Here is a 72,089-nt window from a genome sequence, read left to right as displayed (position 1 = left end):
AAGGCTCAGGGGGGTTATCCCCGGAGTCCGATCTCCGAGGGCCCAGCCTGAGCTCCATCCGTTACTGCTGGACTACTCCGCACAACAAGGCGGTTAGTGATCACAGCAGGCCAAAGTCATTTCCCTTAAGAGACGGAGAGAACCGAGTATAACTGCCATCTGCATACTGACTGCCAAGAACTTAGCTTTTGATGAGCAAGCTGGAACTTTGGCAAGTGAGGATACAAAAGACCGTTTCATCCCTCCAAGGCCGCCAACAATCAGGACGACAAGCTTGACACGGTAACCTGGGGAAAGTTTGCCACTTTCAAACAGGAGATCCTGATATATTTGTCTTTTGTGCTCTTCTTTGGCTGAGATGTTATATTCAGCCGGGGCCAAGAACTAAATGACATAAATGTCACGAGTGGTCTTGTCGAAGAGCACAATATCAGGTTTGTTGTGATCTATCCGCCGGGTTGTTGCAAATGGCATGTTCCAATAAATTTTGCAACTGTCATTCTCAACAACCTGGGGAATATCTCCTGGCAGATAAGGCAGCACTGGTGTCTCATCGATACCGTAGCTATATCTGAGATGATAATAGAGTATTCGCAGGGCAGCATTGTGACGCTGGATATATGCACCTCTCGCCAGCACTGGACATGCCGACAAAAGGTGCATAAGCGTCTCCGGATGTTGTCTACACCTCCTACAGGAAGTGTCCGGTAGCTGCACCTGGAGCACCTTGCTACGGTACTCACGAGTGTTAATGACACCATCTTGGCAGGCAAATATGAACCCTTCAGTCTCGGACATCAGGCCAGCTGATTTTAAGAAGGAAAACGTCAGCTGGGTGGACAAGCCATGATCACGCACGTGTTTAAAGAACACGCTGTGCATGGACTTGTCCATCAGTTCGCCAAGGAGTAGTTTTTCCTCGGCGTTCCTGATGACGCTCTTCAATTCTTCCTTTCGGAGTTCCATAAGAGCGTTTATTTCTCCAAGACCAAGGGTTCTTGCCGCATATATTGCTGCCTTATACAAGAATGACCCCTTATGCGCATTTTCATGTTTATGTACAATTTGCATAAGAAAGTCATCCTCGTCTGCAGTGAAATTGACAACTTCGTGTGCTAAACCCAGGACCAAACGGTCGTGAAGCCGCTCCAAACTCTGCAAACCTCTCCCACCGATGGACCGAGAGAGGTATAATCTGGCGACAGATGAATTGGGGTGCATGCTCCGATTCATATTAATGATCTTACGGGTTTTAATGTCAAGATCTCGTAAATCTTTTTGGGCTCATTTCAGGACACCGTAAGAGTATAGTAAGACTGGGACAGTAAGCATGTTAGTGGCAGAGACTTTATTTTTGCCGGAATGTTCGGAGGACCAAATTTTCCGGAGTCTCCTTACATACTCGCTCTGGAGAGTTGCTCTGACTTCAGAGACTGCATGCATGCGGTGCTGTTCCATTCCTAGATATCTATACAACTCTTCGGCGTCTAATTGTCTTAAGACGCTCCCATCTATTAACTCGACATCATCACCCGTATCAGAGCACTTACCCATCGCCAGGTGTACGACCGCACACTTGTCTAACCCAAAAGATTCTTACAACGATGATGAGTATAGTGCTTTGATGCTCGGTATGAAAGACTTTATTTCAGTTCGAAATAATGATAGCAATCGAGTGCACGTCCAAAAACGGCTTGTTCTATCTAACTTAAAAGAACTATACCATTGTTTCCGTGGAATAAACCCAACAGAGAAAATTAGTTTTTTGAATTTCGCTTCTTTACGACCGAAACATTGTGTGTTATCAGGAGCAAGGGGAACACACACCATCTGTGAATGTACGATTAATCAAAACTTTGAGTTAATAATGCTAGGTAATTATCAAATTAATTAATAATTATATGTGTGTGAATTTTCTGGTTATTTAATAACTTTTCTTTTAGGTGCAAGTCTTTATTCTTTAACAATAAATACATAAAAGCACATGAAACACTTTAGTAATTGTTTGGACATGATAATTTGTGAGACTCCATCAGTGCAATGTTATTTAGGTGGATGTAATAACTTTTCAGGGGTAGATGAGTAAGTAACATTCTACTAATATGTTTCGAGAATCAGGAGATCGAGAATATTACGTATAAGTATTGGATATCAAAACCGAGAAGACGTTTGGAAACTTTCATCAAGCCTACAGAAAAATTTATTGAAAACTTTTGTAGTGAACTAAAAGTTCTTTTACCTCACTCATTTATTGCTAAGAAACAAACCAAATTTTTGAAAACATTGAAAGAAACACTGAAACCGAATGAATTTGTCATTACTTGTGATTTTGCAGAGAATTATGCGTTCGTAGTACATGATGCTGTATCGGGTTTTCACTGGAATAATAACCAGGCAACAGTATTTACGGTGGTTATTTATTACGAAGTAAATGAAGAACTTGAACACAAAAGTTGAGTAATTATTTCAGACTGCAATAATCACGATGCCGTTGCTGTTCATGATTTCATCAAATTAATAACTGATTATGTAAAAAGTCTTCCTGAAAGCTGTAACAAGATTTATGATTTTTCTGATGGGGTTCATCAACACTTCAAAAACTTTAAAAATTTATATTATCATGAAGATGATTTTGATATTCTTGCTGAATGGCATTTTTCTGCGACTGCCCATGGCAAAGGTCCATGTGGTGGAATTGGTGGCATCATCAAACGACACATAGTACGAGCAAGTCTCCAACTTGCACTTGATAAACAAATAACAACACCGATAGAATTTTTTGACTGGGCTTCTAATCCGAATAACTTACCAAGTATCATAGTTGAGTTTTCTTCTGAAGAAGATTATCATACAGCATTAACTGATTTGAATGATAGATTCTTGAAAACGAAACCAAGGGTAGGAACTCAACAACTACATTGCATAATTCTGGACAAGAATAGTTGTTTGTATGTTAGAAAATTTTTAAACTGTAATGAACACAGACTTTGTAAAATATTGAAACGCCAGAGAGAAAATTAATAAATAATTTTTTGTATTGTTTTTGTGAAATCATTGGATGTTAACTGTATAAATCATTAAACTCAGTCAATATATTCGTAAATTAAGTCGATCAATTGAAAAGATTATATCATAAAATCCTTAAATTATATTTGCTTTATGATAGAAATAGAGTTTACGGGAAAATAGTATATAAAATATATAAAAGAAAATCGGCCAACTCCGGGATTATCGGGGATGTTGTTGAATTAATTAAAGTCTTTTTTTTTGAGGAAAAAAATAAAAATATAAAATTGCGAACTTCGAAAGAATGACAATTTCACTCAAAAAAAAAACCGATTATTTTATATAATCGATAATGTTGAATTTTTTCGAAAAGTTCATTCGAAAACAAAAATTAAAAAAAAAAGATACCCAAAAGTTGATTTCTAAAAAATTTATGGCTATTTGAAAATAAAAAAACCACTTTTTTGAAAAATTCACATTTTTTTTGAGGTTGGACAAAAAATCTATAGGGGCCCGAGAAAAAATATTTATATATATTAATATATAAATTGGTTATCTATGATTATATATTAAAAATGGCCAAATGTAATCATATGTAATTTTATATAACTATATATAATTATATATAACAATATTTAATTATATATTTATTACATCTAATTAATTATTGGGTTAATTTTATGGATGGAGTATTTTATATGGTCCTACACAATTCTCTGCAACCAACTAAAATGCAAAAAAAAAATCTCAAGACATAATTTTTCGGCTATAATACAAGCGGTAATCCATCCAACTATTAACTCTACTCAGTGCTGCTTAACTTTGGTGATCTCCGTATGTCTCGAAGTTTCTGTCTGCTGTGCTGCTGTCTTAGATGTTAATGATTCTATGATCTACATAATGTATCATATAAGTTTGTCATAAATGTAATACAAAAATTAATTTTATAATATATTCGGATAGTTATCATTCATAATTTATTTATTTTACCGAATCTCATTACAATGTAACACTTATTCAAATAATAAAATAAATAACGATTTTACTATTAGGTAAAAGCAGAGCAGATCAAAACATATCATAGAAAATATAACAAATTTTGTATTTCAGAATTATTTAAACGTAACTATAAACATTATTTTGCACTTTTTGTAATTACCAAAAAAATTTTTTTTCTTAGAAAAAATTTTTATATATGTTAATTATATATAAGCATATATAATTATATGTACTTATAAATAATTATATATGTTGGAGATAGTAATACTCACACGCACACTACTCACACTACACTAGTCGTCGATCCATAGCGCATGCTGTTGCGCCGATATACACGCATGCATTTTTCTTTTCTCTTTACATTTTCATATTCGTAAATCAGTCGTTAATATATACACCTCGTGGAATTCTCAAATACTTTATCTTTTTCAATGAACGCCGAATATAATTTATATAACTCTTTTATTAATTATATCGCCAATTCCTGCCTAACTCCTACAGGTTATGGGCCCAGTGTAAGAGTCGATAAAAATTAGTGATATAACATAAAAGAAAGAGTTAAATGAATAAAAGCCGAAAGTAAAAAATAATTTTCGACCGCGTGGCAAAACCCAACCTCAAAAAAGAACGCTAAAAGATCATCGAGAATCGAGTTACTAAATAGCTCGGACTACGAGGTATGGCGAATTCGTATGAAGGCCGTGTTATTAAGACACGACAAGTGGAGCTACGTTAGCGGTAACATCCCGGCACCAGATGCTGGATCTGGTGACCGTGCGGCGACGAACGCGCTGAACAAGCGGAAGGAGAACGACGAAAAAGCTTTAGCTGACATTATCCTGTCGGTGGGCGAAGCTGAGTTGAGAAACATCTCAAATTGCACCACGTCGAAGGAAGCCTGGGAGAAGCTCCAGTCGATTCATGCCTCAAAAGGTCCAGTGCGGAAGATCGAATTACTCACGGACATCACGTCATTCAAGATAGACGAGGACGACGATTTTCGAGAATGCTTAGACAAATTTTCAAGTGCAGTAGAGTAGTTGGCGGGGATGAAGATTGATATTCCAAACGACATGCTGGTCATATTGATACTCAAAGGTCTGCCGCCAAGCTATGAGAACTTCAGATGTGCCATAAGGTCCAAGGACGATCTGCCGAACACAGAGGTGCTCATTGGGAAAATCATGGACGAAAATGAAAGTCGACGCGCCGTCGATAAAGCAGTCGATAACAATGCTCTCTACGCCGGAAATCGGCAAAGTAGTAACCAACGTCGTAACCACCCGAAGAAGAAAAAGAAGTACCCATGTTATATATGAGGTCGCCCTGATCATTGGGCATCAAAATATCCGCAACGTGCAAAAGGCACAGCGAAAAACGTCAGCCAAAATTTTGGAAATTTGTACATTGAAGTCGCAACGACAGAAGAAGTTAACAACGTGCCATCCACATCGAAATGGTGCTTGGACAGCGGCTGCACGACGCACATGTGTGCGGACGAGGAGATGATGGAAGATCTTCAAATGTGTACAGCAACGCTGAACATGGCCATTACCGTATCGATGACAGCCAAAGCAAAAGGCACAGCGTACCTGACAGCAACAACAAAAATTGGTAATGTAAAAGTTAAAATTAATAATGCATTATTAGTAAAGATCTCAGGACTAATCTACTTTCCGTGTCAAAAATCACATAAAACGACCGGGAGGTCCTATTTAGGAAAGATACCTATTTAGGAAAGAGCCGTCATCAGAGACCTAGAAGGCAACGTTAAGATGATAGCAGATCGAATTGGAGATCTATACTACCTGAGGGAAGCTAGAGAGCAGGCCAACGCAGCGACGGAAGAGTCGTGCACGTCGGAAGCAAGCCTGTGGCATGCTAGACTTGGTCATTTGCACATGGACGCCGTAGTGGATTTGTCGAACGGTCGCGCGACGGGTTCAAAGTCGGTAAAAGGGGGCGGACAGCCGTGTGAGATCTGTCAGTGAAGAAAGTTGACTACGAAGCCTTTCAAATCCAAGACAGAAAGGATCAACAAGCTGCTCGAGATTGTACACACTGACTTGTGTCAACCGTCGAGAACAAGGTCAGAAGGAGGCAACCGATACTTCGTAACTTTCATTGACGATTATAGTGGCTGGTATGTAATACACTTCCTGAAGGGCAAGGACGCGGTCCTTGAAGCTTTTAAATCATATAAAAGCTTCGCAGAAAAACAAACAGGCATGAAAATTAAAGCCTTACAATCGGACAACGGTAGAGAATATTGCAACAAGCAATTCAACGACTTTTTGCAACTCTAAGGTATCCAGAAGCGACTCACAGTGCTATACACGCCACAACAAAATGGCGTAGTCGAGCGCATGAACAGAACAGTCATAGACATGGCCAGATGTTTGTTAATCCACTCAGGACTATCGAAGATGTACTGGGCAGAGGCAGTAAATACTGCGAATTATCTGAGGAACCGATGTCCCAGCAGAAGCCACGATGGAAAAACTCCATACGAGTTATGGCACGGAAATAAGCCAGATTTGAGACATCTACGTGTATTTGGTGCAAAAGCATTTGTTCTCAAGAAAGGTCCAGTTCGAGGAAAACCGTACGAAAAATCCGTAGAAGGAAGACTCGTCGAATATTCGGAAACGGCGAAAGCATATAAAATACGACGAAGTGATATGGGAAAAATTGAATACACCAGGGACGTGTCGATTACCGAGGAACCCATATTGAGATCACGAAACGTTGCACAGATGGATCTCGACTATATGCACCCAGGAGAAGACGCTCCTGAGCCAGGGAGAGAGACCAGGAATGAGAGAGCCCACCAAGAGTCAGAGATGGGACCACCGAAACGTGCACCGGGAAGGCCCGCAAAACAAAAGTCAGGGACACCCGGGAAACCGAAGAAGCTCTACCGATACGTGAGCATGTCAAGTGTTGCTTCAGATAATGCATCCAGTCACGAAGAAGACGTAGACGAACCGATGGAGCAAGAAGAAGCAGATGGACCTAACGACGTGTTTCTCCAAGCGAGCGAGGAAAATTGAGGCGAAAAAAGACCGCTTGATACATCACTAGTGCAGATTGACAAGCAATCATGTAGTAAAATAGGTGTCAGTGGAGCTGGAACATCAACGAACGACGTCGAAGACCTCAAGGACGAAGATGAACCGATAGAGGTCAAATGCATCGAAGAAATGGCTCATATGGTAGACATCGAGCTAGAAGAAGCGACGAAAGGTGAATATGCACACGAATGGGAGCGTGCAATCGCTGATGAGGTGCGCTCACACCTACAACACAGAACCTGGGAGCTAGTAAAACGACCAGAGCGAGGGAGAGTCATCGGCTCAAAGCTAATCCTGAAAAACAAAACAAACGCAGAAGGAGAAATCACGCGTAGAAAGGCGCGAATAGTAGCCAAGGGCTTCACCCAAAGACCTGGATTCGACTTCGACGAAACGTTTGCTCCAGTGGCGAGACTGGACACCATCAGATTGCTTGCAGCATTGTCGACGGAGATGGTAACAAAATTACACTAAATGGATGTAATAACGGCATACTTACATGGAGTAATCGACGAGGAGCTATACATGGAAGTACCGACAACGTTGAAAGAAACTGGAGTATATTGTACGTAATGAGAGAAGAGATTCACCATTACTTCCGATGGCAACGAAGATGCTCGAGAACTTCGCGGAAAGCGATCAAGTTTGCAGATTGCGCAAAGCAATATATGGACTAAAACAATCAGGAAAAAAGTGGTACGAACGCTTGAAAGCCGCACTGCAAAAGTTGGGATTGGAGCCAACAATATCAGATCCATATTAATTCCAATACAGACAAGATGGAAAAATAATACTGGTCGCAGTCTATGTAGACGACATCCTGGCTACGTCGAACGACGAAAAATGGATCATAGATCTAAAGCGAGGCATCAACAAAGAGTTCGGAATCAAGGACCTCCGAGAAGCTAAATACTGCCTAGGAATTGAAATTAAACAAGAGGCAAGCAATGTCTCGGAGTCAAGGAAAATACGTCGAGGATTTATTGAAGAAATTCAACATGACCGAATGCAATCCTCAGAGCACGCCAGCGAGCCCAACATCGAAGTTGAGAGCCGCTAAAGACGCCGAAAAGCGGATGACAAACCCACAATACCGAGAGCTAGTCGGATTGCTCATGTATCTTTCAGTAGCGACGAGGCCAGACATTGCGCACAGTGTAAGCGTGCTGAGCCAGTTTAACGAGCATCCGAATGAAGAGCTAGGAATGAGTGAGACGAAATAATACAGCGCACGTGCTCGTATCAAGGGAGAGTGTTGGAGATAGTAATACTCACACGCACACTACTCACACTACACTAGTCGTCGATCCATAGCGCATGCTAGTTGCGCCGATATACACGATTTTTCTTTTCTCTTTACATTTTCATACTCGCAAATCAGTCGTTAATGTATACACCTCCTGTAATTCTCAAATACTTCATCTTTTTCAATTAACGCCGAATATAATTTATATAACTTTTTTTTAATTATATCGCCAATTCCTGCTTGACTTCAACAATATATGGGATTACATATAATTATATATGGGACTATATATAATTTTACATGCCAGTATGTTGCTCCATATGTAGTCACATATAATTATATGTGACCTCTTATACAACCCCATATATAATCATCTATAATCATATAGAATTATGTATACTTATATACAATTGTATATGGAACTATACATAAACCTGTATGGCTGTATATTGCTCCATACATAGTCATATATAATTATATATAATCTTATATGCAATGCCATGTATAATCATGTATGATTTTATATAATTATATAGAAAAATTTTTTCTCGGGATACGTCTGTAAAAATATAAGTGCAATAAATACAGTATGGTGATACATTTTGATGTTAACATTAATTTTAAGTAGTTCATTCTACTGTTGTATATTTATTTCTTAAGAATATATCAATTAACTTGAAAGTAAGAAGAAATGTTTATATAGGCTAATTATATATAAACATATATAATTATTATATGGGACTATATATAATCATGTATGGTTGTATATTGCTCCATATATAGTCATATATGATAATATATAACCTTATAAACAATTCCATATGTAATCATGTATGCATATATATAATTATACATAATTGTACATGATTATACTTGTCATTCCATACATATTCATATATGATTATATAATTATATATATATATATATATATATATATATATATAATTATATATATACAATTATATATAAACATTTTTTCTCGGGGGACGGGTTCAAAAGTGGTCGATTTGGTATGGAATACCCCATATATATGTTTTAAAAAAATTTTTTATTATTTCTAATAAATTTTTTACTACCAAATTTTTCATTTGTAAAAAGGAATATTTTATTTATTTTATGATAAATAAATAAGAAAAATTTTCAATCTGCGGTGATGATTCAAACCCGAGTTGCGAAATTCAAAGACCTGCACTCTACCTCAATAGCTACGAAGCTCATGGGCGAAGGGTTCGTGATTGTATATATAAACTGTATTTGGGGAGCTGAATTAGTAATTGTTACATTCCCAAATTTTGGGTAATTAATTAAAATTTATTTAAGTAATTCAAGTCCAGATTTTGATCTCATTAGAAAGTCGATAGACTTCAGGTGGGTCATGTCACTGATTTATCCGCGAAGTATTCTTTATAATAAATTTTTAATTTATAAAATATTGTTTAATATTTCCATTTTAATTTACCTGCTTTCAGGTAAATGATGGGTAGAGTGCCTGAACGCTGGCTAGCGCTCTAGGTAAAGGAACTTGGGTGGAACGCTGATAAGCGCTCTCAACCGTGGGTTGAGGGTTTAATAAATATCCATTGTAATTGATCAACAATTAACAAATATTTATTAGTAAGGAATTAGCAGGCTTAGCTTCGGACCAGCAGAGATTGCTCCTCTGCTGTCCTTGGATTAACTGTTCCAAAAGAAGTCTGGAGACAGAATGAATATCATGATTTTTACAATGGGTTTTTATAATGATATTTTAGCAACGTTGCATCTCAGGTTACCCTATGAGAACATAAACGCAGTCCAAACCCACAACGTAGACTGTTTAGTCTACTGGGCTACGTTGACATTCCAGAAATCTCTTATCTCGAGGTATTTCCGTTACGAAATACCTCGGATAGTAATTAATTGATTGAAATAATAATTTAATAAATTTAAAATTTCCGAGAACGTAACAGTAACCATCCGTTATATTATTTGGCGTAAAAATTTGATTATTTTTATGAATTATTATAAATAACTAATGAAAAATCAACTGCAATGATGTGTTGAAAACAATAGAGAAGAAAAAATATAAATCAGCGAGAGAGTGATTGAAATGCACAAATTTTTGCGGCAATGAACTTTTTATAATGTAGTGTATACGATCTATAATATGATGAGCCTATACTATACATATTTTCTCGCGCGCATGCTATGCCATCTCTGCTAACATCCCTCGGCGTGAAACTATTCTGTTTCATTTTTTTACACAGCAGTGCGGATCCCCCGTTCGTCACGGGTACGGCTAAAAGTGACTGAAATTAATCGATCCAATTTGCAATATGCAGACTGATGTGAAATGACCGCCATTTCGAGTTTTGGTCACAAGACGGTCCGCTGACGGTCTTGTGACTCACGGAATTCAATGACTGCCTTTTTTAAAGGCGAAATGAACGTCATACAGTTTTTGGTCAATGTCTGTGATTTCATGACCGTCAGACATTTTTTTGTCACGAATTTGGTCAGTCACTTCTAGCTAGATGATTCTTGACAGTTTTTTTGACAAAATTTACAGATAACTTTATAAACTGTAAAAATCGACAAAAGTCGACTCATTCAAATTTTGATTCTAAAACATTCGCAAGTTCGGTTGTTATTGATCTTGGGTATTTGAAATTTACTGTGATGCAGATATATCAACGCTTGAGCAAAATTCCACGAAGAAATGCTTGTCGATTATTTTTCAAGCACAAAATGATCACTCTTTCTTGAATTAATTGTTATAAAATTATATCAATTAAATAAACAAATTTTTCAGATATTAATTAATTTAATTGATTAATTTTTGTTTATAAAAAAATTCTCCCGAAAGAATCTAGTAAGAATTTGTCCTTCAAGGTCGGTTAAGTGAGTCTCGGGTACAAACCCCCATGAAAATCACTCAATTCAATCTAGCGAATATCAAATTCTGATAAATAATTATTTATTAAACGATCTAATTAATAAATAAAAATCGAGAAGTGACCGAGTATTAGGTAAACCGCGGTCCACTTCTTTCCCACAGAGTGATAATTGATACCTTGACGAACAAAACGATGATCTAACTCACTCGTTGAGGATGAAGTCCTAGTTGTATTTGGCTTCCTTCGTCTCGACACTACTCCGGGGATCGGTCCTTCTTGATTTCCATGGTACTCTGTCTGGCGGTCACACTACTTCTCCCTTTTTCACTGCACGGCTCACCTGTAATTCCCCAAAACTACCCCCTTCTATTCTCTCTTTGGGCCTGAAGATCGAGACGCGCCAGTGCTATGTCGAATAATTATCGATATCTGGTTACTTATCGATTAAGGGTAATTTTACCCTGTTACAATTTATTACATCTAATTAATTATTAGGTTGCAATAAATACAGTATGGTAATAAATTTTGATGTTAACATTAATTATAAGTAGTTCATTTCACTATTGTATATTTGTTTTATATGAATATATCAATTAACTTGAAAGTAAGAAGAAATTTTTATATAGACTAATTATATATAAACATATATCATTAATAAATGGGACTATATATAGTCTTGCATGGTTGTATATTGCTCCATTTATAATCATATGTAATCTTGCATGACTGTGTGTTGCTCCATATATATAATTATATATGGAACTATATATATTCTTACACGGTTGTATACTGCTCCATATGTAGTCATATATAATTATATTTGATTATATATAACCTTATATACAATTCCATACATAATCATGTTTGAATATATATAATTATATATGATTATATGTAATTGTACATGTGATTTCATATGAAATCATATATGATTATGATTATATACAATTATACATATTTATATATAAACGTTTTTTCTCGGGAATGTATCTAAATTATTATTACAAAGAGATTTCATAATGAATTTTTAGCCACGTTGCATCTCAGGTTACCCTATGAGAACATCAACGCAGTCTAAATCCCACAACGTAGACTATTTAGTCAATTGGGTTGCGTTGACGTTCTAGAAATCTGTTATCTCGAGGTATTTCCTTTACGAAATACCTCGGATAATAATTAATTGGTTTAAATAATTATTTATTATTTTGTAAAATAAATTTATAAAATTTTTACTAAATTTAAAATTTCCGAGAACGTAACATTTGCTACTTACAAACAACTATAAATTAGACAGTTAAATGAAAATTTCATGAATGAAATATAAGAATCATTAAAATGTAACATCTTAATGCAATTAGCGCTTTACATCCAGTGTAGTTAGTTCTTTACTCAAAAAACGGGAGATGTCACCATAATTGTGACGGTCCATCATTTATGAAACGGCCAGCAGACAGTCCTGTGACCGTGACGTGACGACCAAAAAAGGACCAGACAGTCGGGCTCACATCACTAGATACGTACCATACATAATGCTGCAACTATTGTAGTTTCCACAACCCATAACAAATCCTTATGAAAAATAGTAAATTTTTTTCTCAGACGATTATTTTGAACGTGTCCGGAGACGAGCAAATCGGTCCCTTAGTTAAAATATGCCGGCTATTTAAATTTTTACAATAGTAAAACTTAATCGTAATTTCTGTTATTATACTTATGAATAACTCTTAATTAAAGGAAAATATCGTATTTTGATAAATTGATCTGGTGAATCAAATATAATGTCAATGCTAGTGACCTAGATATTAATTTGACCCATATTAATATTACTTTTGAAAAATTTTTAGCTATATCATTAAGTTTAATTTTCATGTTAAACCATTTTTAAGCAATGTATTTTTAACATGACTGATAAATGTAATTACACGTGCAATCCTAGTCAGATTTTAACGATGCTTGGTGTATACTTATTTTGCAGAGAACTACTTTAAATGAACTTGAATATGAATAGAATCGGTGAATAAGAATGAAAATATTGGTAATTTAAAATTTCTTACGTGGTGAAAATTGCAATTTCCTTGAATCTCTTTTTAATAGCTTTTGACTAAGAAGAGATATACATTTTTTAGCTGATGATTTAACCTATTATTTGGATTAATGGAGTTAACATTTATACACTAACTCTCTAATCTGACTACTTTCAGCTTAATGAAACAAGCTAAGAAAAAGATTTTTTTTAATAAGAAATATATTTTATTTGATAAATTCATACCATTGCATTGTGTAAATTTCAAAATAATAACAATAATATTTATTCATTTTTAGGGTCAAATAGATAACCGTGGCTCGTCAGCAAGGAGTGCTGGCAGTGCAAAGAATTGCAGTAGTGATTTTGGTGGGTCGCAGTCGTCGCCGATACGAGGAATTGGGTGCAATGCGACTGAAAGCTATAGTAAGGATACCGATCTTCTGGCACACGCAGCTTCTGCTCTCCGTAGGTTACATTTCAAATCAGCTGGTGGAAGTCGCAGCTGTCGTACTGTACCAAAGGTCGTGATCATGGGGTCTAGCACTGCCTCCGAAACAACAATCAACACCAGTACTGACAGTGCTAATACTCAAGTAACTCTGGTACATATTATTTTACTGTTTTTAGTGTAGATTCTATAGTAATCTAACTATTGCATTTGTTCTCTTGACGGAACGGTTGAAAAATATTGTTATTCTCTGACTCAGCTTATCCAGCTGGTTTAGAAAATACATATGCTTCAAATATTCGTATATATATATATATATATATATATATATATATATATATATATATATATATATATATATATATATATATATACAATTGCGTTTATTAATTTTAATCGATTTCCATGGTTAGGGATTTATTACCAACCCTTAATTTGAAGGATTCTGAACTCTAAAATTAGAAAATAATAAATTTCTCTATTTTTAAAACAAGCTAAATATAAATAATAACATTGCTCAAATGTTAAAAACGTAAGTTATGTCTACAATACAGTAAATGTATTGCAAGAAGTGAGAAATAAAAAAACAGTTATTTAGAAATGAAGAAATTCGCAAATAAATTTTATTTATTCGTCGCATCAGCGATTTAAGAAAAAAAAACATCAATAAAATGTCACCAGTTTAAAAATGACTGAATTTAAAAGAAATCATCATTAAAAATATTCTGAATTAAGAAATAAGTAATTGAAAAGAATGACCATCTAAAATGACGTTATACGCAAAATGCGGTTATTGTAAATTATTCTTCTGAAAGTTTTGAGGGTCGTTAATATTGTCAGTAAAAAATTTAAATCGCTGAATTCGGCCGATACGATAACTAAAATTCATTAAAATCAGACGATAGTAAACTTGGACATTCGTGGAATCAGCCGTTTCTAAACTAAAAAATTTGTAAAATCAGCCGATTCATAAAATAAGTTTATTTGAAGCATAACTACTCTTGTATAGACGTAATATTAAAGATATTTACCTGTAAAGTAAGGTTTCACGTACTTTTGACAATATAAATCGAAACATTCAGTTCGTAATGAAATAATTTTTTCAAAAAGTTAATATATGTGATGGATCTATGAATTTTTCATTAAAAATCAAATAGTTTTTGTATTGCTGCTTCTTCTTTTTTTTAAATTTTGAAGTTCAAAAACTTCAATATTTCTAAAAAATTAGGTTTCAAAACTTAGGTTCATGCATTCTTATTTATCGATATTTAAATATGCATCTTTTAAATGAAAAATAAAAAAAATTTGCTTAGTGATTGTCATTACAGAATAATTAAACATTCGATAATTATGTTCAAATTATCGTGTTATATCGGGCCGAGTTCAAGTGAAATAAGTTTTTTTACACTAGTCACAAAAATTAAAGGATATAAAAAAAATTCCAAATTTTTGGGTGATTTTCAACAAGCTGTAACTCCGAGGAAAATGGTCGTACAGAAAAAAAAAGCAAATTGTAGCTCCAAGTGTCTAGTTTTCAGATATGACCATGAAAAATCGTCTATCGCTGCCATGAAGACAAAATCGAGATTCATCAGTCCATAAGACACTGGTCCATTGTCTACGATCCCAATGGTGATGGTCATGCGCATAAGCCAATCGGGCTCGACGATGTCGTGGAGTGAGCATAGGCACGCGATTTGCGCGTCACGCGCGTAGTCCTTGCTCTCGAAAGCGATTTCGGACCGTTTATGCCGAGATGTGTTGTTGGGGAGAACGTTGTCGATGATTGCGGAATTGAGGAGCGATCGTGTGAGCATGGGCAGTAGAGTTTCGACGAGCTTCGCGAATGATAGCTCGATCATCACGCTCGGTAGTGATTCGCCGTCTACCTTGACCCGGACGACGATCGTAACTTTGAGTCGCGTTAAATCGGGCATAGGCACGACTGACAACAGACTGACTCACTCCCATAGAAGCTGCTACTTCCACCTGAGTGTAGCCCTCTTGAAGGAGGTAACAATGCGAGCCACAGCTGTGGCAGCTAAATGTCGGCGAGGCATATCAAAATGCCAAAGGTGAGTATCAAAGAAAAGCTTACAGAAAATTCACGAAAGAAATTTAAGCTAGAAAGAATACAAAAAATGTAAGTTTTGTGTGATGAAAAACCGAAACCCGCGGGGGGTATATCAATTTGTTGTTATTGAATTTTTGAAATGAGATTTGAAACTAAAGCAGTTGTGGCGGTCAGAAAAAATTGAATTAATTTTTTTTCGCAAAAATAAAGATTTTAGAGAGAAAAAAATTTTTTTCATTGAAAAAATGAATGAAAATCACAAAATTGCTCATAATGGTGATTTTTGCAAAAACAAAGAATTTGAAGCTTCGGGGCACAATGAAAAAAAAATCGCAGTGCTTTGAATTTTTGAGAAATTCTAGGGGACACTTTGAGGTTAAAAAATTACCGACGATATTCTTCATTTATCCATTTTATCCAAAGTTATACCAAGTTATCCAAATACCCTTAATTATGCGAATTTTTGTCTTTTTTTCAGTCCGAGTTTTTAATTCAAAAAAAAATTTTTTTTTAAAGATGTTGACGTTTTCTTATAGAGAATATTGTGCAGTTTTCAAAACCCTTCTTCGATTTCCTGTACGATCATTATTTCCGGAGTTATTGAATATCTAAGTCAAAAAGAACATTTTTGCTTTGATTGACGATAACTCCGCGACAAACCGTCTTACAGGCTTTTTGAATACGCTAAATTAAAGAGTATTGAATTTTTTAGAAAATCTCTTGAATAAAACAATTAAAAAAATTTTTTTGAAGCCCGTGGACCTTTTTTTAGACGAGAAAAAATTTGGAAAATTTTTTTTTCGGTAGTTTTCTTAGGATTTCTCCAGACCTGGACATGACAAAATTTTTTCATGGTCATATCTGAAAATTAGACACGTGGAGCTACAATTGGATTTTTTTGTTTTTTCTGTACAACCATTTTCCTCGGAGTTACAGCTTGTTGAAAATGACCCAAAAATTTGGAATTTTTTTTATATCCCTTAATTTTTGTGACTAATGTTATTCTAATGACTAATATTACCTTATTCTATTTCTTGATTTTTTTCAATTTTGTATTAGTTATAGTTTAACGTTTATCTGAGATTGAAACGATACTCTCAAAGGTTTCAAATTCCAAATTTTATAGTTCTGAGAAGTTTTTTTTTATATTTTTTAACGAATTTTTAAGGTACCTTAAGTACACAGACTAGAGTAATAAAAATTATCCCCCGATGAGAACTGGATAAGAGTGTAACGTTTCAAACTCAGATACACTTTAAAGCATACTTCCTTTAGTAACAAACTAGGAAAAATATGAAATAGAAACTAAAAGAAATAGATTAAAAGGGAAACGTTAGAGTTAAAATTCTAACGGTTAAACTCCACTACATTTTTTTTTACATTAGTTTTTACTTTAAAGAAAAAAAATTTTTTTTAACATGGTATCATCAAACTTAAATATTATTTATAAAACTCGAAAAATTTATTTATAATAATCATTTTCCAAATTAAAATTTCCAGAGTTAAATTTAGAAGCCCAATAAAATTAATAATAATGATAATAATCATTAATAATTATTCTAAATTTCAATCAACAAAAATAATGATAAAATAATTTAAAATCACAGAGTTAACAAAAAAAAATCTTAAATAACGATCTTAAATATCTTGAATGGATATCTTAAATAACTAAATTTTTAAGGAAATTAAAATTTAAATATTTAAACACAATAATATGTTAATAAAAGAATTATTATAAGTACAAGACCTACGTGGAGGGAATAGTGCGACTCCTGAAACGAAGGGACTCATGAGAAGGGGAAATCTCTAAACGAAACGAGGGCTTATTGGCTTAGAGTTTCTCCAGACTTCGGAAAGTGAAACAAGAGAGTCACGCCCAGGTTTTTCCGAGAGGACCCAACAGACAGTCAAAAGATAAAAAATAGTCAGTCATTTTTCAAACATTGGAAGTGAGTGTTCTACCCCCTCAATAGTAGTAGTTTTCCCCTTTTGTTATTCTTTCTGGTGAAATAACCTCTCGAGGCAGCCATGGCGTTCAACTTTATGTAAGTCAATTATAGTTAAAATTTAGAAGTTATACTTCTTTTGGCGCGATGAAGAAAAATACTGAGAGTGAATTTTTACGATGCGCGCGCACACCGACACCTAAATTCGACATAGTAAAGTTAGTTCTCCGTTGCTCAAAAATCAATAATAACTATGTTCAAGTTATATATTCTAGTATTTTTTAACTTGGTAATAATTTTTTTTTAATTAATATTTTTTCAAAAATAATAATAATTTCATGAATTAAAATATTTGTACTAAAATATAAATATTGTAGTACCTATTATATTTAGGTATCTTTTTATTGAGTTCATAATTTTTTAATACAGACTTAATCATGTTGATTATCGAATCTTATAATTCTATCCATATTTTTTTTAATTTATATTACAGACCATGGTCTGCATTATAATAATAATGCATTATAATAATTTTCGGGAATTTTATTGGAAACAAAATCTAGTTTCGTACTACAATATTTGTCTTTTAATTCATGTAATTAATATTATTTTTGAATAAATAATAATTAAAAAGATATTATCACTAGGTCAAATAATAAATAATTAACTATTTTATAAGAAACATATATTTTAAATAAATAATTAAAATATTTTATAATTATCGATTGTAAACTATTGATACTTTGCAACTCTAAGTTTAGTTGATTCAGAAAAATCGTAAATAATATTGAATTAAATTCATGTGATAATCAATGATTTTATATTTATACGGTATAGCTAAATTTTTATGATAATAAAATCTTTTTGATTGTTTTTAACATTTTTCTTCGATCATTTTTGCATTTTTTTTTCTTTAAGATTTTTTTTATTTTATGCCAAAGAAGTATAACTTTTGTCGCATGCACATAAGTACACACACCGCTATTTTTATTTTTGTTCATTGTAATTGCTTTACTCAATAGATACAATAATGATTTTACTTAAAACAAAATTTTATCATTTTGCTAGAATACCTTTCTCCACCGTTTAAGATACCAAACCTATTGGATATAACCAGAGTATAAAATATATAAATAAACAAGTAATCTATTACGTTCGACGTAACAATCGTAAACCTTTTTTTTTTTTTTTGTTTTTCCGCTTATATTCTGTAAAAAAATGGTTTATACTTAAAGATATCTTTAATATTATTTTTAACTTCCCGCTAAGAAAATTGAAAATTTTCAAAAATCGGGGAGTTATTGGTTTCACCCCGTTTTTCGAAAATCGAGTTCTCATCAGATCTTGACGTTTTGAGGTCCTAGAAAGCTTCCCTGACTATTCCCGCGATGATGTCCGTAAGCGTGTGTGTGTGTGTGTGTGTGTGTGTGTGTGTGTGTGTGTGTGTGTCCCTTTTATAACTTTTGAACGGCTTGACCGATTTCATCGCGGGTGGTGCCATTCGAAAGGGCTTGACCAAACTTAGATTTTCTGAAAATTTAAACCAATTCGGACCAGTAGATTTTGCGAAATTGTAAAAAAACTACAAAAAAAAAAATTTTTTGAAACGTTGTTTTTTTGGAATAACTTTTAACTGGCTTTACCGATAAATTCCAAAAACTAATCAGCTCTTAACATAAAAAAACCACGTCGATTGCCGCCAGTCCGGTCAAAATCGGTTGATTCGTTCGTGAGTTATCGTGAACGAAAGAAAACCGAAAAAAGTGTTTTTTCAGGGTTAATCTGAAATTTTCGGTTCAATTAATTAAAACCTGAAAATAACTTATGAGCATGATGAAACTGCGTCGAATGCCGCCAACCGCGTGGAAATCGGTTGATTCATTCAAAGGTTATCACGATTTGAAAATTCCAAAAATATTGATTTAATAAACTCCTATCAAACTTTTGAGCTCGGAGAGCTCAAAACTACACGAAAATTAGATTTTTGAGCTGGAAGAGCTCAAAAACATAATAAGTGCAATATCGAGCGCTTAATTACGAAAGTAACGGGAAGTTGCAGGGATGGCCGTCAGGGTCAACTGTTTTCCTAATTTTTTTATATCAAAAGCTGATTAGTTTTTGAAGTTAATCGGTATAGCCGTTTAAAAGTTATTTCAGAAAATGCCGAAGTTATGTTCAAAAAACCCTTGTTTCCAAATATTTCATCGACGATATTTCTCGAACCAATCAATCGATTTTTATGTTCTTGGCGGCGATAAACGCGGTTTTTTAAGCTCTAATGATTATTTTGTTTCACCAAAAACGATACAGAAAGAAACGTCAAAGTTATGTCAAAAAAACACTTTTTTCGGTTTTCTTTCGTTCACGATATCTCCCAAACAAATCAACCGATTTTGACTAGGCTAGCGGCGATCGACGTTGTTTTCTTAAGCTTGAGAGAGAAATAGTTTTTAAAGTTGATCAATAGCGCAATTTAAAAGTTACTCCAAAAATGCCACTTTTAAAAAGAATTTTTTTCGGGTTTATTTTTTTGAGTTTTCTCAAAATTTCTCAACATCTATCGGTCCGAATTGATTTAAATTAACAGGAAATCTAAGTTCCAGGGAACTCTTCAGAACGCCGTTTAGTAGGTTTCGATCGGTTTAGTCGTTCAAAAGTTATAAGCGAGTCACATTGTCACAAACACACCCTGATTAAAAATATTGATTGAAAAGTATTGGGAATCAGTCACCCTATGTGAACTGTATATCTATATATACATGAAAAAGAATTGAAATTATTCAAAAGTATTCTAATTTAATCATTTTCAATCCTTTTCAATCAATATTTTTAACCAGGGCACACACACATACACACACACATCGCGGGGATCATCAGGGAAACTACCAGTGGCTTTAAAAGGAGATCTGATGAAAATTCAATTTTTTGCTCTAGTTCAACTCAATAACGGAGTGCAGCGACACCCTCGATTTCTAATGGATAATTTTGATATGGAATTTCGCATTGCAGACCCATCCGTGGTTCAAAACCCTATTACCTGGACTATGAAGGCCTTCAGAGAACTATACGAGGTCATCATTGGTGTGAGGAGACATGGACATGACCACATCACGATGAGTTTTAGTTTTGACGGTATAGAGAATATGTCCGCGTATCTAAGATCCAGTTGTCCGCGTAAGTTCAGTTGAAGGATACACGTTCGATGATCTGTGGACTTAGTTTTACATTTTCTCAAAGTGCCGGTGGATTCAACGTAACAAATACGTTCCACATTAAATTGTATGTCACCGAAAATCTAAGAGGCAGAATTTGGACCCCCCCCCCACCTATCGACTTAATAAGACCAAAAGGTATAATTAAGCTACACTACTGGAAAAAATTAAGGGATCAAAAAAAAATTCCAAATTTTTCGGTAGTTTTCAACAGGCCGTAACTTTGAGAGAAATGGTCGTACAGGAAATAAAAAAAAAGGAAATTGTAGCTCCAAGTGTCTAGTTTTTGGATTGGAACTTCAAAATTTTGTAGCCTCCGCGGTTTCTGAGTAATCGTAGAAAAACCAGCAACAAAAAAATTCTCAAAATTTTTTTGGTTTTTTTTTTGGTCTACGGGCGTGGAAAAAATTTTTTAAGGCTTAACCACCATAAGGATCGGATACTTTGTTCATTTAGCTTTAATTTCTTTTTTTAAACACCCTGATACGTCCACTCCTCGCTGAGATATCGGTCTTCAAATGAAAAAGGATCTTTTTGTCTTTGATTATCGATATCTCAGCAACCAATGATCGCACAGAAAGTTAAAGGTGGGTTTCAAGAACTTGAATGAATTCCCTTAACGACTGTCCATTGTTTTTTCGAAAAAAATTTTTACTTTCCGTCACATGAATTTGAAAATGCAACAAAAAAGGGCTTTTAGTGGTTTTTGGAAAATCAAGCGCTGGATCGAAAATAATGAGGAAACCACTAATGTTAAGTGTGCCTTTTATAGTTCAATATGTCCACAAAAACCCTACAAAGAATCAAATTAATTCAGCCAGCCGTTTTTTTGTTTCACTTGATCGAATTTTTGAAAAAATTAAAGGATCACGTTTTTTGCTCTGAAAAGCTCATAATTTTTAAAAATGAGAAAAAAATGGTTTTTTCGAGCTTTTTCCACATTTTCGTTCCAAAAGTGCTTAAATTTTCAAAAAAACAAAATTCAAAAAAAAATTTTTCAAAAAAAAATTTTTTCGAAAAAAAAATTTAAAAAAATTTTTTTGGAAAAAATTTTTTTAACAAGTTAAGAAAACTCAAAAAACCATCGCCCAATGATTTTTATCACCTTTCCACCGCTGCATTCCTTGATTCTACTAATCTCCTTTTAATTAAATTAATAAAAAAAGTTAATACCCCCAATCGAATTTCGATTTTTTTCATACGCTTTTCGGAGTTTTTTTTTCTTTTCTTTTTGTGAATCCTTAGCAAATCGCTTCATTCAACAGTTTTTTCAAAACTAATCCCTCTGCGCTAAAAAAAATTTTTTTTAATTTTTTGGTCAAAATTGAAAATTTCTGACTTTTGATTCTTAATCATGGTTAGACGACATTTATCGGAGGTGGAAGTCGCTCGGTTAGTGACTCTTATCGACGAAGGTTACACTCAACATGCAGTTGCTATCCGGATGGGTGTAAGTCAATCTGTCGTATCTCGAGCTTATACCAGATACCAAGAGACGAATCAATATCATCGTCGCCCCGGACAAGGTCAATGCGAATATTGTCGCTCGAAACTTCCCCAATCGCAGACAACAGCAACAACAACAGCAACAGCGACGACGGCATCAAGTGCGAAAGATTTGCTCTCGAACAATCATCAACCGTCTTCATGAAACTGGGTTACATGCACGACATCCTAATCGTGTACCCCTGTTGACAGCAAGACATCGTCGAGCTCGTTTAGCGTATAATTACGATCATCGAAATTGGAACTTGAGGGAATGGACAAATGTTTTATTCACGGATGAGTCTCGTTTTAATCTGTATGGCAACGATCGACGTCCTCTCATTTGGCGCCGTCGTGGAGAACGTTTTCGCCAGAACTTTGTCCGTCCAGTCGTTGCCTACGGCGGTGGATCAGTTATGGTGTGGGGCAGCGTTTCACGAAATTGGAGAACACCTTTGGTAATTGTACGCGAAAATTTGACAGCTAGACGTTACATCGACCAAATTTTAAGGCCCATTGTTCTGCGCAGACGACAACATCTGAGGTCGTTCATATTGATGCAAGATAATGCACGTCCACACACAGCCAACATTACCCGGCGCTTCTTTGAGCGGCATGACATCACATTGTTGCTACACCCAGCAATGAGTCCAGATCTCAACCCCATAGAGCACGTTTGGGACATAATGGGCCGTCGGTTGCGCAGAGATCCAAATTTGCAGAACTTAGCTGCTTTGGAGCGCGCGCTTCAGCACATTTGGAATACCATTCCGCAGCCTCAAATTACCGTCTGCATAAACATGGCTGAACGTTTGAGAGCCGTTATTGAAAACAGGGGTGGTAATACCCGGTATTGAACCAACAAAAACCTTCAGAGAATGAGTTTGGAGTCATTAAATACGGTGGAACTGACGAGCCACGGGGTCTCAATTCTCCTGAAATACCTTACACACACACACACACACACACACACACACACACACACACACACACACATAGAAGCGTAAATCCGACCGCGCGACCTCCACGTGGTACGCTTTGGATAACGCTAATGCCGGCGGTAATTGTTTTCTTAAACTTTTCAAGAGAAAAATTTCAAAAAAATATTTTTTTTTTTTTTTTTTTTTTTTTTTCAATTTAAGCACTTTCTGGAACAAAAATGTGGAAAAAGCTCGAAAAAACAATTTTTTTCTCATTTTTAAAAATTATGAGCTTTTCAGAGCAAAAACGTGATCCTTTAATTTTTTCAAAAATTCGATCAAGTGAAACAAAAAAACGGCTGGCTGGATTAATTTGATTCTTTGTAGGGTTTTTGTGGACATATTGAACTGTAAAAGGCACACTTAACATTAGTGGTTTCCTCAATAATTTCGATCCAGCGCTTGATTTTCCAAAAATCACTAAAAGCCCTTTTTTGTTGCATTTTCAAATTCATGTGACGGAAAGAAAAAATTTTTTTCGAAAAAACAATGGACAGTCGTTAAGGGAATTCATTCAAGTTCTTGAAACCCACCTTTAACTTTCTGTGCGATCATTGGTTGCTGAGATATCGATAATCAAAGACAAAAAGATCCTTTTCCATTTGAAGACCGATATCTCAGCGAGGAGTGGACGTATCAGGGTGTTTAAAAAAGAAATTAAAGCTAAATGAACAAAGTATCCGATCCTTATGGTGGTTAAGCTAAAAAAATTTTTTCCACGCCCGTAGACCAAAAAAAAAAACTAAAAAAATTTTGAGAATTTTTTTGTTGCTGGTTTTTCTACGTTTACTCAGAAACCGCGGAGGCTACAAAATTTTGAAGTTCTAATCCAAAAACTAGACACTTGGAGCTACAATTTCCTTTTTTTTTATTTCCTGTACGACCATTTCTCTCAAAGTTACGGCCTGTTGAACACTACCGAAAAATTTGGAATTTTTTTTTGATCCCTTAATTTTTTCCAGTAGTGTATTAAGAAGAAACCACAGAATTTCATATTTTAAATATGAACTTGGTGCAATCTTCCTTACATTTATGCATAATTATTTTCGTATTAAAGAATTTTTCCTTCTGTAGTTAAATGTCCAAATTCTGAAAAATTGTGTATTTTAAATTAAAAAATAAATTCACAATGCAAATAATATTAACTACACGCAAACTTTATAAGAGTCACTTACTTTAAAATCATTAAAAATGACAAAGAATATTTGCGACATTCATTTTGAGCTGGTGTAACATTCTAGGAAATCTTTTTTTTTATTATTCAATATAATTTTCCTCGAACCGGTCCGGGGAGCATTTCGGTTGTATCACTGCCGGTTATCACTAGCTAGGTAACGGAAATCTCTCGCGATAAGGAGCCGTCGCGGCCCGTGGTATGCTCAAACATCCGAATCAGCATGAGACTTGAGCCTCAACGACTCTCTTATGAGTAACCTGAGATAGTGTCAATCATAAGTTGTCATAATTGATCCGGGGAAACAAAGCCAGTCCTAGTTGGGAGTTGGCGAAGCGTGGACATGTAGGCTTATCTCTCCTCCCATCATTATTCTTTTCTATCTTCACTTAATAAATAAACCTACCGTTTGATCGAATCAAACTTTGTCAATTTTGTACGGAACCCGACTCTGTTTGAATCCAAATTGATAGATTCTACGATTATAAGTTCGGAATATGGAGTCCATCGTCCAGCAGCCAAGGGAATTTCATATGGTAAGAATTCAGTGATAACTGAGTAAGTTCACCTGTAAGGAAGCACTCAAGGTCTATCGACCTCCGCCCGCCATCTATCTGAACCTAATTAATATTAACGACCTATTTCGGGAACGTTACAGCTGGTCAAAATATACAGAATAAGACACTATAGCCACCGAACTCAAAATAACACGAAAAGGTAACGGTGCTTCAGGAAAATACCCGATATTACCGTAAATTGCTCATCATATTTTCATTTTACCGTCAATTGAAATCTCGAATAATTACGGTGATTTTACGGTATTTAATGAAAATTTCACTGTTTATTCCGGTGAATTCTCCGTGAATTATCGTGCAGACACGGTAATTTTACGGTTTTTTTTCCCGAGAAGTTCGGTCTATGGCCGAATTACGGGTTTTGACTATGATTCGCCGTAGATCAACTCAATTACGGTATTTTACCGTGATTCGGATTCACCGGCGATACTATTATAATTATATTCAACAGCTTTTTCAAAATTAATTCAGTTATTGTTAATTAACTCGAACGTTTTTCACCAACATTAGTAAAAAAGTCAACAAAAATATCCGCAACTGATTTTCTATTGGAAACAATGTCTTCATCGCTAATAATACAATCAATATCTTTGACTTCAATATTTTTCCAAACTTGCTATTTACATAATTCCACAGTTTTTAACTACCATTACAATAATTTCTGACTTTATCAGATTCAAAATTATTTGTGGTTAATTTAATCGTTTTGTTAAGAATTTTACAGTATGAACTATAATGACTATTAAGTTTCACATGGTCTCTGACTAAATTTCAAATATTTTATAATTGCTCTTCAATCTCATATGAAATCATAATGCCCTTAGTTATCTATTGACGACGTGGCCTATGTTCATTTTTGTTATTTCTGGTATGAAACTTAACATAACTAACTAAACTCGTGAAAAATTATTCCGATCAGACTTGATATGTCCTAATATAGCCATATCAAAATTTTTGGTATAACTTATAAAAATTGTAAGATGTATAAATTCGATGAAAAAATTTTCAAATTCGCTCCAAAAACTAGCTAATTTTGTATTTTCCAATTTTTTCACAAAATGATTTTAACGCTTAAACGCTTAAAATTGCACTTTTGACGTTTTTCAGCTCGTCGAGGTCAAAAATATAATTTGTGTGTTACTCTGAGCTCTCCGAGCTTATATATATATATATATATATATATATATATATATATATATATATATATATATATATATATATATATATATATATATATATATAGGTGGGTCAAAAAATCGAATAATTTATTTTTGATTTTATACTCTGAAAAATAGGTTCGTAGACACCTAAAAAGAATTCTCTCCAAGTATAAGCTCTTAATTATAACGGGAAGGTCCTCCGCTTTGCGGGTTTCTATTTTTTCGAATAATCAGATAAAAAAATTTATATCTCGCTTCCAACTGCTTGGAAAAATATTCCGTGGCATAGATTTTGTGAGAAATTGAATGCTTTACAAAAAGGTCTCTTATGACTTTTTCAAAAACTCAACCGATTAAAAGATATTCATAGTTGAAGTTTGGCTATTTTAAGGAAAATATTCGTTTTTATTATGAATTTTATAAGTCGATGAAAAAAATTATTTCGGATTGCGGAACTCATGATTTTGTAGGAAATTTACTGCTCTACAAAAATGGTCTCTTATGATTTTTTGATTAAGTGAAGCCGTTACGAGATATTCATCGTCAAACATTAACGAATATCAATATTTCCAGTTTTTGATCAATAATTCGATAAATTTTAATTTAAACTATGAGTTTCAGGAAAATTTACATAAATTTGAGTTTCGATCGATAAAGAAATGTTATAATAAGTTAGATAAAGAATTATTGGAATTATCATTGATTTTCCTTGGAGAAATGCCTCAAGAAAAGATTTCTTTCAAACGTCCTGGTGCTGTTCATCATGCTAGATGGATGGCTAAGGCCATTTATAGTTTGAAAATGTATCTATTCAGAGATGAATTCAAACTCTCTCAGAAAGAATTGCATGGTCTTCGTCATTTCTGTATTTTTATAGTCACATTGTATTTAAAAGCTTGGTTTTCATCAACTTCTGCAACAACTGCTGCTTATCATGACTTGCAGTTTATGAAAAATTTATTGGAGTACAAAAATATCAATCCTTTGATTTCTTCAGCTACGTGTGAAAAAATGATTTCGCACTTATGGTATTTGAGCGATGAACTTGCCATTTTATCACTGTTTGACGATGGCGTTCCATTAGAAGTAAAAAAAGTATTGTTGAAGCTGTTAATACTCGTGAAGGTACAGATTCTAAAGCTAAAAGATTTGTAATTGCTAAAAAGATTTGAATTCATTGGCGCAGAGAACTCTGAGTGACTTTGTGTCTAAAAAGTCATTAAATCTTTTCAAAATCTTCGATCTACCGTATGACTTTCTTGATGTCGATGTTGAATTATGGCCTACTAAAGAGAGTTATCTCGAAAATAAAGAATACTTTCAACAACTAAAAGTTGTCAATGATTCAGCAGAGCGAGCTGTTGCATTAGTCAGTGAATATAATCAATGCTTGACAAAAATGAAGAACAATTCCAGTACTTATTGCAAGTTGTCAAAGAACATCAAAAACATTCCCAAATTGTAATAAAAGAAATTATTTATAGTAATAGCGTACTGTTATGTTAAAAATATAGACAATTATATTGCAATTGATAATTCAATAAAAAATTTATCTATAAAAAAGTTAAATACTGGTTGTTTCTCACTTGATTCAATACTTTTCATATTAAATTTGACAAAGAAATATGTCATTCACTTCAAATTAAACTAATCATTGGCTATATGTCGAAAAAAATGCTCTAATTTCTTGTTTTAATGCAATCAAACAAGCTCAAGACTGAAAACAATATTAAAAAAATTGTTTATAACATTTCTTTATCGATCGAAACTCAAATTTATGTAAATTTTCCTGAAACTCATAGTTTAAATTAAAATTTATCGAATTATTGATCAAAAACTGGAAATATTGATATTCGTTAATGTTTGACGATGAATATCTCGTAACGGCTTCACTTAATCAAAAATCATAAGAGACCATTTTTGTAGAGCAGTAAATTTCCTACAAAATCATGAGTTCCGCAATCCGAAATAATTTTTTTCATCGACTTATAAAATTCATAATAAAAACGAATATTTTCCTTAAAATAGCCAAACTTCAACTATGAATATCTTTTAATCGGTTGAGTTTTTGAAAAAGTCATAAGAGACCTTTTTGTAAAGCATTCAATTTCTCACAAAATCTATGCCACGGAATATTTTTCCAAGCAGTTGGAAGCGAGATATAAATTTTTTTATCTGATTATTCGAAAAAATAGAAACCCGCAAAGCGGAGGACCTTCTCGTTATAATTAAGAGCTTATACTTGGAGAGAATTCTTTTTAGGTGTCTATGAACCTATTTTTCAGAGTATAAAGTCAAACATAAATTATTCGATTTTTTTGACCCACCCTAATATATATATATATATATATATATATATATATATATATATATATATATATATATATATATATATATATATATATACTAGTCACAAAAATTAAGGGATATAAAAAAAATTCCAAATTTTTTGGTGATTTTCAGCGAGCTGTAACTCCGAGGAAAATGATCGCACAGAAAAAGAAAAAAAAGCAAATTGTAGCTCCAAGTGTCTAGTTTTTAGATATGACCATGAAAATTTTTTGTCATCGTCAGGTCTGAAGAAATCCTAAGAAAACTACTGAAAAAAAATTTTTCGAAATTTTTTTTCGTCTTAAAAAAGGTCTACGGGCTTCAAAAAAATTTTTTCGATTGTTTCGTTTAAATGCTCTTTTAGAAAATTTAATACCCTTTAATTTGACGTAATCAAAAGCCTGTACGATAATTTGCCGCGGAGTTATCGTCAATCAAAGCAAAAAGTTTTTTTGACTTTGGAAATCAATAACTCTGGAAATAATGACCGTATAGGAAATCGAAGGAGGGTTTTGAAAACTACACAATATTCTCTATAAGAAAACGTAAACCGCTTTTGAAGAAAAAATTTTTTTGAATTGAAAACTCGGACTGAAAAAAAAGACAAAAATTCGCATAATTAAGGATATTTGGATAACTTGGTATAACTTTGGATAAAATGGATGAACGAAGGATATCGTTGGTAATTTTTAACTTCAAAGTGTCCCCTAAAATCCCTAAGAAATTCAAAGCGCTGCGATTTTTTGTTCATAGTGCCCAGAAGCTTCAAATTCTGTGTTTTCGCAAAAATCACCATTATGAGCAAGTTTGTGATTTTTATTCATTTTTCCATTGAAAAAAATTTTTTTTTCAAAATTCTTTATTTTTTCGATCAAAGAGATTGATTTTTCAAGAAATTTGAAAAAAAAATTTCAATTTTTTCGAAAATTTTTTCGAAATTTTCTCAATTTTTTCGACTGTTGTTTTACCGCCGGCATTAGCGTTACCCAAAGCGTACCACGTGGAGGTTGCTCGGTCGGATTTACGCTTCTCACACACGTGTGTGTGTGTGTGTGTGTGTGTGTGTCTTTGTCTGCGTGTTTGTTGTCTGTTTGCAGCTGCCGAATGACCTCTGTACGCACGGCAGTAACTGCTCAGTACCGTGTATTGCCACCTCTGTTCCGAATCACAGCTCGTAAACGCTCTTGCATGTTGATGCATCGTCGAATATCACGTTGCGAAATTCCTTGCCAACAACGTAACAACGCTTGAGTCAACTGATGAAGATTGTGCAGTTGCGGATAGTCTCGCCGCAATCGACGCCCAAGCATGTCCCAAACATGCTCAATTGGGTTCAAATCAGGACTCATCGCTGGATGATTAAGCGTTGTTACGTTGTTGGCGCGGAGAAAAGTTCGCGTACGAACTGCAGTGTGAGGACGAGCATTATCCTGCATCAAAATGAACCGTCTTGCCCCCATGCGTGTGCGCTTAGGCAGGACGTGTGGCTCCAGAATTTCGTCGACGTACCTATCGGCAGTCAACGTCCCACGAACGATGACCAACGGGGTTCTGGTATTGAAGGACACGCTCGGTAGTGATTCGTACTCTACCTTGACCCGGACGACGATCGTAACTTTGAGTCGCGTTAAATCGGGCATAGGCCCGACTGATAACGGACTGGCTCACTCCCATAGAAGCTGCTACTTCCACCTGACTGTAGCCCTCTTGAAGGAGGGTAACAATGCGAGCCACATCTGTGGCAGCTAAATGTCGACGAGGCATATCAAAAGGTGCTTATCAAAGAAAAGCTTACATAAAATTCACGTAAGGAATTTAGGCTAAAAAGAAAACGTAAAATTCAAGTTTTGTGTGAGGAAAAGCCGAACTCCGCGGGGGGTATATCAATTTGTTTTTGTTGAAATTTTAAAATGAGATTTAAAACTAAGGCAGTTGTAGCGGACAGAAAAAATTGAGTTAATTTTTTTGACAATAGTGAAGCATTCTGAAGACGATAAAAAAATTAAAAAAAAATTTTGATAAAAAAATTTCGAAAAAATTTTCGAAAAAATTGAAAAATTTTTTTTTTTTTTTTTTTCAAATTTCTTGAAAATCAATCTCTTTGATCGAAAAATAAAGAATTTTGAAAAAAAAATTTTTTCAATGGAAAAATGAATAAAAATCACAAAATTGCTCATAATGGTGATTTTTGCGAAAACACAGAATTTGAAGCTTCTGGGCACTATGAACAAAAAATCGCAGCGCTTTCAATTTCTTAGAGATTTTAGGGGACACTTTGAAGTTAAAAAATTACCAACGATATCCTTCGTTCATCCATTTTATCCAAAGTTATACCAAGTTATCCAAATATCCTTAATTATGCGAATTTTTGTCTTTTTTTCAGTCCGAGTTTTCAATTCAAAAAAAATTTTTTCTTCAAAGGCGGTTTACGTTTTCTTATAGAGAATATTGTGTAGTTTTCAAAACCCTCCTTCGATTTCCTATACGGTCATTATTTCCAGAGTTATTGATTTCCAAAGTCAAAAAAACCTTTTTTGCTTTGATTGACGATAACTCTGCGGCAAATTATCGTACAGGCTTTTTGGCTACGTCAAATTAAAGGGTATTAAATTTACTAAACGAGCTTTTAAACGAAACAATCGAAAAAAATTTTTTGAAGCCCGTAGACCTTTTTTAAGACGAAAAAAAATTTCGAAAAATTTTTTTCAGTAGTTTTCTTAGGATTTCTCCAGACCTGACGATGACAAAAATTTTCATGGTCATATCTAAAAACGAGACACTTGGAGCTACAATTTGCTTTTTTTTTTTTTTCTGTGCGATCATTTTCCTCGGAGTTACAGCTCGTTGAAAATCACCAAAAAATTTGGAATTTTTTTTATATCCCTTAATTTTTGTGACTAGTATATATATATATATATATATATATATATATATATATATATATATATATTGAGACACTACAAAATGTCCCGACTTTATTAGCCTGGCGAACTACCACCCAAAATTTCCGTTACCGACACTAGCTAAAATAATAGGTAGTCCCGTGACATCACAAGACGGCACAAGGAGGGGAAAAACGGTCACAAACCCCGATACTTGAGCGGTGATCGACACTTCGATCTATCCCCCGGTGTCAACCACCACGTTAGATTTATCTTAGTCAATCTTACCACTATTACCACTATACTACTATTACCACTATTAGGTGATTACTCACCAAAACTAAATAATTATTAACAACTACCAAATCTACTAATTAATTAATAAGTCTATATCATCATTATTACTACTATTCTGTATTAAAATATCATTGCGTTATTATAAATAATTAACCATCGACAACCTAGACTATTGGTAAAATAATGATCCTGCAAATTTATTGTATTTCGTCACCGAATATAATAAATATAATTCAAGTGTTTAGTTAGTGAAATAAAATTAAGTTTGTTGTAATTTTGTCATCAATCAAGTTAATTTATCCACTACAATATTCACCTTGCGTAATTCAATCTAATCAACAACAACACCAAACACGGAAGAAGGACCATCTGCACAGTAACTTTTGTAAGTAAGTAAAATAAATTTAACTGGCACACGTGGTAACTTCTGTCCCACAATCTATCTAATCAAGCTCTCTTAAAACAAAATACAATCACAACTACGGGAGCGGAATATTCCAGGGCAGTGGACCAAAATTATAAATGAAATCCAGGCGACTAATTCTTATCCGCGAGCTTTAGTGGCCTTGAAACTAAGATTTTTCAACGAAGTAAAAATTCTAGTGTTTCAATATATATATTGAGACACTACAAATTTTCCAGTTCTTATCAGCCTTCAATTAGCCGCCCGAAAACCTTCGTTACCGACACTGGGTTAATTTTAATTGATTTTTCCTGATGGTAGGAGTCCCGGGAAATAATGGGGATGAACGCCCACGACGCGTCCAGTCCGAAAATTATAGATCAGACTTCGATCCAACTACTAACTAGCTACACGCTACTAAATCATCCTATCAATCTATTATATTTCTCACTATTACATTCATACATTCTACTCCATAATTCTATTGTATTAATACTGAGTTTATATTGTTTAATTATATCATTTATTCGTTATTGTTAATAAAATAGATGGTAATAAAGTTATAATTTATCGTTACCGAATACAAGTGTTTAATTGGTGAAATTAAGTTGTGTGTGAATAAGTTAATAAGTTGTTCATCGTCCATCAACCATATTTACCTTGAGGCCTTTGAAGGACGTAAACCTTCAGAGATTTATTGTTCAAGGATTGCTGTGCCAATCATCCCAAATATTCTAATCATCGCTGCGTATTGTAAGTAAAGAAAGAATTATTACTGGCAACACGTGAGACTTCGTATCTTCCTAAACAATTTCTATACTCTCTATTTACCAAAAACACGATTTACGTTGTCTGTAAGGAAGCGGATTACCGAGAGCTGGTGGTCCAAAATTAATATTTAGAGGTTCAACCGATTAGAATTCTTATCCGCTAGGTTTTAGTGGGTTGATAAATAAATTTATCATTAAAAAGAAAAATTTATGTCTCAATATATATATATATATATATATATATATATATATATATATATATATATATATATATATATATATATATATATATATATATATATTACACACCTAGGGAAGTAAAGTAAGAAATGTCTCAGATCATATGTAATTGTTGGCCAAGGCGAAGCCGAGGTCAACAAACATATGATCTGAGGCTTTCTTATTTACTTGCCGAGGAGTGTATGGTAATTTTTTGCTCGACGAAGGCAGAAAGTGGCAACTTAGCGCAGCGGGCCGAAAGTTGACGCTTTCTGCCTGTCAAGCAAAAAAATTATTATTAAAAGTTGTCACAGTGTTTGTCCACTGTGGCATTTCCCGCCGGGCTTGAACACGTTGGTGTTGGAGGCTCCGCCAGGTGGCGGCACCTCCCGAGTGAGTAATGAAAAATTCAATAGACTTAAGATTTAGTTTTAAGTTAAATTGTCTGATTTATTTTACTTTTAGCCCAAGATGCGGCTAGGATGGTCGCCGTCGAGTCAAATTAGTGGGATTTAATTGTGAGGCTTAATTTGGAAAATTTAGTTTATCGTATTATTTCAGTTTATTAAATTAAACGGGGCCCAAGTGAGTGGCCGACGGGCCTGAGAATGCCCGAGGCTCCCAGTCTAGAGCAGACGAGCCTGACGCTCAGCTCAAATTTATTTTTCTTGTTATGTCCAAGGGCGTTTTTAGAGCGGTAGCGTAAACGGTGGAGGATTGGACTAACGAATTAAAGAATACGCAACGGAGGTTTTAATTCCGTCGTTTTAATTATTTATGTGGGACGTTTTTGAGATACGAACTTACCACGCCTTCGTTTGAAACTGACGGATTTTTATGAGAGTAGATGTACTTACTGTTACAGGAACTTTATTGATGGTCAGATCCGTGGTTTCAGGGCAGCTGTTAGCGCCGGTTCCTTGATTGGGCCCTTTGGTTGGTTCTCGCAGCGGATGGAGTTGGATGGATTTGGGCTGCTTATTCTAAGGGCTTCTTATTTTACGAAATCAACGAACTCGAATGGAATTTCACTTCTTTCTAAGATTTATTTTTATAAACATTAAAACTTACACTTTCACAAATTGATTTTTAATCGAAATTATATTAATGAATTTTATTTATTTGAGCTAACGTCCTCCAGTCTCCCGAAGGGTAAAGTGCGCAAATTTAGCTTTTAAAGATATTTTATTTAAACTTATTGCCCGGATTCTCGCCTAAGTGCAGAGCAAATTAGAACTTTGAGATTCCGGTTCTCTAGGATTGTGTTTAATAACTAATACGTGGCCTGCCGGTTGACCCGAGTCTGAACTCGTCTTAAGTGCAGCGCAAATTAAGATAAGGGACTTTTACAAGGCACGGGCCCGTCAACTAAACGAGGAAATCGAATTAATTGAGCAAAGACGAGGCGTTGGTTGTTGATCGCCTTTTTAAATACTCGCGGTGCTGAGATTGCAGAAGTCCCCGCTAGTCAACCAGCAGTCGCGTAGCTTTTATTTTATTGTGGCTTTCGCACATGGAGAAGTCTTCCATCTGCGCGGGTGATTTAAAATTAAAGAAAAATTTTGGGGTGGACATAACATTCTGAAACTCACGTTCAACTCTAAATTATTGATTAATTATTCAAATAATAATTATGGTTGTTTTCGAAAGTATTATCACATGCAGATGCCGGTCCGATTTGCGTCCCGGGGAAGAAATTGCTTAGCATTTGGTGGAGTTTGAATTCTTGAACGGCACCGGCGGTAGCCCGAGGCGATGAAAAGTCCTTCATGAGGGCAGGTCGGTAGCTTCAGCTGGCAGCATGCTGCCAGCGGAATAGATCGTCAGTCACGGGTGTGATCTGAATACACGTGCACCAATGTGTTCAAGCCAATCGCATTTTAAGAAATTCACTGCTATTAGTTGACGTTTCATAAACAATTTCGTAAAATCTTGGTTAATTAGACTGATAAATTTTGATAAGTCCTGGAATAGTATTCCACCGGGAAAATTGCTGAGAACCTCCCGAGCGTGAACCGGCGCCGTTTTTCTGCGAGAGGCCGCTTTTTGTACCACGTGGTTGGCACGTGGTAAATTCTTTACGTTGATTTATTGAAATCAAATTTAATTTGGATTGAACGTGAGTTAATTTATCAGTTAAAATTAAAATAGCCTGCCGGGGAAAATCTTGCGGCGGTTGACATCTTGATCGCATCCTGTGACTCATGTCAATTTATTAGGCACTTGCTTGAAAAGAAAATTTATATTGCATTCAATTTTATGATTATTATTTTTCATATGTTATGTTATGATCATACTTATATTTTTCAAGAGTGGTTCACAATTGACATTGGTGAATGTCAATTATAATAATTTTTATTTTGAACATTATTAATATTTAATATTTGTGGATATTAATGAATAAAATGATTATTAATTTTGCACAATCGGCAATTGGTAATGTTAAATACTAATTATTGTGATTTTCGCTTCGAGCATAATTAATAATTAATATTGCTAGATATTAAGTGACGACATAATTATTATTTTTGCATAACTTACGATTATTATCAAATATTAATTATTATCATGATTATAATCACTCGAGCGTGACTTATTATTAATATTGTTAAATATCAAATTTTATTGTATATTATTTTTTTTTCAAGTACTATGTAAGATAATTGTCTTAACATTAAATATTTATTTGCCGGGACCAGGTGTTAAAAGATGGAGGAGACACATTCGTGGTTATAATAGTATTTATTCTAAAATTAATCACAGACGTAGTTTTGGTTGTACAGAGTTTGAGCAGTTTACAAATATTGAGCACTTTTAACACTTGTTCTGAATTTGAGTTATTACATTAGTTCATGAGTACGCGTTGATTGAGTTCAATTGAGTTCTGCTAATCAAGGCATGGTGATTAGACAGGGCATGAGTTGTAGAAAGTTGATCTTCAATTGAAGTGTTAATTAATGTATAATATAATTAACACTAACAATTATGAGCGATAAATAATATGAGTTGTATCAATTAATGTATGTTAATTATACTGAGTATGAGTTGTAGAAATTGATCTTCAATTGAACTGTTAATTAATGTAAAATATAATTAACACTAGCAATTATGAGCGATAAATATGAGTTGTAGAAAATTAGAGTCACTGGATTATTAATCAATTAACAATATAATTAACTCTCACAGTGTGAGCGAATGAGCCTTAAAACTAATGAGTTTAATTGAGTACGTGAGTCTCGGGATACGAGATAGAACACTGAACGTTGAACACGGAATGGCCGACAGGCCCAAGAGCAGGTGGCAGTCACCCCCAATCTCCACCAAGCAACCTCTGCAATGCGGCATTTGATTTTGCCGCATGATGACGAATTTCTATTAGTAGTTGTAGTATTATCGTTGCTAGGTAGAAAGTGTAGGTGACTGTTGTATATGTGTGTGAGAGAGAGCGACACATGGGTAAGCCATGTGACAATGAGTAAGAGAGAGAGGGAGCATTGAATTGTGATAAAGTGATCTCAGATGATTTACAATGAATACTTAATTGTACCTGAGTTGCCAATGATTGCTGGTGAATGAGATGAGTAGCGATGCTGTAGTTGGCTTCAGTTAAGCTGAGTGGATGAGCTTGATGATTTAATAAATACACAAAGTGCACTGTTCACGGTAAATGCGTGTGTACGCTGTGTAATTAGCACGTGTTATGAGTCTGCCGCTTGCCGGTGAGCCAGTTGAGTTGAGGTAGAGCACCCGAGGGCGCTTGTGTAGCGGCGCCTCGGTGCTACCAGTTTGTTGCGGGAAGGTTTGAATGATTCCGCAACATTCCGCCCGCCATCAGGAACTGGGTTGCTGATTATGATCTCAGTAGTGATGAGCACTTGGTGGTGATGAGTTAGAGTTCTGGAGCCAGTGGTAGTACAGCTAGCTTGGTGATTGGACGAGTGAGAGTGCCGTTGACTGTCTCAATGGTTGCCACTCGGATGAGTTTGTCATTGCCTGGGTGGTGACAGCAGTGACTCTGGCCAAGGGCCAGCGAGTTGGTGGAGTTCGTTCATCAGTCAGGAGGACAAGTGACCCGATGGTGATGTTGTTGTAAGCCCGGTGCCACTTGGTCTGAGCTAGATGTCGTTGAATGTAACTGTTGGACCAATGCTTCCAGAAGTATTGGATTCGTTGTTGAATGAACTGCCATCTGGAGAGTCTGGCACTGTTGAGTTCGAGTAGTGATGGTTCTGGAATAGCGTTGAGTGCACGTCCAATGAGTAGGTGACCTGGAGTGAGTGCTGAAAGATCCTGGGGATCTTGTGAGAGTGGTTCCAATGGTCGTGAGTTGAGAATCGCCTCCACCTGGAGCAGAAGAGTCGTAAATTCTTCAAACGTGAATGACGATTCTCCGATTGTCCGTGTGAGATGATGTTTCATTGATTTCACAGCTGCTTCCCACTTTCCACCCATATGTGGAGCAGCTGGGGGTTGAAATGCCAGATGATCTCGTTAACTGTGAGTGCATCAAATATTTCTGATGATTCCTGAGTTCCTTGAGTAAAGAGCCTTTTGAGTTCAGCACAGGCGCCTTGGAACGTTGTCCCACAGTCGCTGTAGAGTGCTGTGCAGAGTCCACGACGGCTGGTAAACCTGTGAAGTGCTGCAATGAATCCCGAGGATGAGTAGTTGCTGACGAGTTCAAGATGAACTGCAGATGATGCCAGGCATACGAATACACATATCCAGCCCTTGTAGGTACGTGATCCTCGGATGTTGGTAGTTTTGATTTGCACTGGACCTGCATAGTCCACTCCAGTATGAGCGAATGCTGATCCTGGTGTGACATTTGGAGCTGGGAGCTGTCCCATGAGTTGTTGAGCACGAATTCCTCGATGTCGAGCGCATTTGAGGCATTTGAGTATTTGAGTTCGCACTGGTTGGCGTCCACCTAATATCCAGTACCGTTGGCGAGTGTATGCGAGTGTGAGTTGAGTTCCACCATGCATGGTACGCTGATGAGCATCAGAGATTATGAGTTTGGAAAGAGCAGCATCACGAGGCAGAATGGCAGGATGCTTAAGTTGATCAGAGTCTGGTGCGTTTTCCAGACGTCCACCTACACGAATGATGCCCTCGGTGTCCAGGAAGGCAGTTAATCGTGCAAATGGATGATCTTTTGGCCATGATGCTTGATTTTTGATCATTTTGAGCTCTGAATGGAAATGAGTGCGTTGAGTTTCCTTCATGCAGAATTGTAGAGCTTGTTTGATTTCAATAGAGGTGATGGGGTGAGAGCTAGGGATGAGTTTGGCCGTTTCTCGATCAAGTCCCGAACTCTCCAGCATATTGCAGTAGCTCGCAACATGCGGAGTAATGGAATTGGTCGGTCCATGATTGACCATCTTGATGTTAGAGGCTTGGTGGTTGAGTAGAGGGCCTTTATTGGCCGTTCTTCCAGCTGAGTGTTGGAGTCGAGTCTCGAGTTGATGAGTGGCCAGGACGATGAGTCTTGAAGTAACCATGGTGGGCCAGTCCACCATAGTTGATGACTTTTGAGTTGGAGGGTTGTCAATCCTCTTGTTGCACAGTCTGCTGGATTTTCTAAGCCAGGAACGAACTTCCAGTGGCCATCTGGAATTAGATCTTGGATTTGTGACACACGATTTCTGACGAAGTCCTTCCAACGAGACGGATGCGATTGTATCCACGTGAGTGCAATTGCAGAGTCGGTCCAAAGGTATGTTGGCACATTGTTGAGTTTGAGTATTGACTGGCAATGAGCGATGAGTTTAGCCAACATATGAGCAGCGGTGAGTTCTAGTTAATTGTTTTAACGGTGCTACCTTGGTTTTGGAGCAAAGCAGCGTAACCTTTGCTCCTTGAGTGCAGTTGTGATGATGGACCTTGATGTATACCACAGCTGCCATCGCCAGTTGCGAGGCATCTGAGAATCCATGGATTTCGAGTGATGAGTTCGTGGACGAATGGATCCACCTGGGAATTTTAATACAATTGATCATGGCAAGTTGATGAGTGAATGCCTTCCACCGTTTACAGAGAGTTTCAGGCAATGGTGAGTCCCAGCTGAGTTTGACAAGCCAGAGTTCCTGCATGAACATCTTGGCTTGAATGATGAGTGGTGACAAGAATCCCAGGGGATCAAAGATTTGGGCCATCTCTGATAAAATTGATCGCTTTGAGTATCTTTGAGCTTTGCATGGTGTCGAGTTCTTGAATGAGAAGTAATCTCGTTGAGGAAACCAGTACATACCCAGAATTTTTGTGCTGTTGTCTGGATCCTCAATGGTGTATTGTGTTATTGCTTCCGCATGATTGAGTTGTTTTAATTGAGGGTGATTGCTTGCCCACTTGGCTAGAGGAAATCCGCCCGCCATGCAGAGTTCTTCTGTTTGATTTGCTATTTGTTGTAGTAGATCTTGAGTGTCTGCGCCACCGGATATATCATCCACGTAGCGTCCTTGAGTAAGTGGTTCCACTGCCAGTGGGAATCTATGGCCTTCGTCATTGACGAGTTGGAGTAGAGCACGAACGGCTAGGTATGGTGCAGCCCTTGTCCCATAGGTGACAGTGGTGAGCATGTATGGAGTGATGTCCCCATCTGGGTTAAACCAGAGGATTTGTTGAAGATGTCGATCATCAGGATGGACCAAGACTTGGCGGTACATTTTTGCCACGTCAGTGATGAAGAAGAACCGATGTCTTCTGGATGTTATGAGAACATCGAAGATGTTGATGAGTAGATTAGGTCCAGTATGCATGATGTCGTTGAGTGAGAGCCCAGAACTGGTATTCTTTGAGCCATTGAAAACCACACGGATTTTGGGTGAGTTGGTGTTCTGCTTCAATACTCCATGATGTGGTAAGAAGTATTGAACTGATGATGATCGCAATGTGGTTGGTTCCATGTGGTTGAGTGATATGTATTCTGCCATGAATTCCATGTAGAGTTGTTTGAGTTGTGGGTCTTTGCTGAGTCGATGCATGAGGTGGCGAAGGCATTGGTATGCTGCCTTGACTGAATCTCCAAGTTTGTGAACTGGAGAGATTACTGGTAGTCTGACCATGTATCGCCCAGATGAGTCACGAGAGTGAGTCCTTGCAAAGTGAGCTTCACAAGCCTCCTCGTCGGGTGTTAATTGAGGTTGATAAGTGGTGATGATCTCTTCTTGAACCCAGAACCGTGTCAAGATGTCCTGTAGGTTCACGTCTTGTTGAATAGTAGCTGCCTGGAATGATCTCCTTGACTGATGAGTATGATGTTGGGTGGGACCAAGAATGATCCATTCAAATAGAGTGTGTTGAGCGATTAGACCCGGAAATTCGAGCTGAATGAGTCCACCAGTAATCACTTGACCGTAGTAATCGGCTCCAATGATGATGTTAATTGGACCTGGTGTGCAGAATTCAGGGTCAGCTAGAGTAAGATGTTGTAGTTGTGTGAGTTGATTGTGCGGGATTGACACTGATGGTAATTGTATTGTCAATCCGCGCAATACATGAGCGTGAAGGTTGAGTGTTTTGCTTGAGTGTTGTGATCTCAGAGTTAGCTCAACACAGCCATTGGTTCGGCCAGCCTTTGCATTGCCAATGCCAATGACACTGAGTTGAGATCGAGTGCGAGTGAGATTGAGACTATGTACCAATGAATCTGAAATAAAGGAGATCTCAGAACCAGAGTCTAGCAAGATGCGTATTGGAATGGTACTTAGCTTTGTAATGATGTTGACCAGGCAGGTGGCGAGAATTGTGGCAGAGTGTTGATCATTGAGAGTACCAGTTGGAGTGTGGTAAGTGTGATCATACTGATCATGAGTGTTGATCTTTGGCGGATCTTGAGTATGAGTGTGAGCAGAGTTTGATGAGTGTTAACAATTAATTTAATTTCTGACAAGTAAATAATATGAAAATCTTTAAATAGAACAAAATAATTAATTTGTTTATAATTCTTTAACCACGTATTATTAGTTTTAATTATTAATTTCTAAAGTCTACAGCTCTTTTATGAGATATATATTTTTCATTTATAAACGTATTATACACTAAATTATATTATGAAATCAAAATAAGTAATTGAAATTTCACGCGTCAAATCATCATATGTCAAATCCCGTGTAAAAAAAAATTGTCCCAAAAATGGCCCAAGCTTGGGACATCCAAACGTGACACAATTTGGGACATCTCAGAAATAAACAGAAATTTTAAAATAGTGAATTTAAGTAATTTTTCGTCAATTTTACGTATTTTTTTGAAAATTTTCAGAATGATTCTTCAATTATACTACAATTTTAAACGTTTATTAAATAATTTAATAAAAAAAAATTTATTTTTGCACAGCTGTAAATTTGTCTAGGAATTGATGGATAAAACATTTATTGACTATTTTTGGGACAATTGAAGGACAACTTTGGGACAATTTTAGGACAACTTTAGGACAATTTCAGGACATTTTTGGGACATTTCAAAAATATTTTTAGAACTTTTTAAAAATATTTTTAAGACAATTTTGAACGTTTTTTGAATGATTTTAAAAAAGACAATTTATTTTTGCACGGTTATAGATTTATCGTAAGATTAATGGATCAAAATTTTTAGGACATTTTTGGGACTTTTTTGGAACAAATTTAGGACATTTTCGGAACAATTGTGGGACATTTTAGAAATATTTTGAGAACAATTTTTAACGTTTTTAAAATGGTGTAATGAAATTTCTCGCGCGCGCGCGCGCGTGTGTGTGTGTGTGTGTGTGTGTGTGTGTGAACCTCTCGTAACTTTTGAACGGCTTATCCGATTTTATCGCGATTGGTGTCATTCGAAAGGGCTTCATCAAACTTTGATTTTCTGAGAATTTGATTCGATTCGGAGCGATAGATTTCGAGAAAATGCAAAAAAGGTGAAAAAAAAATGGTTCTTTTTTAATTTTTTTCAAATATCTCTGAATTGGCTAAACCGATCGACTTAAAAAATAAGTCAGCTTTCAACCGTGAAAACCCCCATCTATCGCTACCAAAAAGGTCAAATTCAGTTGATGCGTTCGTGAGATATCGTTGTCGAAAACAATCGAAAAAAAAGTTTTTTTGTAATAACTTCGAAATTTTTTATCAGATCAATTTTTTCGTTGAAAATTTTTTATAAAGCTTAAAAAACTACATCAATTGCCAACAACCGCGTGAAAATAGGTTGATTAATTCAAAAGTTATAGCAGTTTGAAAATTAAAAAAATCGTGTTTTATTAAATTTTGATCAGACTTTTGAGCTCGAAGAACTCAAAAGCATAAAACAGCTACTTTTTTATAGAGCTAAAAAAACTACATCGATTGCCGCCGACCGCGTGAAAATCGGCTGATTCATTTAAAAGTTATTCCCGTTTGAAAATTCAAAAAATTGTGTTTTATTAATCCGCTATTAGAGTTTTGAGCTCGAATAGCTTAAAATGACACAAAAATCATATTTTTTTAGATCGAAAAGCTAATTTTGATCGCTTAATTACAAAATGAGCGCGAAGTTGCAGGGATGGCCTTTAGGGTCAATCGTCATCCTAATTTTTTTTTGTTATTTGTTTTTTGATTCAAAAATATTGCGAGACGCTAACACGTTCCGTGTTTGAATGAAACTGGACGTTTTGTTTTTTTTTTAATTGAAAAATCTTTTGATGATAACTGAACGAAGAATATTTGACAAAATTTGATGCGACGGAGTGTGTAAGAAATTTTTGTTGTTGTTGATCAGATAATTAATTACTGATGTCAATTGGAGGCGACGAACTGATTAATTTTTTTCTCGTTAATAAAATCTTGCGTACCGGCGAATCGACGACACTTTGATTATCAGTGTTATTGCGAATCAATATTTTTTTAGTTTTTTCATTTTTATTGTTTAATTCATTATCACGAAGTATTTTTGTTATTCAATGAATTTTGGCTTATTTTTTTTCAAAACGCGACGAGTCAATCCGTGTAAATTTTCCCAAATCTTTCCTCGTTTCCTTCTTTAACCGAATTTGAACTCTTAATACCCGCCGCCCGACGAAGAGTCCCGGATCGCAGCAGCCGGAAACGACGTGATTGGAGCCCAGCTCCTGGCCCCCAACCGAAGGTAAGGCAGGTAGGCAAAATTCATTTATTTCCGGCCTCAACCTCGACAACGCATGAAATCGAATTACCCGTTAAAATGTACTGTTAAAATTATTTGAAAATTATTGAAATAATTTAACTAATCGATGGAATATTTGTAAATCTGACAACATATTAGTTAGTTACAAAGACATCATTATGGAGCAATTATATGTTCCGCACTGTCGAAACTAGTATTAAAAGTCTTCGATAGATGGTGCATGGCCGCAGAACCGTTCTGTTTCTAGATACGTGACTTTGAAGAGTTAAGTTCCAATAAGAGCAGGATTTTTGTACTTTATTGTAGAGTGTATCTGCTTTTGAATAAAGTTATACAAACAACTATAATAAATTTTGTATCAACTACGAATTAGGGTTATTCAAATTATCAAAACAAAAAAATAAAATCAGAAATGATCAATTTCCTACATGATTCAGGTTTGTCTATATCTCGATATGGTCATATCAGCCCTAAACAGACCATGTCGTCTATACACTTTTTAGTTTGACTTGTCCACATTTTGGTAAGATAGCTACTTGCACAGATTAGACATTGAGACACTACAGAATGTCCCGACTTTATCAGCCTGGCGAACTACCACCCGAAATTTTCGTTACCGTTAGCTAAAATAATAGGTAGTCCCGTGACGTCAAAAGACGACACGAGGAGGGGAAAACGGTCACAAACCCCAATACTTAAGCGGTTATCGACACGTCGATCTATCCCCCGGTGTTAACCACCACGCTAGATTTTCAAGTCAGTTTTACCACTATCCTACTATTACTACTAATAGGTGACTACTCACCAAAATCACTAAAATCTATCAAACTTATTGTTTAACTAAAAAGTTTATATTATTATTAATATTATTATGTTGCGTTAAACTAATATCATTGCGTTTATTATCAATAATTAATCACCTATAACCTCGAATATAAGTAAAATATTCATACAACTATTTTATTGTGCTTCGTTACCGAGTATAATAAATTTACTTAAAGTGTTAATTTAGTGAAATAAAGTTAAGTTTTGTCATAATTTTATCGCTAACCAATCTTCATTTGTTAAACATCTACGTCTATTCTGCGTTATTTTGTACAACCAACTACAAAGCCAATCAAGGACGAAGAACCATCTTTGCAGTGAAATTTGTAAGTAATTAAAACAAATTAACTGGCACACGTGGTAATTTCTGTCTGAAAATTAATTAATCAATCTACTAAAAAACCAAGACAATCATTAAGGAGTTACATGGGTTTCACGGTTTCAAAAAATCGAAAATTTTTTTTTTGAAGTTATACTTCTTTTGCCGCATTGGAGAAAATTGATGAGGGTGAATTTTTACGATGCGCGCGCAAACCGACTCCCAAATTTAACAGTATGAAATTAGTTCTAGGTGGCATGAAAGTCGATAGCTATGTTCAAGTTGTATATTCTAGTATTTTTGTACTTAGAAGTTCTAAGTTAGAATAGGGATGCACGATTCCAAAAGAAAAATCGATCTCGAGAATCGCGATAAATTTTATCGAAAGAATTGATCCTTGATAAAATCGAGTGTGAAAGAATCGATCCACTGATAATCGATCGTTTGAATGGAGGCGTAATTTTCAAGTTTAAAGAATTCCATATCATTATAATGAACTAATTTAAAAATTAATATGGCTTATACTAATGCATTTTCAATTATTAAAAAAGACATTTCCTCTAGATTGAAAATAATATTTTATTGCACTTAATAACAGTGGATTATAATTTTTTTACTAAATGCTTTCTAATATTTAAATGAGTTAATTAATTATTAATTAAATTGATTTAATTAAATATTAATACTGCTATTAAATATTAATCAAATAAAAAGTATTATTAGTTAAATGTATATTTTAATAAAAAAATAAATATTTTTTTCTAGTTTCGAAAAGAATAATAAAATTATTAAAAGAAAGTAAAATTAAGTTTTTCTTATTAGAAAAACCATTCCGCTATTGGTAGGGATTTAAGGAACAATATTTGCTGTAAATGGTCAGCACTTAATTGATTTCTGATAGCATTTCCAATATGACTAGCAATAGAAAAAAGTCTTTCATACGGGACAGAAGTTGCAGGAATCGTGAGGTGTTCTAAGGCTATCGATGATAAAACTGGTGCAGATTTTTTTTTCTCGGTTCAAAACTCAATTGCGTTCTCATCTTATTGAGAAGGACTATCAATAAATTTTTTTTTCTAATACGATTATAAAAATTTTCAATGACACAGAATTTATTAGATATTTCACCATATTTGTATTTTATTTATATAGTAAATGAGTTAAAAAATTACACTTATTGATTTGAATAATTTCTATAAGTGGGATTTTTTCTCATTTTAACTGCTACAATTAATTTGTTATAATATTTAAAAAAAATTTTATCTCAATTTTAGAATCAAGTTTTTAAATTACTTAAAAAATACTTTCTTTCAAAATTCCCGGTCATCGTCGCCATTTTATTTTTAGATGATCGATTCCGACTGAAGAATCGATATGTCGATTCAACTTGCTCTGAAGAATCGATCTAAATAATCGAATCGACAACAGGAAAAGATCGATTCTAGTAAGAATCGATTTTGAATCATGCATCCCTAAGTTAGAACACGTGTTTCGTTACAGTATAATCAAACAGTGTCAGTAAATAAACGTTATTTTGGTGTTTTTATTAAATCAATTTTATACACGACGGTGATAGTATATACTAATAATTTATTAGTATACATGTATATATATATATATATATATATATATATATATATATATATATATATATATATATATATATATATATATATATATATATATATATATATATATATAAATTGAATATTAGTGATAAAACTGATTTAAATAAAATATTTTGAGTGCATTTATAGATTTAAGGTTGATTGTCGGTATGTATAATTTATTTATATCATTAATCAAAAATTATTACGTTATTATTATTTAAAAAATAATTTTTTTCCCCTTTAACGCTATAAAAATGTAAGAATTAACCTTGAAAATAATGACTACTCTGATATTGATTCCTTTTATAAAAATAACAATATTACTTGTGATGAAGATTATAACAATATTCTTCGAGCTGGAATTAAGCGACCAAGAGTGTTTGTCAAACGTCAACCTAGCGAAAAGTGGCATAACCACTTTAATTCGTTTGTATTCAACATTGTTCGATCTAATATGGATATCCAGTTCATTACTGAAGAATATTCCTGTGCTAATTATGTCGCGGAATATGTGAATAAAACCAACCGTGGTGTTAGTCATTTACAACGACAAATTATTGAAATTATGGATGAGCATCCTGAATTTGATGTTGTTGAAATAACAAGAAAAATAGGCGTGAATATGCTCAACGGTGCAGAAATAACTAGTCAAGAGGCTGCTTGGTATTTGTTACGGGAACCAATGTCAAAGTGTTCAACGATTGTTACTACTATTCCAACTATGTGGCCAGTTGATCGTCAAAGAATAAGAAAGACACGAAAAGAATTAGATGCGTTGGGTATTGAAGATGATTCAGCAAATATTTGGAAAGAAAACTGGTTTGATAAATATCAACGCAGACACGAAGACTTGGAAAATGTAACTTTAGCTCAATTTGTTGCTGTTTATAATATTAAACCCAACGACACTTACACAAAAAGAAAAGTCCCACGTGTTCTTCGTTATCGGAATTACGACATGGGAACAGATCTGAATGAATATAAACGTGAAATGGTAACCTTACACTTTCCGTTTCGAAACGAAGATGAAGAAATACTCGCTGAGATGAAATTTATCGAAATATACAACAGCAATGAGAATATAATTTTAAATAGACGCACTCAATTCGAATCTAATTTGGATGTACAAAAAACAATTGAAATGTGTCGACATTTGTGTCGAGAAGATGATTTTCAAGATGCAAACGAAGTGCAAGATGTCGCCAACGTGATGCCTGATCCAAATCCATTTCAAAATTTATACGATAACCCTATTTCTGATGTGAATAGTGATCTTCGATTAGCTGTACTCAACAAACTGGGCCTATTGCTAAAAAACGTGACAACTTGATGCCAAATGCTGAATTTTTTGAGTTGATGAGGATGGCAAATGATAAGCAACAAGAACTTTTGCTCCATGTTATCTCACATCTATTATGCTCAAATAGTGATCCATTCCAAATATTTTTCACAGGCCCAGCAGGATGTGGTAAAACTTTTGTTATAAAACTTCTCATGGAGATTTATAACCGCTTCACTGATAACGATGGGTATTGCAACTCTTATATTGCCTGTGCTTCAACAGGTAAAGCTGCTGTTGCAATAGACGGGACTACTGTGCATACTGCTTCAAAAATATCTTTGTCTAGGTTATTTCCCCTAAGTACTGAGGTAGCTCATCAATACAGAGCATTATTTAAATACGTTAAAGTATTAATTGTTGACGAAATTAGTATGATCGGAGCAGAATTACTTACTCAAATTGACTCATGTTTAAAACAGATTACAGGTAATTTTAATATTAACTTTGGAGGGATAGATGTCATTCTCATTGGACATTTACGTCAGTTACCACCGGTTAGAGCTACTCCAATCTACAAACAACAAAAACAAAGAATTGTTGGACCTGTATTGTGGCGTGGATTGAAATTTTATGAACTCGAGCAAGTAATGAGACAAGCAAATCAACAGTTTTCTACAATCTTGACTAAAATTGGAAATGGTGAACAACTTGGCGATTTCGAGTTGAACTTATTAGAATCACGTTTTGTAACTATTCAAGAAGCTGAAACTAAATGTCCACATGGGATCCGATTATTTAATACAAATGAAGCTGTAACAAGATATAATAGTAAAATTTTAAATCTTGCACAAGAAAAGACAATCTCAATAGCGAAAGATGTATTCACTGGTTGTACTTCGGCAGAGCAAACTACTTCCTTCCGTCAAAAACTACACAAAATGTCATTAATTGATACTGGAGGATTACCTTACGAAACTGTATTTGTGGTAAACGTCTTCTACATGATAACAACAAATATAGACGTGTCTGATGGCTTAGCAAATGGGGCTGTTGGTAGACTAGTTTATATAGAATATAATGGTGATAGAGACGTAAATGTTGCGTGGCTTGAGTTCCCAAACTCATTGAAGATTGGTCAAAAATTCGAAGAAAAGTCGCTGGACATGTAGCTGCGCATCAAATTAGTAAAACAGCAGTGCCTATCACGAGAAGATCTTCGACTATTTCTCTAAATAACAGTAAAACGATTAATGTTAAACGTTCGCATTTACCTTTAGTTTGTGCATGTGCAACAACTATTCATAAGTCGCAAGGGAGTACATACCCTGAAATTGTCTATGAATATAATAAAACACATCCCTTATCATTAGTTTATGTCGCTTTATCACGCGTTACAAGTGTCGATGGGTTATACATCACTACAAGAGATAATGATAAAACATTTTTCATGGACGAAGACCTTCAACTGCAGTCGCTAATCTGCGAACTGAATTTCAACGACTCTCGAATAATCGTTTGATTACTATCAAGGACGATATCTTAAATTTCATTAGCCAAAGAAAAGGATTGACAGTGTATACTTTCAACTGTCAAAGTTTACGCGCTCACTCCATTGACTTAAATGATTCAGTTATACAAAAATCACAGATTTTGATGTTAAATGAAACTTGGCTGGATGACACTGAATCAGTTAGCATACCACATTTTAATTGCATCGTTCAATATAAACGATCAAATCATCGAGCTGGAGGAGTTGCTATTTATCACAATGCAAACGATACTACAAATATTATTACTCCTTGCATTGATATGACAGCCAGACAGTCCGAATTTGTAAGTTCATCAAAGTCGACCGTAGGTGAATTTTGTGTAGCGGAGTGTGTAATGGAAGATGGTCATAACATTGTTTTAGTTGCAATTTATATTTCTCCAAATCAAAAAATTGAAGACATTATTTATTTTTTGAAAAGAACATTATTTCCATTCACAACAATTGGAGCATCTTATATGGGTAAAAATGAGGATAAGTTACCTATGATTTTGAGTGGAGACTTTAATATAAACTTTAATTCAAAGATTTCTGAGCCACTGATAAAATTTTTTAATGACGATTTAAATCTATCAATTAATAATGACACTTCAGTTTCAACAACACGGCATGGCACCACTATTGATGGTGTATTTACAAGGTACTTATCTACAGTTTCAACAAGACTATTTATATCATATTTTAGCTACCACAAACCTCTTGTTACTCACGTCCCTATTCAGTCACTACGAGAAGAATCTACAAGTATAAAATAGTTTATTTAAAATATTTATAAATATATTTATATATATATTTAATTCATAGTCATAATGATTGTATATTTTTACTATGTAGTCATATTTTCACGTAAATAAAACGTTTTTCATTTAAATGTAATCTTTTTAATTAATTTTAGTATAATATTTATCGTTAATCACCACTGAATTTTAGTTATTGTTTTTCTATACGCCAAAGAAGTATAACTTCTAACGCGTGTACATGAGTACACACACTCTTGTTTGTCTTATTAAATTCTATAACATCTCTAGAATATTTTTCTAAATTTTCAAGTTGATCCGATTAATAGTTTCGGAGATACAGCCTTGAAAAGGTGGACGCTCGAGGTCAGGTATAAGCTGAGGGAGCAGTAGGTAAAACGCAGCTGCAGCTCATCTATTGTTAGCCGGAATTCTTGTCCCTTTTTTTCTAAAAATTGCCTTTTAAAGTGTCTAGAACCCAGATAACGGAAGGTGTTCGTAGAAAAGATAGACCTAAGAAGATGAAACAATCGTTTAATCTAAAAAATCCTGAGGTAAATGATAATTCCTTCACGAGTACGTCGGCAAATAAATTAAAAGGTGATGACAAACAGCACGTGCCAGAGGAAGCCACGCTACAATATTCGATCATTGACTTTGCTCTGGTTTTTTCTACACTTTCGTGTTTTATACGGTGTTCAAACATTATTGAAAGTGGAGGTGAAGAAAAATTTTGTAATGGAAAAGTAAATTTTAAACAATGCTCCAAATTCGGTCTGGGATTTAAACTTGTGGTAGAATGTGAACGATGTATGCCAAAATATATTTTATTATGTCAACAAATTGGCAGAATGTATGAACTAAATCGGCGGTTCATTTTTGTTGTGCGAGTATTGGGTTTGGGTCTTGCTGGATGCAAGAAGTTTTGCGGTTTGATGGATCTAAGCAGCTCCTTTTCTAATCAATCAACATACGACTTTTATATTAATAAAATACATGAATGTTTTACCATAGTTACTGAAAAACTGTTCTCCTCTGCTGCTACAGAGGAAAAGCAATTGACAAGTTTAGCAAACAACATGGAATATACGACAGATGTGACTGTCTCCGGTGATGGGACATGGAAAAAGCGTGGTTTTGCATCACTTTATGGTATTATCAATGAAGGGATATCAGCATTATTATCAATTATGCACGGTATGGATCTAAAACTTGGTTCAAATTCCCATGAATATGCCCGAAACATGGATGAAAACCGGGTGACCGCAGCCGAAAAGAAATCTACCAGCGAGACTCGTGAAGCCAGGATTCGTCATAGACTGGATACAGAAGGATGCCCTGAACATTGCAGCTGTAGCAGGTTCTCTACTTTATGGCCCAGGAATCGACGATTCAATGTAAGTTAGAAAAAAAAAATTTTCCCACTTTTATTGTCTCTTAAAACTTTAAACGCGTTTTTCTCAAAACTATGTTATCAAAGTCGGTTGTCAAGATCTCTCGCGAACTACTCAACCGATCTTGATGAAATTTTACATAGGTCTTCAAGATATCATTTACAAGGTCTTGAACGAAGGATTTTTTTTTTTTTAATTACAACTATTTAAAAAAAAAAATGTCGAGAAATTTTCATCGAAATTTGCATTTTTTTATAAAAACGTCTGCCAAAAATCCAATTTTCATTTTTTTTTTTCCTTCGTCCAATACCTAGTTTATTGTCTTTACTAAAACACGTATTTTTTATTTTTATTTCAGATGATCCTGAAAGAAGTTCTGCTGATAACGCGGAGGCACCTTTTTTCCGAGGAACTGCCGGAAATGGCGTCGTAATGACCGCCATTTTGATATTTTTTCTTGAAAATTTTACAAAATGTTTATTAAATATGTATCTTTTAAATAAAAAAAATTTCATTAAAATATTCCATTTTTTATATGTAAAAAAAATTATTGAAAAAAGGCCGTTTTTTGCCCGAGGAAACCCATGTAACCCCTTAATACATGGGAGCGGAATATCCTAGGGCAGTGAACCAAAATATAACGAAATCTAGGCGATTATGCTTGATCCGCGAGGTTTAGTGGCCTAGAGAATTAAATCTTTCAAAGAAGTAAAAATTTAGTGTTTCAACATCTGATATTATTACTTCAGTTTTTATACTTGTCGCCAGGTCTACCACACTTGCAGCACAGGTTGAAATTAAAATAATCAAAAATTCTACAGCACTGACCAATGTACAATCTAAAGCCATTATTTCACAGATGTAGATAAGATTCTAATAGCATATTATGACCCAAGATCAGAAAGTTGGATTTTCTGGCGTATGAGATGTTATGTCCAAGAGCGTTTTTAGAGCAGTAGCGTAAACAGTGGAGATTTGGACTAACAGTTTAAAGAATACGCAACGGAAGTTTTAATTCCGTTGTTTTAATTATTTATGTGGGACGTTTTTGACGTACGAACTTACCACGCCTCCGTTTGAGACTGACGGATTTTTAATGTACGTAGATGTACTTACTCCTTGCTGGATTGTTTCTTATCCCTGAATCCGTGATTCCGGGGGCTGCTCTTAGTGCCTCTTCTTTTGATTGGGCCGTTTGGTCATTTTTTGCAGCAGATGGAGTAGGATGGATTTGGGCTGCTTATCTTAAGGGCTTCTTATTTTATAACTAAAAATAGTAGATTTCTCTTCTAGTTTTTAGATTTATTAATAAACACTAAAACTTACACCTTCAAAATAGTATTTTTAACGTAATTTATATTAATTAGTTTTATTTATTGAGCTAACGTCCTCCAGTCCCCCGTAGAGTAAAGTGCGCAAATTTAGCTTTTAAAATATTTTAAATAAACTTAATGGCCGGATTCTCGCCCAAGTGCAGAGCAAATTAGAACTTTGAGAATACGACTCTCTACGATTAATTTAATAAGTAATACGTGGCCTGCCGGTTGAACCGTATCTGAACTCGTCTTAAGTGCAGCGTAAATTAAGATAAGGGACTTATACAAGGCACGAGCCCGTCAAGTTAAACGCGGAAGTCGAATTAACTAACAAAGACAAGGCGTTGGCTCGTGCTCGCCTTTTTAAAAACTCGCGGTGCTGAACTTGCAGAAGTCCCCGCTAGTCAACCAGCAGTCGCGTAGTATTTATATTATTGTGGCTTTCGCGCATAGAGAAGTCTTCCATCTGCGCGGACGATTTCAATGAAGAGAAAAATTTTTGAGGTGGACATAACAGAAATATGATAACCAAGGCGTAGCCTCGGCTATCATGTCACATATGTCGGGGCATCCAACATTCCGGTCGTGGGTTGTATACTATTTTTCTTGCTCTCCAGCCGAAAGTACGCAACCTCGTGGGAGGAGTTTTGTAAACCCGGTTCGAAGCCGAGGTTTTGCCAGGTGTGAGGGGAGCGCCACCTGACTTTTGCGAAGCCGAAGTTTTGCTGGTCGGGGCGGCCATGAAAAAAAAAAATAAAATTTGATAAATTAAAAAAAAAAAAAAATAGGAAAACGGGTGACCCTGACGGCCATCCCTGCAACTTCCCGCTACTTTCGTAATTAAGCGCTCGATATTGCACTTATTATGTTTTTGAGCTCTTGCAGCTCAAAAATTTAATTTTCGTGTAGTTTTGAGCTCTCCGAGCTCAAAAGTTTGATAGGAGTTTATTAAATCAATATTTTTGGAATTTTCAAATCGTGATAACTTTCGAATGGATCAACCGATTTCCACGCGGTTGACGACATTCGACGCAGTTTCATCATCCTCATAAGTTATCTCCAGGTTTTAATTGATCGAACCGAAAATTTCAGAGTAACCCCGAAAAAACACTTTTTTTCGGTTTTCTATCGTTTACGATAACTCACGAACGAATCAACCGATTTTGACCTGACTGGCAGCAATCGACGTGGTTTTTTGATGTTAAGAGCTAATTAGTTTTTGGAATTTATCGGTAGAGCCGTTTGAATGTTATTCCAAAAAAACCACGTTTCAAAAAATTTTTTTTTGTAGTTTTTTTACAATTTCTCAAAATATACTGGTCCGAATCGGTTTAAATTTTCAGAAAATCTAAGTTTGGTTAAACCCTTTCGAATGGCACCAACCACGATGAAATTGGTCAAGCCGTTCAAAAGTTATAAAAGGGTTACACACACACACACACACGCGCGCGCGCGCGCGGACATCATCGCGAAAACATTCAGGGAAGCTTCCTAGGACCTTAAAACGTCAAGATCTGATGAGAACTCGGTTTTCGAATAACGGAGTGAAACCTATAACTTCCTGATTTTTGAAAATTTTCAATTTTCTTAGCGGGAAGTTAAAAAATAAGTTATTTTAAAGTTTACCAACAACTGCACTAACTTAGAGTGATAACATGCCCAGAACTTCTCACAAATATTTAAATTCGTTGTAATGACAGAATTTATGTTCATAAGTTGATTAAAAATCATATTTTAATCAGTAATCGGCGGCTATGAAAGATAAAAATTAAATGATTAAAAGCTTGTAGAGTACATGTACCTATTGTTTTATGAACATTGCTTTACTAGCTGTCAAAATATAAAAAAAAAAAGCAAATAAAATCCACAAAATTAGTTATTGAGCACTCTTACCGGAAGGAATTTGGCAGGTGAAACTGCTGATGAGCGCTCACACCATATGTATTCTTATATGGGGTAGAACTATTATTAAGCGGTTGCCCCCATAATATGTTTGTTCGATAGCGTTTCTAATGTAATTAGTTTATTGGAATAAGGATCTGGAAAGATTCAAGTCGGACAGTGCTCTCTGCTCAAGAGAGTCTTTAGATCTACTGACTTGAATTGGCTCCAGATTAGTTTTAACAACAGTATCTCAGCCATGTTTGCAGCTTAGGTTACTCCCTGAGAGAGTCATCAAGGCGTGGGTCCCATGCTAACGCAAGATGTTTGGACTATCCGTGGACTCTCTGCCGATGTCTTATTGCGAGATTTCCGTTACTCAGCTACTGATTAAGCCACCAGCGGAGCAACAGATACCTGAATGTCCATCTAAAGAATTGAATAAGATCAATTTATTTAAAATATTGTCACGGGGCTTCTTCATTACCCGTTGAAGGTCATCACCCTAGCCATGGTTAGTTATCGACGGATCACAGGGCGCTGTGGTCTAAGATGCTCGCGCAGTAGAAATAAAATTTACATAAGTTCCGGGGCCTAGGGAATAAGCGTTCCGCCGGTGGGGATAATCCCACACGAGGGACAAGTGAAGTTGCCGAACGGAAAAACGTTATTGTAAAGCCGGAGCTCGAGCAACTAACACGGGATTTTGGAAATACCAGGTAAATATTAATATTCCTCTGAGATTCCTGTGGAACCTTCAGAGCGATTATTTTAACTTATAAATTTGATAATTACTTCTAGGCATTTAGCCAGCCTAATTATCCAATAATAACAATACTAACTATCCTGAAATTCCAGATAAATTATTGCTGAAAACCCCGAGCTGCGACGCAAGCGAACCGAGTACCGAGAACACCGTGATTTTGGCTGACAGAGTTACCTATAATATAAATCCACGAGAACAGCAAAGAGAGCCGATCTTAAGAGAAGAAATCGTCAAAAGTTCTCAGGTACAAAATAAAGCTTAACCTCGGTAAATTATTGCGTCGTTCCCGGAAAACTCTAGGCACAGGCCAGGTTCCATTTTCCAATCACCCTACTTGATTAATTAATTAATTATTCGAATTTAATTAAAATATCTAAATTATAAATCGAGGTTAAAATTAGTTAAAATAAAATTTGAACAAATAGAAAATTCAATAAGTTGGAAAAATTTAAATTTAAAAATAAAAGAAATAAAATTGGTCAAATAAATTTAGATTAAAATTTATAAATCAGAAATTTTGATATCGACAATTTCGAGTTAACTGCGTCACTTATATAAGCGATATTCTGTCGATTAAATTTATTACAAATTAGAAATTAAAATAAAGCTAAAGGAAATCAAAATTAGAAATTTGTCCAAGTTAGATTAAAATTAAACAATAAAATCAATAAGTAAAAATAAAGTAAAATTCAAAATTAAAATTAGTAATTGAAATTTACTTTTGGAAAATTGTCAAAGATTTTAAAATAAAATTACCATAGACACAAATTCCTTAAATTAGAATATTAAAATTGTTAAGCAGTAATTTAATTTATAGAACAAAATTACAAGAGTAAAATTATCAACAAAAGAAAATTTGTTCAATAAACTTCGATAAATAAATTTGTCAAATTCCAGTACGATGATTTTAAAAATAATTAACATAAAATTTAGCCTTGGGAAATTTTTACCAAGTTGAAGACTAAGTCTCAAATCTTGACTGGAATCCAAAAGAGACATAAGCCGATTATTCAGGTAGTTTGAATTCGAGTAAAATTTAATTAATCTAACATTTTGGTTGAATAAAACGCTGCTGTGATACTAATAATTAAGCAACCAGAATTTAAATAAAATTATTTATCGAAGTCAAGTTAGGGACCGGGAGATTTGATTCCCAGGAAGTTATGTTGTAAAAAGTATCTTGGATTTTAAAGTAATTGTAAATTAGAGTCAAGTATGTAGTTGGATAAAATTGTTTTATTGAGAATTGTGTGTGTGTGTATGTGTGAAAAATATTTTACAGTATATACTCCTCGTTCACGGGCTGTCGAGGAGGTTAGTATTAGCAGGTTGTCGACTAGTGTCATGGTATCCTCCTCTGTCCTAGTCGACTTCAGGTTCCTTAGTCCCGTAGTGAGGGTCCGGGCGACAGCGAAAGGGCTAAGGACGGTATGAACCTTGGGCAGGGGTCCAGGCGATCACCCAGGGTCATATCTAGAGTCTTAGAGCGTGAGGGTCCTGTGGACAGCGCGATTTAGTTAGAAACTGCGGTATAGATGCTCCTTATGAGGGTACCGTCAGGTATAGGCAACTATGATAGAAACTGCGATATAGACGCTCCATATGAGGGTATCGTCAGGAATAAGTAACTTTTATAAGTATGAGTGTTGGTGTGAGCATTAAAATAAGATTTAATTGTTGTCAATTTGCTAAAATAAATTTATAATTGATGCCAATTTTAATTGTTTTTATTTATGTCGAACTTTTATGATTTCTCTCGACTCTGTGATATCTCTCTTGCTTGGACCGGTTCTGGAAACCGTGATAAAAATTCCAGTGGCGCCCTTAATTATTAAATTCAAATAAAGGGGTGACCAAGGGACGGTTCAAACCCGTTACAATATAATAATTATAAAAATAAAATACACAATTTTGGGCAAAATTCTGGGAGCGTAACACTTCTTTCCTTTTATTGACCATGTTTAAGGGAATAGCAAGATCACAAGTTACTTTATTTTTAACCATTGCTAAGGTTTCAAGATTTTAATTATTACTGTCATTTTGTCTTACGTAAATATAAGGTACTCGCTCAACTTTTTTTGGTTTATTTTTATTTACACTAGCATACGATAATTCACTTACTTGATTGTTTACCTTATTAACAGTACTATCCGGAAGTTTGTTTTTACTCTTTAGTTCATGATTTAATCCTCTTAAGAGTTTATTTTCTACTTTTAACATACACAGGTCATTAAGCTCTGCTGAATCAGTAACATCCTGGTTATTTTTAGACGATTTTAACCACAAGTTGTGACATAAGTGATTTCTAAGATCTTCTTTATGAAAAAATTGAATAAGTGCAACTATTATCGAGCATTTTCATCCATTGTATTCATGTATTCAAATCCACATTCGATTTGTTGGTTATGGCGTCAATTTAATGTTTTGGACATGTAACTAACATTTCACTCATATCTACCTTTGAGATGTTTATTAAAATCAGGCTTGTGATAAACATTTTCACACACAAGACAAATAACTATTATCCTTCGTGTCTCGCACTTCGAGATTATGAAGGTAGTATCACTACTTTTATGTCTTTGACCACAAGTTCAGAGCTGTAAAAAGAAAAAATAGTAGCGTTACCTGGTTACCGTGACGTTTCCCTGCAACTGTTTACTCATTCATGTTTTTTGTGTCATACAGACCACACGTCAGTACAATTAGTAAATAGTTATTTTCTTTTTAATTTGAAAATTAATTCTAATAATGGGTCGTCGCAAGTAATCTAGAAGCCGGGATCGTTCGAACGAGAGGACTTCTAAAAGATTGCGTAAATCGGAGGACAACATTGAAGATATTATGTCGGGTTTCCTTATGATGAGGGAACTTATTTCAGCACAAAATGCCCCTGCATCGGTGCCATTTGAGACAATTGCACAAACATTGAAGGTAATTGTGAATATAATGTTATGGTTAAGCGTTAGCACGAGATGCGATCGTTATATTGACACCGCGTGATCACACTCATGCCCATGAGGCTTATTATGATGTTCAAAGACGAAGAATCATAACAATTACATCTATTCATACAAATGTTTTGTTCTATCCGTAAGGTATAATAGGATTCATATAATAAGCACACTGTATCTGGAAGGAAAAGTTAAGATTTTACTGTCTTGTTTTATCCGAGACATAAAATAGGAGCAATGTTCACAATCTAACTTCGACTTCTTTTTTGTTGACATTAAGAGATGTTTAATCTGAAATTCGACTTATCTACAGATGACGATATTCGTGTGAATGAGTCCGAAGATACAAATGTACAGGATCCCGAGGTTTCAAAAGACATCGAAGATTCTACAGTTCAGGTCACTCCAGCCAATGAAACAGTAATTCAGAACGAGAATATCCCAGGAAGTGGTGATTCTCATAAAGAAGTTGCGAAGGAATCATCAACATCAGAGGAAGTTGAGGTTCCTTGGGAGTAGGATGCTGATGGCTTGCGTATCTTCGGGGAAGATCCCGTCCTCAAAGAACCCGAGTTGGTTCTGCACTCCAGTGTCACAACACGCTGGAAGAAATACCTGCCAGACGGCTTGACTAAAGAGGTAAAAGATTCTTTATTGAAAAAATATTCTAGAAAGTGTAAATTGTCATAAGAACCGCCGATTTTGAATGACGAGGTGGCGGTAAATTTAAAAGAGTCATCCTTGAAGAGGGATAAATATTTCTGTTCAACACAGAAGCTTGCTGGGTCTGCTCTAGCTGCATTGGTCCCAGTGATTGAGTTCTTAGCGCCTCTGAGGGACTAAAATCACGTTAAGAATCTGAAGCAAGATTAGAACGCTGCGAACCTATTGATTGAGATCCACAGATCTCAAACAGTCGCATGTAAAGCTTGCATCTTGCCTATCCTATCCAAGCATTGGGCAACGGTCCATAAAAAGAGGATAACTGATGATTATTTGATAAGTGAAAAATTGGTAGACAAAGTTAATAAGATCAAAGCCATTGATAAAGTATGTGAGGAGATGAAGTCAGTTCCTGTTAAGAAGGCGTTCACAATACCAGGTCATTCAATTGCGAGGAGCTCGTCGGGTCAAAAGAAATCATTTGTTCCGGCGAGCCGGAAAACAACAACAGCAACAGCGACAGCAGCAAAAAAAACCACTGACTTCCAGGAAACAATCGAGTTATTCGAAATCGAACCAATAGCAGCAACATCAGCACTCCCAGAATCATTAGTCACCAAGCGTAACGTAAGTACTTTTGCGGGTCGTTTGTAACATTTTGTGAAGGTTGGGGAGTTTATCACTGAGGACAAAGTTGTAATTCAGATAGTTAAAGGGTATAAAATACGGTTTGAGTCAACTCCTTTACAGACTTACCCTCCCACACTGCCTAGAGCATGGTCGGAACAAGAGTCAGTTTGCATCTAATCTGAAATCGATAGAATGCTTTCTATAGGTGAGATTGTAGAAACTCAAGAAGTTTCTGGTCAATATTTTTCTCTTTTCTTCTTAGTTCCCAAGTCAGAAAAAAAAATTAGTTAAAATCAACATTAATAATTTGGAATTAATTTTAATTATTTAAAATAAAAGCAGAAGTAAAAGTTAGAATCAGGAAATAATTGTTAAAAATAGAAATAAAACGCTTGTAAATTTTGTTTAAAGAAAAAAATCGAAAAAAGTTTGGGAGAGAGTCAGCCATCTTGTCTCGCGCTAAAACGCTGAGTAGAGGACACGCAAGGTCGAGATTAAAATCTGAGTGCGTTGTAAAGTAACATATAATCCCCAATTCTCAAATAAAATAAAATAAAATAAATTCCAAGTTTCAAGTAACACAAAAGTGTTATGTCCAAGGGCGTTTTTAGAGCGGTAGCGTAAACGGTGGAGGTTTGGACTAACAGTTTAAAGAATACGCAACGAAGGTTTTAATTCCGTTGTTTTAATTATTTATGTCGGACATTTTCGAGATACGAACTTACCACGCCTTCGTTTGAGACTGACGGATTTTTATGAGAGTAGATGTACTTACTGTTACAGGAACTTTATTGATGGTCAGATCCGTGGATTCAGGGCAGCTATTAGCGCCGGTTCCTTGATTCGGCCCTTTGGTTGGTTCTCGCAGCGGATGGAGTTGGATGGATTTGGGCTGCTTATTCTAAGGGCTTCTTATCTTATGAAATTAACGAACTCGAATGGAATTTCACTTCTTTTTAAGATTTATTTTTATAAACATTAAAACTTACACTTTCACAAATTGATTTTTAATCAAAATTATATTAATGAATTTTATTTGTTTGAGCTAACGTCCTCCAGTCCCCCGTAGGGTAAAGTGCGCAAATTTAGCTTTGAAAGATATTAAGTTAAAAGATATTATACTTATCGACCGAACTCTCGTCTAAGTGCAGGGCAAATTAGAATTTTGAGAATTCAGTTCTCTAGATTTTACCTACTTATCGACCTCTCGCCTAAGTGCAGAGCAAATTAGAACTTTGAGAATCCCGACTCGTAGACAATTAAAACTAATATGTGGCCTGCCGGTTGAACCGAATCTGAACTCGTCTTAAGTGCAGCGCAAATTAAGATAAGGGACTTTTACAAGGCACGGGCCCGTCAGTTAAACGCGGAAGTCAAATTAACTGAGCAAAGACAAGGCGTTGGCTGTTGATCGCCTTTTTAAATAGTCGCGGTGCTGAGATTGCAGAAGTCCCCGCTAGTCAACCAGCAGTCGCGTAGCTTATATTTTATTGTGGCTTTGGCGCATGGGGAAGTCTTCCATCTGCGCGGGTGATTTAAAGTTAAAGAAAAATTTTGGGGTAGACATAACAAAAGAAAGTAAAATAAAGTAATTCAGTCGAAATTAAGTTAACTCAGTTATTTAGGGACAAGTAAAATGATTTAGTCGAAATTAAATCAGATATAATCAATTGGATTAAGTCAGTCGAAATTAAATCAGTAAAAATAATTAAGTAAAATTATAATACAAAATTCTGTCAAAATAAAATTGACAAAAGTAAATTTATGAAAAATAACTTTGTAAAATATTCGGACGGAGCGAACACATTGTCGACAGATTATTAAGACCTTTGTCGTCAGATTTTAATCTATTAATTCAAGACACAAAGATCTCTTGTAATTAAATATTTATTGTTGTATTATTAAGACCACGGCAATTAATTCGTTATGAATTTTAATAAAAAATTTGTATTAGGATAAATCAGAATAAATGGATTGTAACAGTTTTACCTGCTCAGGTTAGCCCCTAATCAATTTTATAAATAACTAAACAAAACTAACAACAATAAAAATTATCAGGGCGCCACCAGGATTATTAATCACGGTTCCTGGAACCGGTCCAGAGCTGAGAAAACTTATCTTAGGGTAGAGAGAGTGGAGGAAGGTGCTGTTGAATAATAAAAATTTAATTAACAATATACCGGTATTTATTAACAATAAAAATTTTACAAACTTAACAAATTTAAGCGCTCACTCACACACTTATAATGTCTCGAAGCGGAGAATAACTGCGAAATAAACGATATTTACAAACGAACCTACCAATGACGATACAATGACTAGACGGGCTTTTTCGAACAAACGGTCTCCCACACCTGTCTTAGAACTAAACTTAAAATTAAACGTCCACCGGACGACCAAAACTAACTAACTTACACACTTTTCTACTTAAAACTAAGTCCACAGGACTACCGAATTTAACACTATTAACACTCTCTATCACGCATAACCCGTTCAATTCTTCACACACCTAACCCAGACTTCGCTCAATTGATTTTACAATTTTAATAGAATGAATGAATTTAATTTAATTACAATATTCAATCATTCAATCATTGGTAAATTTTTTTAACGACAATTTTCAATTTACAATCAATCTCTAAATAGCTTTGAACTAATCTCTATAGAACCAGAGGCTTAATGCCTTGAATTAACTTAATCACAATATAAACCTTTACATTCACTTCAAAATTATTAACATAAGTTTAATTAACTAATTCTTATTAAACTTTTACTATGACAATTCTAACTCACTTAACTGATTTCTTGGACTTAACATCCACGCCGATAATTATTAAGTGTCAGTAATTTTAATTTGATTCCTTCACGGACCTAATCCCCTTAATTTACTTAAATTTATACTTGTTAAAATAATTTTATAATATAATCATTTCGATAAAAATTCCCTAATATAATTTTCTTAATAAATTTTCTTTGATCGGTATTGTTTTTCAATAATAAATTCTTACTATAATATTCTTCACAATTAATACTTAATAATTTTCCGATCTATCTTATTTTCAATAATAAATTCTAAATATAATAATCTTAGTAATTAATTCTTAATATTAAATATTGTCAACAATTTTCTGATCAATTATCAATTATAAAAATTCGACACGAGTCGAAATAGTCAACTTCAATTGCTAGAACATTAGCTAGTCAAGTCTTTGCTTGACCTTGGGTATCGGAATTTATGCGACACAAAAACTGACGCTTGACCAAAATTCCACGAATAAAAATTTGTCTATTTTTCTCAATGACAAAAATCAATCAATTTTACTCAGTTAATTATTGAAAAATTAATTTAATGAATTTTCTTAGATGTTAGTTAATTGATTGAAAACTTTTAGATATTAAAAATTTCCCCCGCAAGGTCGATCGAGCGATCCCCGGGTATAAACCCCCATGAAAATCACTCAATCCAAAAACTAGCAAATGTTCTACGATCTATTTATTGAATAAAAAGAGAAAGGAAGAGGAATGATAGACCGAGTACAAACCGCGGTCTATCTTCCACCCACGGAATGAAATAATGTACCTGGGTAATTGTCTTACTACGTCCACGATGTCTGTCTACCGTGGTGAGTCCTCCACGTACCGGTTGTTAGATTCTTTTTCACTCCGGGGAATTGTCCTCACTCTAAGTTCAGTTTTTCCTGTAACAGAACCAATGTTAGAAATTTTGTCTAAAAGATTGGAAAGACAATCTTAAAAAAAATCATCGCAGCGTTCCGAAAATTCACGTGCGAAAAAAATAATTACCTGCTGTTTCGTTGAGTAGTGACCGGTGCGGCTGACTATCAAACCTCTTCTGATTTTGTCACTCTCCGACTCCCGAGCACTTACCCATTCCACCCCCCCCCCCTCTTAATTACTAAACGGAAGACCCCGAAAATCGGGGCGCGCCAGTGCTGAGTCGACTAATTATCGATCTCTGGCGACTTATCGATTTAGGGTAATTTACCCTGTTACAGGATTTAGAAAAAGTTAATTAATCTTTAAAGTGAATTAATCTTTATGTGTAAATTAATTAATGAGTAAAATAATCAGATTTTAAAGTGAAAAATGGAATTGAATAATGATCTTGGAAAAATTAATCTGTAAAATTGTGAGAATATTAGTTCATGTGTTTGGATAATTAATATTATGTATGCGTGTGAAAATAATTACAGTGTTGCCTAGGGGTTCATGGTATCCTCGTCTGTTTCCTGGGTACGCTTAGAAACCGTGGTATGGTCACTCCATTTAAGGATACTGTCGGAAATAAGCACTATGATAGGAAGCCGTGTATAGACGCCCAGGAGGGGTGGGGGAGAAATACACGGAAATGAGTTATAAATCGCGGTATAAACGATCCATATGAGGGTACTCTCACAACCCTGTAGAACTACTCCATGCTCTGGTCCAGTTTCTGGATACTGTGTATAAAAATCCAGTGGCACCCTAAATATATAAAGGGGTGATTAAGGAGAACGAGAACAAACAATTTAATTCCGTTTCAAAATTCAGATTTTCTGCTTATGGTCAACAATACTACGACGTTAGCCCATATCAATCGGATGAGAGGCATCCGTTATTCTGCTCTTCATTTGTTTGCTTGCGAGTTGTGAAATTGGTGTGAAACTCGTCAGCTATGGGTTTATGCATCGTATATTCCTTCAAAGGAAAATGTCGAAGCGAATCATTCATCACGTATCGATAATTCGGATGCTGAGTGGGAACTTGAAGATTATGCATTCAATAGAATTACGACAAATTTTGGAAATCTGGAGATAGATTTATTTGCTTCGCGCATTATTGCTGAGTGTGCTACCTATTTTTCTTGGAAAAGAGATCCTGGAGCTTTTGCCTTTGATGCATTTACAATATATTGATCTGATTGGGTGTTTTATGCTTTTCCTCCATTCTCAATAATCACTAAAGTGATTAGGAAGATTAAAGATGATAGAGCAGAAGGCATTTTAGTTGTTCCTTATTGGCCGACTCAGGTTTGGTTTCCAGCCTTCAAAGTGTTATCAGTAGGAGATTAGATCCGGTTTGATGTTGATCTTAATATATTGGTTTCTTCTTCTACGGCTTATTCTGGTTGCCGTCAGGTTATCAATCAGGCGTTGTTATTAAAAGTAAAACCAGCAGAAGCAATTAACATTTCAATAGTGAAACAGGATTTCGTTTGCTCGTTGATCGCCCCTTTTATTTATCAAGGGCACCACTAGATTTTTGGACTCAGTATCCAGAACTGGATCAGAACATGGAGTAATAGGTCAGGGTCCTAAGAGTTTGCTGGGAGGCACCAAAATTCAAACACAGAAATTCGTTTTAGAAAATTATATATTTATACAATCCTTTTTACAATTGAGATAAAGAGCAATATAACAATTAATGAAATTTCTTGGACGAGGAGATATAAGCAGGGTGCACGGGTAGTTCGGGGCTCTTCTTGATCTTAAAGTTACAAACTTAAGACTTTCGATAATTAATCCTTGTCGAGAAACTATAAAATCTAATGTTACTACGTACTTCACGGCAGTTGCCAAATCGTATAATTTCAAAGTGTATTCAAAGTAATTAAATAAATTCATTTGTTAATTGAATTCACCAAAGTTAGTTATTTCGGAGTTAATTCAAAAATCTCTACTTACGACTCTGAAGGTCATAACATCTTTATCTCCAGCTCTAGTTGTTCGACTGGTTACTTACAAACCCGAGAGGTAACTGGGATGTAACACTACACACAACATAAGAAACTGAGATTAACAATTCGAATTATGTTCCTAGTATTATTAACCAGATAGGTCTATGTGTAAAATTAACAGCCTTACAGGGATTAGTTAAATTCCCTGAACAAATTAATTAATAACCCGAATTAGGTCCTAGTATTATTAATTAATTATTTCATAATTTCTCTAATTTTTAATTCGAAAATTAATTCTGAAAACTAACGATTGTGACCGAGTACGGAATGGCGGTGACCTTCAATCGACATGAGGCCTGGCTGATGCCGCAGTCCCGAAGAATAACTAACTCGTTATTTGTACCTGGAGTTTTTTGTAATTCTTATCAGCACTTTTTCGATGAGCTGCAACTCCTGGTCTTCGGGTACTGGTGTAAATTTTTCTTGGTGAGGTATTCTCAACTTGGCGGCAAAACTATGGTCACCATAACTCACTCCCTGGATATTTATATAGCCTGTGACCGCAAACCAACATTAGAAATTATCACAAATTAAAATTAATTCATGCAAGCTGGCTTGTTTCATAGCTTCAGCTATGGTTACGAGGACTTAAGATCACAGCGCACTGTGATTAGTCGATAACTAACACAGTGCGGATAAAAAGGACTTTAAGGGGTAACTATCACTCCGTTACAATAGCTTCTTTAACAGAACCAACGCTTAAGAATTACAATGGAACATTGAAGCTCTGGTGGCGGTGAAATAAGCAAATTAACGGGAATCCATTCAATGTGTATGTTGAGACAATTTTAAAATTTCTGTCAGAAAGGTTTGACGATGGTATTGGGCATAGTACATTGAATTCTGCTAAAGCGGCATTGTCTTTAATATCAAGTGAGAATGTTATAAACAGTCAGCTGATAAGCCGCTTTATCAAAGGATTATCGAAGATAAGGCCCAGTTTGCCGAAATACGAATCTACGTGGGGCGTCGATCCAGTTCTAAAGAAATTGGCATCATGGTTTCTGCTAGAAAACTTAACCTTGAAGGAATTGAAAAATAAGCTGGTAGTATTGTTGGCGTTGGAAACCGTATTCAAACCTTAGCATTAATTAAAATTTCGAATATTATTGTTTTCGAGCACAAAATTGAAATACCTATTCTTGATAGGATTAAAACTTTTCTACTGGTACTGAAGTTACGTTTCTTTCATGATCGGCGTGAATTATGCATTGTGCAAACCTTCAATCGGTATTTATAAGTGACGAAAAATCCTTGAGGGAGTATAGATTTTCTTTTTATTTCTTTTAACAAACCACATAAAGCCTTTACAAGTGAGACAATCAGCCGTTGGATTAGGTTAACATTAGAACATTTAAAAGCAGACAAAAGGTTTCCTGCGCATTCTACGCAACATGCTTCAACCTCCAAGGTATGTGAAAAAGGTCTAAATATCGCAGAAATTAAAAAAGTGGCTGGTTGGTCGCCTAATTCAAAGTTTTTGCCGATTTCTACCAACAACCAATAAATATTAACAGCAATAATTTTGCAGACTCAGTAATATCTATTCGTACATCTGGATAATTATTTTAATTTTTTTTTAAGTTAAATTGCTATTATTCTTATTTTTATTATTGTGATTAACCCATCATTAATTTTATTCTTATCAATATTCTATTTTTTTGATAAAAATATTTGGTTTATTCAGAAATCAATTTTATTGTTAACTTACCGCTAAGAAAATCGAAGATTTTCAAAAATCGGGAAGCTATTGTTTTTACTCCGTTTTGCAAAAATCGAGTTTTCTTCAGATCTCGACGTTCTGAGATCACACGAAGCTGCCCTGACTACCCCCGCGAGGGTGTCACTATGTCTGTAGCGCGCGCGAGCGTGTGTGTGTGTGTGTGTGTGTGAGCTTAATCAATTTTAACTTAAGGATTCCTTATGAGAGTGGAGAAACTGCGTCAAATGCCTACCGCGTACATATCAGTTGATTTATTCGGAAGCTACTGTGGTTTGAAAATTCAAAAAATAATGTTCTTTGAAACTTCTATCAGATTTTGGAGCTCGAAGAGCTCAAAAGCATAGAATATCTATCTCTTTAAGCTCGGAGAGCTCAAAAACATCATTAGTGAAGTTTTGAGCGTTAGGTATGGAATTAGCGGGAAGTTATAGGGATGGCCTTTAGGGTCAACAGTTATCCGAATTATTTTATTGTCTTTCATTCTGCTCTGTACTGTTTAAATAAATAACATTTAAAAGTAAAGAATGATTGCTTTAAACACCTACCTTCGTAATCTCGAAGTGCGAGACACGAAGGATAATAGTAAGATCTCACGAGCCTGCCGAAGGCAGGCGAAATATGATTTCAATTATTCGAGTGTCTCGCACGAGCGATTTCCACCCACATATACTCATATATATTATTCGCCCTCGATTTGAGAAAAAAAAATGAAAAGCTTTATGCAAATGAGTAAACAGTTGCAAGGAAGCGTCACGGTAATCAGCCAACGCGTGTTTTTTTTCTTTTTACAATTCTGAGCTTGTGGTCAAAGACATAGAAGTAGTGATACTACCTCCACTCTCTCTACCCTAAGATAAGATTTCTCAGCTCTGGATCGGTTCCAGGAACCGTGATACTAAACCTGGTGGCGCCCTAATAATTTTTGTAGATTTTTATTAAATTTTTAGTAGTTCATAAATTGATTAGGGGCCAATTGGACAGAAAAGCAAAACTGTTACAATACAAAATGTGTTATTGTAGTTAAATTTAAGGCTACTTTTTCTCACGGATTGTGTAGTAAAAAATTTTCTGATGTCATCGCGTCAGAACAATGTTGTGCACAAATTTTGATTTCAAATTTGTACATGAATAAACGTTTGTCTATAAACTTCACAAAAATATCTTGTCTTCATGTATTGCTACGTACGATTTGTGCATGTTTAATGATGCAAAATTTTTTACAATTTGGAAACACTTGGAATTTGAAAAGTATTCTTTTATTTTGATCAGTAACCAAAGATATTCATTATTTAAAACTTTAGAGATTTTGCTAGTTATCTCAAAGCTAATTAAACGTTGAATTAAATAAAACATCTACATAATACGTACCCGATTAATTACTAATTATGACTGATGACTAATGATAGTACAAAATCGTAATAATTATATGCTTGACCTAATTCCCAGATAACGACGACGGACAGTGAGCAGCATGATGATAGTATGGATTTAGCAGATGATTCACTAGAATTAATACCACCAGTTGTCTCAAATTCAACATCAACCATAGCGAAGGGTGGAGGAAAAAATGCAGAAGCTTCCTTGAAGAGCTCAACAATATCCACTTCCCAACACACTATTGGACCAACAACTCAGTCTCTCCCATCACAAACGTTATTCAACAATGAAATTAGTTCAGTTAATGAAGGTGGGGCACCCCCGCCTACTCCCTTAATTGGAGCACGTCATGAAAGTAAATTTTTATTTAATGTCGGACGAACTCCTCCACTGCCTAATCTCCGAACTGCCGAATTTTTTAGGTAATTTCACTTTTTTTTTTTTTTTATGATAAAAAATAATCTAATATTCATTATTTTTAAGAACAATATAGAAAAAGTTCAAGTAAGATAAATTATTAACGAAAAATCCGTTTAATATCTATTCACATCATAGAATATAATTTATTTGAAAACAAAATTACGCGCGTAGTCTTGTGTGTTGACATATTTGATAACCTCAAAAAGATTTGTTATGTTTACCGTAAATTCAGTGATGACTGCCCAATAACGTATTTTTTATGCTACCTTAATGAAGACTATAGTCTATTTGGTATAATATGAAATTAACGAGAACTTACCTGGATGGCCTTTAAAATGGACTGTTTTCCTAATTCTTAACTTCACGCTAAGAAAATCAATGATTTTCGAAAAATCGGAAAGTTATGGGATATACCCCGTTTTGCAAAAATCGAGGTTTCAACAGATCTCGACGTTTTGAAGTCCTCAGAAGCTTTCCTGACTATTTTTACGATGATGTCCGTACGTCGATATGTATGTGTATGTGTATTTGTGTGTATGTAAATTTCTTATAACTTCTGAACGGCTTGATCAATTTAATCGTAGTTGGTGTCATCCGAAAGGGCTATACCAAACTTAGATTTCCTGTAAGTAGGAGCCGATTCAGACAAGTAGATTTCAAGAAATTGCAAAAAAATTAAAAAAAAAAAGTTATGTCGACTTATTTGGTCGAATTTTTTTGTAGAGCTTGAAAAACTACATCGATTGACGTCAACCGCGTGAAAATCGGTCAATTCATTCAAAATGATTGCAGTTTGAAAATTTTAAAAATCGTGTTTTTTAAAGATGGGTCGATCAAATACAAACCTACAGCTCCATGAATGGGTAAATGTATTGATTGTACAACGCAGATGGTGAAAAAAAGACTAGGCAAGTAGGGAAAGGGACTAGTGGATGCAGTAGGGACGTTTGAGAGAGGGCTAAGAGGACGGAACAAGGAGTGAAGGAACAGCGGCTACCTGCTCATACTTTTATAATCGCCTGATACCCGGCCGGCCGAAATCACCGGAATTTATTATTAAAAAATGGTTCATATTCAACCATTTTAATCTATTTTCACCAGTGTACTTTCATTATTATTATTATTATTATTATTATTTTGTTATTAAATGCTCAGGGGGGTTATCCCCGGAGTCCGATTCTCCGAGGGCCCAGCCTGAGCTCCATCCGTTACTGCTGGACCACTTCGCACAACAAGGCGGTTAGTTATCACAGCAGGCCAAAGTCATTTCCCTTAAGAGACGGAGAGAACCAAGTAAAACAGCCTTCTGCATCCTAACTGCCAAGAACTCAGCTTTTGATGAGCAAGCTGGAACTTTGGCAAGTGAGGATACAAAAGACTGTTTCATCCCTCCTAGGACGCCAACAATCAGGACGACAAGCTTGACACGGTAACCTGGGTAAAGTTTGCCAATTTCAAACAGGAGATCCTGATATATTTGTCTTTTGTGCTCTTCTTTGGCTGAGATATTGTATTCAGCCGCGGCCGAGAACTCAATGACATAAATGTCACGAGTGGCCTTGTCGAAGAGCACAATATCAGGTTTGTTGTGATCTATCCGCCGGGTTGTTGCAAATGGCATGTTCCAATAAATTTTGCAACTGTCATTCTCAACAACCTGGGGAATATCTCCTGGCAAATAAGGCAGCACTGGTGTCACGTCAATACCGTAGCAATGACGAAAATAGTAGTACAGTACTCTCAGGGCAGCATTGTGACGCTGGATATATGCACCTCTCGCCAGCACTGGACATGCCGACAAAAGGTGCATAAGCGTCTCCGGATGTCGTCTACACCTCCTACAGGACGTGTCCGGAAGCTGCACCTGGAGCACCTTGCTACGGTACTCAAGAGTGTTAATGACACCATCTTGGCAGGCAAATATGAACCCTTCAGTCTCGGACATCAGGCCCGCTGACTTTAAGAAGGAAAACGTCAGCTGGATGGACAAGCCATGATCACGCACGTGTTTAAAGAACACGCTGTGCATGGACTTGTCCAACAGTTCGCCAAGGAGTAGTTTTTCCTCGGCGTTCCTGATGACGCTCTGAAATTCCTCCTTTCGGAGTTCCATAAGAGCGTTTATTTCTCCAAGACCAAGGGTTCTTGCCGCATATATTGCTGCCTTATACAAGAATGACCCCTTATGCGCATTTTCATGTTTATGTACAATTTGCATAAGAAAGTCATCCTCGTCTGCAGTGAAATTGACAACTTCGTGAGTTAAACCCAGGACCAAACGGTCGTGAAGCCGCTCCAAACTCTGCAAACCTCTCCCACCGATGGACCGGGAGAGGTATAATCTGGCGACTGATGAATTGGGGTGCATGCTCCGATTCATATTAATGATCTTACGGGTTTTGATGTCGAGATCTCGTAAATCCTTTCGGGTCCATTTCAGGACACCGAAAGAGTATAGTAAGACTGGGACAGCGAGCATGTTAGTAGCTGAGACTTTGTTTTCGCCGGAAAGTTCGGAGGACCAAATTTTCCGGAGTCTCCTAATATACTCGCTCTGGAGAGTTGTTCGGACTTCAGAGACTTTATGCATGCGGTGCTCTTCCATTCCTAGATATCTATACAACTCTCCGGCGTCTAATTGTCTTAAGACGCTCCCATCTACTATCTCGACATCATCACCTGTATCAGAGCACTTCCCCCTCGCCAGATGTACGACCGCACACTTGTCCAACCCAAAAGACATTCCGACATCTCGTGCGTACTCTGCTACGATATTGAGGGCCGCTTGTAGATGATCTTTATCAGCACTATAGAGCTTCAGATCATCCATGTAAAGCAGATGGGTGATCGAATAGTTTCGATCACCCGGAGGCCCCACAGAGTACCCATGAGTTTTACGGAGTGCAACAGATATAGGCAGCAGTGAAATGCAAAACAGCAGATGGCTCAAGGCATCGCCTTGGAAGACCCCCCGTTTATGCTCTACAACTCCGGTTACGTGCAATGCGTTTCCACTTCCAATATGAAAACGCGTTCGCCAGAGCTGCATTGTACGTCGAATGCATTCCACTATTGCGGGATTGACTCCCAGGCATTTGAGTAGATATAAAATCAACTGATGAGGAGTTGAGTCAAATGCCTTGCGACATTCAATCCAAGCCATTGACAGGTTGCGTTGATAGTAGATCGCATCTTGTAAGTCGCATCGATCCTCTATCAGGTTCTCCTTGCAACCTGACAGGCCTCTTTTACTGCCTCATTGTTCATATATCTGTTGCCATACAGGCTCTATCTGCTGCAAGATACGGTTATTTAAAATTTTTGTAAAAATTTTATAAACCGCATTCAAGCAGGTGATACGCCTGAAATTCGTAGGGTCAGACAAGTCACCTTTTTTAGGTATCAGTACGGTTCGCCCTTCTACAAGCCAGTCCGGAATCGTATCGTCAGCTCTAATGTACGATGTAAATATGCAGGCCAGATGGAGGTGGGTAGAAGTAAACTTCTTCCACCAGAAGACATTAATGCCATCTGGTCCCGGGCAGCCCAATTTTTGCTGCCATTTAGAGCTGAACAAACTTCATCCACACTGATTGCAGGGCTCTCTTCATCA

General features: G+C 35.4%; 4 protein-coding genes across 4 annotated transcripts; 2 read left to right on the top strand and 2 right to left on the bottom strand.

The window, feature by feature from the left end:
* Positions 1 to 37,607: 37,607 nt before the first annotated feature.
* On the bottom strand, positions 37,608 to 38,705 carry LOC141528923 (uncharacterized). Its single transcript, XM_074245217.1, has one exon. It carries the CDS (start codon positions 38,703 to 38,705, stop codon positions 37,608 to 37,610), a length of 1,098 nt encoding a protein of 365 aa, XP_074101318.1.
* Positions 38,706 to 38,954: 249 nt separating this feature from the next.
* Positions 38,955 to 45,776, bottom strand: LOC141528922 (uncharacterized). Its single transcript, XM_074245216.1, has 2 exons — positions 45,734 to 45,776; positions 38,955 to 41,017 (listed from the first exon to the last, which is right to left on the bottom strand). Exons 1-2 carry the CDS (start codon positions 45,774 to 45,776, stop codon positions 38,955 to 38,957), a joined length of 2,106 nt encoding a protein of 701 aa, XP_074101317.1.
* A 527-nt stretch (positions 45,777 to 46,303) lies between these two features.
* LOC141528921 (uncharacterized) lies at positions 46,304 to 50,247 on the top strand (the record flags this gene model as incomplete). The annotated part of the gene is given in 4 exon segments (XM_074245215.1): positions 46,304 to 47,241; positions 47,334 to 48,466; positions 48,469 to 48,774; positions 48,777 to 50,247. Coding segments are annotated over 4 exon segments (3,237 nt in total), but the record flags the coding sequence as incomplete, so codon positions are not given.
* A 222-nt stretch (positions 50,248 to 50,469) lies between these two features.
* LOC141528920 (uncharacterized) lies at positions 50,470 to 51,445 on the top strand. The gene is made up of 2 exons (XM_074245214.1): positions 50,470 to 51,015; positions 51,371 to 51,445. Exons 1-2 carry the CDS (start codon positions 50,470 to 50,472, stop codon positions 51,443 to 51,445), a joined length of 621 nt encoding a protein of 206 aa, XP_074101315.1.
* Positions 51,446 to 72,089: the final 20,644 nt, after the last annotated feature.

Source organism: Cotesia typhae, unplaced genomic scaffold (assembly GCF_013202065.1).
Source record: "Cotesia typhae breed Kobodo isofemale line unplaced genomic scaffold, CoteBio_Ctyphae contig_44, whole genome shotgun sequence".
NCBI lineage: Eukaryota > Metazoa > Arthropoda > Insecta > Hymenoptera > Braconidae > Cotesia > Cotesia typhae.
This window is presented reverse-complemented; position numbering and strand designations above follow the sequence as displayed.

Bases quoted from the DNA above. Each gene is read 5' to 3' on its own strand.
- LOC141528923 (XM_074245217.1), bottom strand. From the start codon at position 38,705: ATGGTGGACTGGCCCACCATGGTTACTTCAAGACTCATCGTCCTGGCC.
- LOC141528922 (XM_074245216.1), bottom strand. From the start codon at position 45,776: ATGGCGACGATGACCGGGAATTTTGAAAGAAAGTATTTTTTAA. The intron at 41,018-45,733 runs GTAATTTAAAAA...CTCATACTCAAG, and splicing joins TGAAAGAAAGTATTTTTTAA to ATCCGCCAAAGATCAACACT.
- LOC141528920 (XM_074245214.1), top strand. From the start codon at position 50,470: ATGTATGAACTAAATCGGCGGTTCATTTTTGTTGTGCGAGTATTGGGT. The intron at 51,016-51,370 runs GTAAGTTAGAAA...TTTTTATTTCAG, and splicing joins CCAGGAATCGACGATTCAAT to ATGATCCTGAAAGAAGTTCT.